Genomic DNA, 72089 nt, shown 5'->3' with positions numbered 1-72089 from the left:
TCGGGTTTTTATTTCCGTATAACAAAATCAAATTTCGCCGTTATAATTTCGTCGAGCGCAGTAAACGCGCTCCGGATCGATTCTACCTCCCAAAGTTTGGGCCTAACAAATTTAGTCCCGGGTCCGAATCCCACTCCTCGACACCAATTGTTACAGACGCGGTTGTGGATGTTAGTTTACCGAGCGGTTTGGTATGACCACGTCTGCACAGTTTACCCGATTATGCTCGAACGTTGCCGAGTCGCGCTACGCTAGGTCAATGAAGGAAAAGACACACGGCTGGATTACAATGACACGACACCAAGGGTTCAGTTCTCAAGACCTCCGGAGGAGGTTATATTAAGGTGGAAGGTTAGATTACAACTACAAGAGGGACATCATAGAAAGACAGGCACTTAGACACACTTATATTAACCCCAACAGACAACAGATAAACGGGACAAGGCTGACTCACACGGGGATTGATGGCAAGGAAAGGCGGGTATCGATGGCTCCAGGTGCACCTGGGCTCAGGGCAGAATCGACCCGGTTCGGTCCGGTCCAAAGATGCGGGGAGGTATCGTCGCGCTGGGGGTGGCGGTGGCTTCCTCTGCTCTCCGTAGTTCAGGCGCATCTGACCTCACATCCGGTAAGTCGCCGCGTATATCCGGCGGGGAGTGACACGCCCTCGGCTCGTTAGCTCCGCCCCAGAGGGAATCGGTCCGCCCTTCTTATTGGGTGCGGGGGGGGGGGGGGGGGTTACTGGCTCCGCCCCTGACGAGGAGCTGACAGCCAGCCCCTTCGTGGTAACCCCGTGGAGCGCATGGGCAATGGCGGCTAACCACGCCGGTGTGAGGACGCACACTCCCCGCACGCCGCGCCGCGCCCCTCTGTTGTTGTAGTTGTTGTTGTTGTAGTTGTTGTTGTTGTTGCATGGGGAAGATGGGAGGAGGTAAGGGGAGGTCCTAAACTCACTACTGGTGCCATATAATCACATTCTGGTGCAACGAAGAGTCAGAATTAATGGAAACGAGTCCTTAACTGACATAGACTAAGAATAACTAGCAAGATGTCCGAAAGTTGTCTACGTGAGATGCGGTGGACCTGGGCACGACATTTAATGGGGGAAAAAGGGGAAGGTCGGTTCTACAGAGTGTTGTTTACAGACAATGGGACTAGGGAATGGGGGATTGGGGATAGTTGGGGAGTATTGGGGAAATAGGGGAATATTTACATGCGGATATGGAGGCCAAATTCCATATTCGCAACAATATATATATATATATACTGAAACGCAAAAGAAACTTACCACCTTTGAAACCTTTGAATATCAACAATAACACTGCTTGTAGTAAATGTGTGAACTTATTTGTGGACAATAGTGTCCTCACTGTCAGACAAAACGGTCACGGATGGTCACTTGAACCTTCAATGGTCACTTCATAGCACAGCTGTTGAACAGCCGTTTTGACTGTCAGTGATTAGCCAAGGGGTACGGGATGATTTTAATGAGCTGCACGTGATGTCTTGATATTGGCTTTAAAAAGGCCAGTGCAAAATGGGCATTTCAATCAACATGCCATGATTGTCAAGGGATCAACGGCAGCGTGCCCTGGGCATGCTGCAAGGCGGACTGAGCTACCGTACAAACCAACAATTGCTAATTGAAACATTGGCATTTTATTGATGACATGTCAAGTTTTTGACCAAGGTACACCATCTCATCAGTTTGTTCTACAGTACAGAACAGCACAGGGTGCAATGTCAGTCCCCTTTCAATAGCGTGTGTGGCAGGTAGCTCAGTCCGCCTTGCAGCATGCCCAGGGCACGCTGCCATTGATCCCTTGACAATCGTGGCATGTTGATTGAAATGCCCATTTTGCACTGGCCTTTTTAAAGCCAATATCAAGACATCACGTGCAGCTCATTAAAATCATCCCTTACCCCTTGGCTAATCACTGACAGTCAAAACGGCTGTTCAACAGCTGTGCTATGAAGTGACCATTGAAGGTTCAAGTGACCATCCGTGACCGTTTTGTCTGACAGTGAGGACACTATTGTCCACAAATAAGTTCACACATTTACTACACACAGTGTTATTGTTGATATTTAAAGTTTTCAAAGGTGGTAAGTTTCTTTTGCGTTTCAGTATATGTATATACATACAGTCATGGGCAAAAATATTGACACCCTTGCACTTTTTTCAAATAACTCACAATTTTCTCGAAAAATAAGTTGAAATTGACAAAAGTATTTGGTCTCCACAATTCTTTATTTCACTGTTAATATTACAGAATCTTTGTTTTTGATTCAGAACTTAATATATCCTTTTATATCAGAAAATAAAAAGAAATGGCATTGACAAAATTATTGACACTTTCGACTTAATATTTGGTAGCACAGACTTTGTACAAAATAACTGTAGTCAAGTGCTTCCTATAGCCATGAATGAGCTTCCTACTCCTCTCTACTGGCAGTTTTCCCCACTCTTCTTCTGCAAACTGCTCTAGTTCTCCCAGATTTGAAGTGTGCCTTCTCCCAACTGCTGTTTTCAGATCTCCCCACAGGTGTTCAATGAGATTTATATCTGGACTCATTGCTGTCTACTTCTGAGCAGTTCAGCATTTTGTCTTGACCCATTCATGGGTGCTTTTCGAAGTGTTTGGAGTCATTGTCCTGCTGCAAGACCCATGACCTTCGATAGAGACCCAGCTTTCTGACAATGGGTTGAACATTGCGCTCCAAAATGCCTTGGTAATCTCTTGATTTCATGATGTCATGCACACATTCAAGGCACACAGTGTCAGAGGCAGCACAGCAACCCCAAAACGTCAATGAACCTCCTCCATGTTTGACTGTAGGGAATGTGTTTTTTTCGTTGAAGGCTTCATTTTGTTTTCTGTAAACATAGAGATGATGTGCTTTACCAAATATCTCTCCAATGTTGTCTCATCTGTCCACAGGACATTCTCCTGGAAGGATTGCTTGTTCATGTGTGTTTTGGCAAACTCCAGTCGGGCTTTCTTATGTCTCTCTCTCTCAGCATTGGGTCATTCTGGGTCTCCTACCATAGAGACCCCTTTCATCGAGTTGGCGACGGATGGTGTGAGTAGAAACTGTCATATCTTGTGTCTGAAGGTCAGCTTCAATCTGTTAGACAGTTGATCGAGGTGCTTTCTCCACCATTCGAACAATCCTTCGCTATAAGCTTCAATCAAGTTTTCTCTTGCGGCCACGTCCACGGAGGTTGACTACTGTGCCATGGGCCTTAAACTTCCTGCCAACATTGCGTACGATGGACACAAGAGCATCAAGGTCTCTGGAGATGGACTTGTAGCCTTGAGATTGTCCATGATTGGCTACTATTTTGTGTTTGACCTCCTCAGACAATTCTCTGATTTTCTTTCTTTGCTCATTGCGGTACACACAGTGACACAAAACAGCAGAATGACTCCTTTTCTCTATTCAAACCGGTTTAATGAGTGATTTTTTTTTACATTGCAGGTACCTGCAGCTCACCACAGCTGAGTTCAATTCCAATGTAAAGGAGAATCACCTGCTTGAAATCTAATAATTTTCAACAACTTCTAAAAGGTGCCAATAATATTGTCCGGGCCATTTTAGGATTTCTCTGTGGAATAAGCTAAGATTTAGTAATTTTTAAAGCTTTTCTTGTTTTGTTCCACTGCAAACCAAAGAAATACACATGTGGATACCAAAATACATTTTTATTTAAACAATTTTCTGGAAGAAATGCTGCATAACTTGAAAAAAGCGCAGCCAATCAATATCCCTACCTCTTGGAGCCATTGTATTTATATGGAGTGCAAGGGTGCCAATATCTTTGGCCACGACTGTATGTATATATATATATATATATATATATATATATATATATATATATATATATATATATATATATATATATATATATATATTATATATATATATATATATATATATATATTATATATATATTATATATATATATATATATATATATATATATATATATATATATATATATATATATATATATATATATATATATATTGCAAGTAATTGCATTCCTTGCTATGGAAATGAACTTCAATTTTCACACTGAGCGTGAGCTCGCATGGAGCCTGCAGGTATTTCCTTATAATGAGTTCCTCTTCCGACTCAAAAATTGTCACTTTCCTTGGCCTTTGCACAGGAGTAAAAACACACTGTTTGCCTTTTTGACATTTGACCTTTCATTTGCGTAGAGCCTGATTCATGAGAAACAGCTCAGATTTTGAGGCTTTTTCTTTGTCCGTGGAGATCTGCAGACTGTTATTCTCAGATTTATAGTTCATTTTGGTCGAGGCACTGCCCTCTTGAGAGTCATATTCAATTGTATGATGATGCATTCTTACCAGAAATATGAAAAAAAATCTTGTTTGCTTATCTTAGCTGGTGCTCTTCTTCATTTCATCACATTTATTGAATTTTTGTTTTACTTGCACTTTCACTCCATGGTTCTTTTGATATATATGTCTAATAGCCATCTTCTTCGACTTCGAAAACTCCTTTGAAGATATTTGCCCTTTTGGGACTAATTTGTCTTCATCTATCAAGTGCTTTGAGATTATTTCTTAAAACTTCTCACTCCAGAGCATGGCCCACTTGTTGGCAGGGTTTGTACTATTATATCAAGCAGATTCTAATCCTGAGAGGTGGTCATTGAAGACCTGGCTTGTGCACTTTGGGTATTGAATTTGTGTTGAAGACTTATTCTCACCACTTGGGATACTTTAGAGTTTAGGCTGTCCTAACCTTAGACCACATGTAATTACCCCAAGCATGCAAAGCGAAAAGCAGGTTTAATTGTGCTGTATGTCTGTCTGTAAACTTCAGTTTACGAACGACGAACAACTTAGTTTCAATTCAATATTATATTTTGAACATTAATCGGAAAGTTAACCTGTAGTTTAGTTGTACTTTGTCTTAAATTCGTCTAGATTGTACATACACAGAGAAGAAGAAGAAGACCCCTCCTTTTACATCTTCAGATGCATAGGACTGCCGAAGCAGTTTCCGAGACTAATGGGCACAATCCTGGACGGGTCGCCACACCCACACATACACCACTTAGTGAGATCATTTTTTTAAGCAGTGAAGCCGTTTCAATATTTGGCTATGTACTTACTTCAATCCGTCCATAAAAAATGAAGACGAAGAACTTTTATCACCCACCAGTGTTCAATTCTCGAGAGTTCTAAAAGTGTAATTATTGAGGGTTTTAAAGCTAATTCTAAAGGGTTCTAAAGGCCAATTATAAAGGGTTCTGAAGGTCAATTATAAAGGGTTCTAAAGGGCAATTATAAAGGGTTCTGAAGGGCAATTATAAAGGGTTCTAAAGGGTAATTTGAAAGGGTTCTAAAGGGTAATTCTAAATGGTAATCCTAAAGGGTTCTAAAGATTAATTCGAAGGGGTTATAATGGGTAATTCTTCACGGTCTTAAAGGGTAATTCCAAAGGGTTCTAAAGGGTTCCAAGGGTAACTCTAAAGGGTTCTAAAAGGTAATTCTAAAGTGTTCCGTTCGTTTCTCGGCTTTGCCTATTTCATATTAAAAATGCCAAACTGAACCGTTTCCTTCGGACACGGGTGTGATTGTTTTCCTTTTTGAAAATACGGGTGACTGGCAGTGAAACAAAATTGAAAATCATTCCAAACCGGAAACTTACTGTTTTTGAGGACACCATAAAGGTCACAAACAACAAGCACAAATAACTAATGTAACATGTTAAATAAGGTGGTGTAAAAAAAACGCTGCATCAATCGCGGTAAACTTCCAAATTTTTCTACAATATCTAAAATCTTTATTTTATTTCAGCTGAATTATATACTTGAACACCAGAACACAAATCGCCTTTTTGGCATTTTCAAAAACCTTCATTATAGTAAGACTTGGCCAAAATGTTATAGCATTTTGCATCATCATGACCAATCAAATTTTCCGCTTGCAGAACCCACCCATGCCGCTGTTTCTCAAGACTGTGTGAGCTACGTTGCTCTATGAACTCTCCAGATAAATATTTGTGAGGAGTCTGTACTTGCACCTTTCTGCTGTGCAGACATTTCATTCTTTCCCCAAATTTGCACCTTTGTTCATATAAAAAGTACTTTGACAAAGCATAACAAGGATAAAATGACATAAAATGTCATAGCCCCCGTGGTTTTAGTAATTTTGCTGTGTGGAGTTAAAGGCCACCAGTCGGCCATCTTGGACCTGATCTTGAAAGAGAATGACGTGCATAATATGTAAGGCATTATTCACTGTCTCTGTGCCACGTTTGAACAAGATCGGTAAATGCATGTCGAGAAATGGTTGAGGACATGGTCAATAATTGTTTTTTTACAACTAAAATGGATGCCAGTCTACCGGTCGGCCATCTTTGATCAGATTGTAAAATAAAGTGAGGTGCACATGTATGCCATCATGTGTTGTCTTTGTTCCAAGTATGAACAAAATTGGTCCATACATCTGAGATATGGTTGCGCACAGACGGACAGACGAGACCCAAACCCAAAGGCGTAGTTTGACTTCTCTATTTGGGGGGAGGGGCGGGGGGTGGGGAGAAGGGGTTAATATTAATAATGCGTAGCTCGGTCTGACTTCCAAAATTACCGTTTGTTAGTGTAGTTGTAGTGTACGTGAAATCACAAATACAGTTTACATTCATTATTGTTACTCACATTTAAATACGGGATATTTTTTTATTTTTTTTGTATACAGAATCAAGGCTCGTGTAAGAACTAACACATTGAACATGAAAACATGCACAGACACATAAAACATGCAATGAAGGGAGTGGGAGACAAGAGGGGGAGAGAGGGAAGCACACAAGCACAACAACAGTGGAGAACAGGTACATCGGTAGATCTGTGGAAGGGGGAGGGCTGGAGGAAGGAGGGAAGGGCACACGGTATAAAGCAAATGAACACTTCTAGGAATTTCAGGAAAGAAGATGGGGATTTCAGGAGGCGGATTTTGGGTATTTTAACGGGGGTAGATAGATCAAGGTTTTGGATGGGGGAAGATAAGATATGGTGGTGAACAGCTGTTTTATAGACCTGCAGGGAGGAGGGGGATTGAAGAGAGTGTGGGCGTTTGTTCCAGAGGCGTGAGAAAGGAGGAATGAAGGAGTGATGGTGAGCAGAGAGTCTTGATTTTGGCAGTTTCACCAGAAGAGGGTTGCTGGCAGATCTTGTGCGCCCTGCAGAAATACTTGGGGGACAGAGCACAGACAGAACAGGGGGAGCAAGGTGGGAGAGGAGTCGGTAGAAGACAGAAAGACCACCTCCCTGCCTGTGGTGAGAGAGAGAAAGGCCCTGAGAATCAGCTTAATCGTGGGAGATTCCAATGATTCTGAAAGCTTTGGTTTCTACAGCGTGAAGCCGAGCTCGGTGTGAGGCAGGAGCACCCAGAGGGAAGAGCAGTAATTACTTATTTTTATCTTAATTATAAACTACTGAAAAAAATTAAGGTGTGGTCATTGCTCACCCTGCTCCCCCCTCCCCCTTCCCCCTCCCCCAAACTCTGCCAATGCCCAAACCATAAGCCGCCGTTTCGGACTAGGTCCAACGAAGAATAGATCTTTTATGTGGATATATATTGTCGTGTGACTACCTTGTGTGGTGAACACCGTAGGGTAGCACGGATGACCAAACGAGCTGTTACTCCGAGGCGTTCAATCAAATGGCAGATAATACGCAAGTGGGAGCAAGAGGGAGAGAGGAAACCGGAGCCTTACCTGAACGGCTTCCACTCGACGTCTCCACACCTGAAAAAGCAACTGAAATGAAAACGAATTTTAAAATGTACAAAAAGAAAATGTTTATTTAAATAAATGCCGGTACAAAGAAAATGTGCGATAAACTAAATTCCTAAATTGGGACATCCCTACAAACAGATCCAAAGACAGACAAAATGGAAAAATAACTGAAATTAAATCGGCGTCTGTGTGCACTTAACTCAACTTGACCGGGGTGTCTCGTCAGCGGTCGTCAAAATCGTGTCAGTGCCTTGGCGAGAACCGCACGCTCATTGGCGAGAACCACACGTTCGTTGGCGGGAACCACACGTTCGTTGGCGGGAACCACACATTCATAGGTGGGAAGCGCTCATTCGTTGGCGGGAACCCAGGCCTCGCTGTGTGTCACACTGCAGCGAGCCAGCAGCGCTCGTCCACCCATCGCTCTTGCTTGGAAAGCCACGGCTCCTCCTCCTCATGACCACCAGAAAGATCTCCAAACATGGCCGGCCGTTCACGATCGCTCCCTTGACCCCGAGAGAAAGATGCCACCGCTCATACGAGGTCCAGGCGAGCAAAAGCGCAAGAGCGAATTTGGTCAGAGCGAGGAGCCAAGGAGAAGAGAACAAAATGTCAGCTAGGGCGAAAAGCCAAGAAAAAGAGCAGCAATGTCTGCTAGCGCGTTCTTTTATCACCCAGGCTCTGATCTCATCTGGGGTGCTTCGCCAACCAGCGAGTCGCTTCCTACCAGCCCTAGCCTGCTCCTATTTTTTTTTTTTTTTTTTTTATACAAGATCGAGGCTCGTGAAAGAGCGAACATTAATCACACAGAAAGACAAACAGACACATAAAACAAATAACATCGGGAGCGGTAGACAAGATGGGGAGAGAGGGGGAAGGACACAAACACAACATTTGAGAGCAGGGACCGAGAGACATGGAGAGATCGAGAGATCTGTGGGAGGGAGAGGGCTTTGGGGGGGAGGCATGTGAAGGGGGGGGGGGGTGGGAGAGGTATAAACATATGGACACTGCCAGGATTTCCAGGAAAGAAGTTGGAATTTCAAACAAGGTGGATCTGGGGTGAATTAGTGGGGGTAGAAAAGATCAAGGTTATGGATGGGGAAGATAAGAGATGGTGGTGAACAGCTGTTTTAAAGACCTGGAGGGAGGAGAGGGATTGAAGGGAGTGTGGGAGTTTGTTCCACAGGCGGGAGAAAAGAGGAATGAAAGAGTGAAGGTGAGCAGAGAGCCGAGATTTCGGCAGTTTAACCATCAGAGGGTTGCTGGCAGATCTTGTGCGACCTGTAGGAATATATGGGGGACAGAGCACAGAGAGAGCTGGGGGAGCAAGGCCAGAGAGGAGTCGGTAGAAGTAGTCCCATCTTACCCAGGGCTGGTGCCAATCAAACCCTGACCAATCACTGCCCGTCTGAGCGTGGCCCTTGGCCCGCCCGTCCTGTGTGCCTCCAAAGTTGGGGTCATCAGCGGTCGGGCTCGATGCATGACATCCGGTTAGCTTTTTAATTATGGTGGTTAAATGTGCGTTTTCTGCTCGTGTCTATGGTGTGGTGACAAAAGGAACATCAGAAATAAATTACAGAGGTAATGACATACAAGGGATAAATTACCCATAATCCCTGAGCTAATTAACATACCCCACTCCTCGTAATGGGGACGAAGATACACCTTACACGACATCCGGGCTAATACAAAATCCCTACTTATTTCATGGTGGTTCTTCTTCATCGCGACATACGGAGCATGCTAATTTATGCACTCTACCTGATCTATGGTATCCCTACCCCCTACAAACGTAACAATATATATATATATATATATATATATATATATATATCATGCAGTTTAGACGCAATTACATACAAATCCTTTGATAATTTTTCATACTAAATAGTGGGAAGAATTATTGCATTACCTTATTGCTTTGGAGTTCCCTCAAAATTTCAGACTATTAGCCTCGCATGGAAGAGAGACGTGTGTGTGTGTGTGTGTGTGTGTGTGTGTGTGTGTGTGTGTGTGTGTGTGTGTGTGTGTGTGTGTGTGTATATGTGTATGTATGTGTGTGCATGTTTGTTTGTGTGTGTCCACATGCACATCCACTTAAATATAGTTCCACGGTATGTGAAAGGACACAGTGGGATCTTTAACCTCCACCAAGTAATGCTTGCAGACCATTCGATGGTGCAAAGCCCCTTTTAAAGTCCATTCGAGGGACGGCACATCCATTGACGAATCACCTTGCCCGTGAAACATCAGGATGACAGCATATAGCTGTGTCGGGATTCTAACCCAGGCTAGACAGATCAGAGGTGAGCTATCCTGTCATCCCTCAAGGTAATAATCTTATTCTTACGAGACTCTAAAATCAATATTGTGTGATTTGGACTTTATTTCATGAGAAATTGGACGTGAATGAGATTACATTATGATGCATTCGACTGTATATTCCTCGAACCACACCTACATCAACGAGGTCTAAATAAAGCTCACTCCTGCTTTCTTGGTGTCTTTCTTGGCAATTTTCTGCCGAAGATGTTCCGCATGTTCTCATCCGGATTGGTGTCAGGCCTGCTTCTGAATCTTGGGATGGTGCAAATGCTGAATCTTGAGATGGTGCAAATGCTGAATCTTGGGATGGTGCAAATTCTGGATCTTGGGAGGGTGCAAATGCTGAATCTTGAGATGGTGCAAATGCTGAATCTTGGGATGGTGCAAATACTGAATCTTGGCATGGTGCAAATGCTGAATCTTGAGATGGTGCAAATGCTGAATCTTGGGATGGTGCAAATTCTGAATCTTGGAATCGTGCAAATGCTGAATCTTGGGATGGTGGAAATGCTGAATCTTGGTGCAAAATCTGAATCTTGGGATGGTGCAAATACCGAATCTTTGGATGGTGGAAATGCTGATTCTTGAGACGGTGCAAATGCTGAATCTTGGGATGGTGCAAATGCTGAATCTTGGGATGGTGCAAAATCTGAATCATGGGATGGTGCAAATACTGAATCTTTGGATGGTGGAAATGCTGAATCTTGGGATGGGTCCAATACTGAATCTTGGGATGGTGCAAATGCTGAATCTTGGGATGGGTCCAATGCTGAATCTTGGGATGGTGCAAATGCTGAATTTTTGGATGGTGTAAATGCTGAATCTTGGGATGGTGCAAACGCTGAATCCTGTGATGGTGCAAATGCTGAATCTTGGGATGGTGCAAATACTGAATCTTGGGATGGTGGAAATACTGAATCCTGAGATGGTGCAAATGCTGAATCTTGGGATGGTGCTGAATCTTGGGATGGTGCAAATACTGACTCTTGGGATGGTGCAAATGCTGAATCTTGGGATGGTGCAAATGCTGAATCTTGGGATGGTGCTGAATCTTGGGATGGTGCAAATACTGAATCTTGGGATGGTGGAAATACTGAATCTTGGGATGGTGGAAATACTGAATCTTGGGATGGTGCAAATGCTGAATCTTCGGATGGTGCAAATGCTGAATCTTGGGATGGTGCAAATACTGAATATTGGGATGGTGCAAATGCTGAATATTGGGATGGTGAAAATGCTGAATCTTGGGATGGTGCAAATGCTGAATCTTGGGATAGTGCTGAATCTTGGGATGGTGCAAATGCTGAATCTTGGGATGGTGGAAATACTGAATCTTGGGAAGGTGGAAATACTGAATCTTGGGATGGTGCAAATGCTGAATCTTGGGATGGTGATAATGCTGAATCTTGGGATGGTGCAAATGCTGAATCCTTGGATGGTGCAAATGCTGAATCTTGGGATTGTGCAAATGCTGAATGTTGGGATGGTGTAAATGCTGAATCTTGGGATGGTGCAAATGCTGAATCTTGGGATGGTGCAAATGCTGAATCTTGGGATGGTGCAAATGCTGAATCTTGGGATGGTGCAAATGCTGAATCTTGGGATGGTGGAAATGCTGAATCTTGGGATGGTGCAAATACTGAATATTGGGATGGTACAAATGCTGAATATTGGGACGGTGCAAATGCTGAATCTTGGGATGGTGGAAATGCTGAATCTTGGGATGGTGCAAATACTGAATCTTGGGATGGTATAAATGCAGAATTTTGGGATGGTGCAAATACTGAATATTGGGATGGTGCAAATGCTGAATCTTGGGGTGGTGATAATGCTGAATCTTCAGATGGTAGAAATGCTGAATCTTGGGATTGTGCAAATGCTGAATGTTGGGATGGTGTAAATGCTGAATCTTGGGATGGTGCAAATGCTGAATCTTGGGATGGTGCAAATGCTGAATCTTGGGATGGTACAAATGCTGAATATTGGGACGGTGCAAATGCTGAATCTTGTGATGGTGCAAATGCTGAATCCTGGGATGGTGCAAATGTTGGATCTTGGGATGGTGCAATTTTTGTGCAAATTAATTTTTTTTTTCGTGCCATTGTTTGTGTATTCACTATGTAATGATTGTTTTCTTCTTAAATGTTCCTTTTTTCTCATGTTTATGGTTGTCTTTCTTTCTCTTGTATTTTCTTATATTATAAATTTGTATATATCTATATATAATACACTCCTACACATTTTTTATACTTTTATAATAAAAGGATCCGAAAGTCAAAGTCTTTCCCTCACTCCCTCTCTCTAACTCTGTCATGGCCCTGTCTTCGTGAAGGCGTGGGTACACCATCCTGGATTTGGGGTTTATCTGGTTCACTCCTGAGAGATTGACCGGCTGTCCCCAAGACAAGATTCAGTCCCCAGGACGACATAATGCATCTATGAAGTTTCCATGGAAAATTTCCAGGACACACAAACAAACACATACACACTGACTGATATGAGAATAAACTCTGCTTGTGAATGTCACAAAAATTATATCAGCTTCTTAGAATCTCCAGAATCATCTCGTAGTTTTCAAGGCAATTTAACTTCAAAGTGTTTTTCCAACACGTGGTCCATAACAATACGTGCACACACATTAAGATTCCAGCGGAGTGCTTGCTCTGCTTCCATAGCACAGGCACTAGATGAGCGGCCCAAGGGGATTAGAGTGGCTTATGAACGAAGCTTCTTGTTCGACACCAAGTAAATAAGTATTTGATTCCTTCCAAAATTTCAGTGGATAAACAGTGGTGGAGGTCATGTCTATTTCTCAGCATGTATTTGCAAGATATTTGAGGTTAAACTCTTTATTCTCGCCAAAAGTATCTGCAAGGAATGTATAATTAAAGTGCCAATAACAACGAATCTGTTCAAAATGGCACTTTGACACCTCTCCTGCAGAGCAAGACCTCTCTGGCCCTCCACCTTTCTCATTTCTCAAAACTAACTGGCCCACTGTTTTAGAGCACAGTCGAGGAACGAGCGATCTCAAAGACTCTGTTGGAATTATTTTTGCCTGGGGCTTGGTAAGACACTCTTGATGATTCGCTCAATAATTGATGAGTCTCTCCAGGGCTTCCTCGCTCTTGGCAAGATTATCGTGCACACAGCACAGCATGTTTCACGTTCTCTCCCTCCGAATTCCATCTCTTGAATCTCAGGCAGAACCTCTCTCCCTCCCTTCTTTGCCCTCGCGTGTTTGCCAATGCTTCCGATTTAAGGGTCGCAACAGCCGGGCCTGCGGGGGCATTGCCAGCGAAAGGAAAACATTTGTACATAAATGTTTGACCTTGCGGCTCCCACTTATACGGTAAATTGCCGTCCGATAATCTTAGCACAGTGCAACTCAAGCAAACTGTTTTTGAGTGTGTGTGTGTGTGTGTGTGTGTGTGTGTGTGTGTGTGTGTGTGTGTGTGTGTGTGTGTGTGTGTGTGTGTGTGTGTGTGTGTGTGTTATATATTTATATTTATATATATATATATATATATATATATATATATTATATATATATATATATATATATATATATATATATATATTTAGAGGGAGAGGGAGAGGGAGAGGGAGAGGGAGAGGGAGAGGGGGAGAGAGAGAGAGAGAGAGAGAGAGAGAGAGAGGTGAGCAATGGCTGACTGTGAAGAATGGCGCGCTTGTGGTTTTCTTCTTTAAAAGTTTATGGGATGTTCATGCAGTATTACTATTTTGTTTTGTTACGACACATGGTCAAACCTTTCTGTTTTATTTATTTTTTTCCCGTCAAATTTTAATTTGGTTGGCCAGACATGAGTGGAAGATCGACTGTGGGAAAGTGCCCGATAATTTTCTGCAAAATAATGAGGTTAAGACCTTTTATTGCAAGAAATACTAAGTAGAGCAACTTGTACTTGAGGTGTTAATGGACAATTAGAGTGTATTGGTACAGGAGAGCGTTGCTAATATGTGTTGTATGAACAATATAGCAAGGGCATTTCATGCGTGACCAAATGGCGAATTTGCAGTCAAAACACAATGTTGTTTTCCGATTAACAGTGTAAGAAATTAACCTCACAGTGACCTTAGAAATAACAATTTAAACACCAATTGCCCATTGAATACCGTAAAATAAGGACAATACGCCTTTTGGTGGAGTTTTATCATCTATGTGGTGTGGGGGCATGAATAATTCATACATCGACAATGAAATTTCATTTTTACTTTCTACCTGGCAAGTGTTCATAAAATGTGACCTTGCAAAACCAGGAGAGCCACTGCAGGATGTAATAACATTTCACAATAATTAACCAATAATAGTGCATCAATAACCGCAGTTCAAATATAATTTAAATGCCTCTTATTCACATTCATTTTGAGTACTGGAATCATGGGTGAAGGCCTTTTGCATAAGCTTATATTAGCCGGAAACGGGTTTATTTCCAACTGGCAGGAGTACTAGGTGTTGTCAGGCACCATTTGGCGATTTTTCCTATTTTTTTTTGTGGGTGCCTAAAACACTTCCTACACCTGCGAAGGAAAATTAATAGTTAACTAGCCGAAAGCACCCGGCGTTGCCCGGGTTGTTTTTGAATAAATTTACTACTATAATTCAACTTTTACTCGCGGCCGTAGAAGATTGACTACTATAATTCAGCTCAGCTTTTAATTGCGAAATGGGCCGGGCCCGGCCCGGCCGAGGTGGGCCTCGACCGGCCTCACCACCTAGCCTATAACCTTCCCGTGGCCCGTCCTGACATTTTTGGTTCTTTTTGAATGAATTTACGACGATAATTCAGCTTTTACTCGCGGCCATAGAAGATGGACTACGACAATTCAGCTCGGCTTTAATTGTGAAATGGGCCGAGCCCGGCTGAAGCAGCCTCGACCGGCCTCACCACCTAGCCTATAACCTTCCCAGGGCCCGTCCCGACATTTTTTAGTTCTTTTTGAATGAATTTACTACTATAATTCAGCTGCTACTCGTGGCCGTAGAAGATTGACTAGAATAATTCAGCTCAGCTTTTAATTGCAAAATGGGCCCAGCCCGGCCGAAGCGGCCTCGACTGGCCTCGCCACCTAGCCTATAACCTTCCTGGGGCCCATCCCGACAATTTTAGTTCTTTTTGAATGAATTTACTACTACAATTCAGCTTTTACTCGTGGCCGTAGAAGATTGACTACTATAATTCAGCTGAGCTTTTAATTGCGAAATGGGCCCAGCCCGGCCGAAGCGGCCTCAACCGGCCTCCCCACCTAGCCTATAACCTTCCCGGGGCCCGTCCCGACATTTTTTGTTTCAGAGGTTTCCTCCTATCTTTCACCGTTCAGGAGATTAGCGCGTGCAGACAAACAAACAAAAACTTTCTTTTATATGTATAGAAGGTTAAAGATAGAAGATAGATTGATAGATATTATAATAACACTCATACACACGCACTAATCAGGGATAATTTAATATTACGTTTCCCATAGCGACAATGCTCAGGCACTATAGAGCGATTTTTTTTTTTAATCTGCAAAAAATTTAACTTTTTTTTTTTTTTTCAAAAGAGTTATTATTCTTTTTGCCCAAAGCACTCCCAGACACTCACGGATGAACTCCTTAAAGTTTGACGAAGATCTCTTCAGCCATCTCTGAGAAAATTGACGACACACGCAGACAAACACCTCTCATAGGGAAGCTTGAACCCAACTCTGCATCCCATGAAATAACACTCCAAACCTGCTAAAGGGATGTTAGGACTGCGCGAACAAACATCCAATGGAAAGCTCAGCTTCCACACATAAGATTCTTGGCAAGCCACGTCACCGACATCGCTACCTTCTCATATACCGATGCAATCACACCTTTGAACAACTGCAGTTTCTGCCACTTGACCCCTTCAGGTGTTCACCACCAGACTTTGGCAGTCATAACAAAGAGAACTTCCCAATCGATTCACAAGCCGTGATTGCAACCAAACTGGCAAAAGACATGACTTCACACAAATTACTCTCGACGAGTTGTAAGACAATGTTGCAAGTAACCTCTGATAAAATGAGGTATTAGATAGAAACAGCACCAAACACAAATCCCAACTTTGGACAAGCTTTGGTTTAATTTATAAGCCAATGTCAGCACACACTACTGGTTTCATAAACAAGACGGTAGATAATGCGAATTGCCACTCAACCGAAGCCGATCACCTGATAACCAAGAGGAAATATAAACTCAAAGTGAAACGCATTTACACAAGGAAAACTTGGTTTTCCCTTTCTTGGGAAAACCACATTTCCAAGCTGGCCTCCAAAGCCAGTCGCCGACTGGGCATCCTCCGTCGTGCGAAGTCCTTCCTAGGCACACCTGAGCTCCTCACCACATACAAGGCTTTCATCCGCAGCTCAATGGAATACTGTTCTCCCCTATGGGCTGGTGCTCCTGCCTCACACCTGGCTCGGCTTCACGCTGTTGAATCCAAAGCTTTCAGAATCATTGGAATCTCCCGCGATGAAGCTATCTCTGAGGGCCTTTCACTCACTCACCGCAGGCAGGTAGGTGGTCTTTCTGTCTTCTACCGACTCCTCTCCGGCCTTGCTCCCCCAGCTCTCTCTGTGCTCTGTCCCCCAAATATTCCTACAGGTCGCACAAGATCTGCCAGCCACCCTCTGATGGTTAAACTGCCGAAATCTCGGCTCTCTGCTCACCTTCACTCTTTCATTCCTCTTTTCTCCCGCCTCTGGAACAAACTCCCACACTCACTTCAATCACACTCCTCCCTCCAGGTCTTCAAAACAGCTGTTCACCACCATCTCTTATCTTCCCCCATCCAAAACCTTGATCTTTTCTACCCCCACTAATTCACCCCAGATCCACCTTGTTTGAAATTCCAACTTCTTTCCTGGAAGTCTTGGCAGTGTCCATATGTTTTATACCTCTCCAACCCCCCCCCCCCCCCCTTCCCATGCCTCCCCCCCAAAGCCCTCTCCCTCCCACAGTTCTCTCGATGTCTCCATGTCTCTCGGTCCCTGCTCTCAAATGTTGTTTGTGTCCTTCACCCTCTCTCCCCATCTTGTCTACCGCTCCCGATGTTATTTGTTTTGTGTGTCTGTTTGTCTTTCTGTGTGATTAATGTTCGCTCTTTCACGAGCCTCGATCTTGTATACAAAAAAAAAAAAAAAAAAAAAAGGAAAAAGCTTCGAAAAAACGAAAATAAAACTTCACTTTTACACCAACACCGATAACCAAGTGAATCTGTTGTATAGTAAGGTCACCAAGGTGTTTTTTGTTGTAAAATTGCATGTCGTAAACTTTCATTCCAAACACGATGGTGTATATGACACAACAAAACCACAATGTATAGAAGATGGTGTTTATATCCCTCAATATTTTATTGGGGACCTTTAAACAGGTTGAACTTCATTACAGGTTGAATGGGTGGGGCTTCATATATTACAAAGTTTCGAGGGGTGCTGCTTTAGGGGGAGGGGCTGAAGTTAAGAATTACATACCTGTGTCTTTTAGAGGAGTTTTATTCTCACCGATCCTGCACTTACAGCTTTCATTGCCCGAGGGTTTCAGTTTGAGGGCGAGGGTCATCATGTGGCGATTCCATGCACTGCTAACTCTGGCTGCACCTCCCCATTCCATCCCCTCCCGTGCTGGTGAAATGCGCTTGGTCATTGACTCAGCAATAATTGAGCTGTCTGAGAATCAAACAGATTGATTCCTGGGGACGAGAGATTCCAAAAGCATTGGTGCTGCTCCACGTATTGAGCAAGACTCATGGAATGTTGCTTTATGTCTACCGTGTTACAATTAGCCATTGCGCATCATTCGTCATTAACATGATAATTAAATATACTAAGCATGTAACCAATTAATAATATTTAGAACTAACAAATTCATAATAATTTAATTATAGTTATAACATATCTAACAAAAGTATTTCCATGTAAATATATTCATAATGAACAAATATACAACCATTTAATTATATTTATAACTAGTGAAGCAATAACCAAATTCGATTTATAACTAACAAAGGCAGAACCATTATATTATATCTATAACAAGTAACAAAAGGAGGTTGTGAATTATATCCACATAATCCATAATACGTACCCCAACCTCTAGTTGCACCACACAGCTCAACGTTTCAGCAGCAACACAGGGTTAACTGTTCCTCCACGAGCCGATGACAAGAGCAAATGTCCTGTTAACCTCCTTCCAGATATATCAGGGTGGAAGGGTTGGCCTATTCAGTCAACCAATCATTTAACTATACTTATAAGTAACAAATGCATCACCATTTAATTATAACGAAAACGAAAATGTAAAGCGATTTAATTATACATATACTGTATACTGTACTGTATATACATCTAAAACCAACAAATGTATCACCATTTAATTATAATCATAACTAAAATGTATAGCCATTTAATTATATATATATATATATATATATATATATATACATATACATATATACATATATATACATATATATATATATACAGGGTGATTGAAAAGTAACTCCCTATTTTAAAATACTTATAATTTATTTCTTAACTATAATTTTTACAGGAAATGGATATAAGAAGAAAGCGTATAGCATGAGGTTTTATTTAAAATTCGATATGGGCACCAGAATTCGCCACCAGCTTCTCAAGCCGCCCGGGAACCGCGTCAACCGATTTCACCAGGAACTCTTGTGGGATGGAAGACATAACTTCTCGTATTCGCCCTTCAAGTTCTTCCAAAGTCGTTGGTTTGGTACAGTAGACTTGCTCTTTTACCCAACCCCAAAGAAAAAAGTCACATGGTGTTAAGTCAGGTCTCCTGGCTGGCCACTCATACGGACCACGACGACCCATCCATCTCCCAGGGAAGTGGGAATTCAGCCATTCACGAACAACAATAGCAAAAGGTGGAGGAGCGCCATCTTGCATGAAAATCAAATCTTCAACATTCTCCGAAGCACTGATAATTGGCCAGATTTCGTCTTGCAGCATGGTGAGGTACCTTTTGGCATTCATGGTATCGCGAAGAATGAAGGGACCTACAATCCTTTCCGAAGTCATTCCACACCACACCGTTACCTTGGGCCGATATTGCGTTTTTTCAGAAATAACACGAGGATCTTCTCCTGCCCAATAATAGCAGTTGTGACGGTTCACAAACCCACCGATGTGAAATACCGCTTCATCAGACCAGAGGATATTTTTAAAGAGATCAGACCAATCTTCATACCAAGCCAGCATCACCTCCCCAAACTCCATGCGAATGTCGCAGTCTTCAGCAGAGAGTGCTTGACAGTAGTCAAGTCAAGTAGTAACAGTAGTCAAGTTTCTGAAAAAAAACCAACAGAGATTAAATTCTCATACATTAAGGAACAAACACTAAAAATGTGAGAAACATATTACAATAAATAAATAATTTCTAAATATTTTAAAATAGGGAGTTACTTTTCAATCACCCTGTATATATATATATATATATATATATATATATATATATATATATATATATATATACATACATATATATATATATATATATATATATATATATATGTATATATATATATATATATATATATATATATATATATATATATATATATATATATATATATATATATATATATATATACACATATATATATATATACATATATATATATATATATATACATATATATATATATATATATATATACATATATATACATATATATACATATATACATATATATACATATATATACATATATATACATATATACAGTGTTTTATACCTGTCCTGGAAGTCCTTGTGTCCTGGAAGTCCTTGGTCTCCTTGTGTTTTATACCTCTCCCCCCCCCCCCCCCTTCCCACGCCTCCTCCCCCCAGGCCATCTCCCTCCCACGCTTCTTCCTGCTCTCAGGTGTTGTGTTTGTGTGCTTCCCCTCCTCTCCCCATCTTGTCTTCCGCTCCCTCTTTTTGTATGTTTTGTTTGTCTGCTTGATTTGTTTGTGGAATAAATGTTAGCCCTTTCACGAGCCTCGATTCAGTATTCAAAAATATATATATATATATATACAGACTTGGCATTTAATATGGAATATTTTTTTTGTAGGGGTGAGCTTACTTTTCAAGATGACTTCGAACCAAAAGTTCATTGGAATTAATAGGGCATGCCCGTACTATATATATATCTAAAATTATATCCCCCCCCCCCCTCTATTTACATGAAATGGTTTGGTCCAAAGCGAACGGCTTGCGAGTACGGTGACAACCCCCCCCCCCCCTCTATTTACATGAAATGGTTTGGTCCAAAGCGAACGGCTTGCGAGTACGGTGACAATCCCCCCCCCCCCCCCCTCTATTTACATGAAATGGTTTGGTCCCAAGCGAATGGCTTGCGGAGTTTGGTAAAGAAATCGCCATAGCATGCCCAAACGCGCAGGAAAGCGAAAGAATCGCAAATTAGTTTTTTAGTTTTAAAACATAGTTTAACGCCAACATAGCGCCAACATAGTTGTGAAATAAATGAATACGCTCTCAAATGTGCCGTCTGAGGCAGAGTCTGTTCGCCACGTTCGGCACACGTGATAGCTCGCTGCTCTCTGATTGGTTGAATCGTTTTTTGGACATAGCTCGGTAACTACTTGTCCGATTAATTTCAAACCTTGAAAAGGCACATCGTCGGGTCCCCAGCAATATACCTGGCAAGTTGCAAGTATATCGGACCCGTTGTTGTCGAGAAACAGCGGTCACAGACAAACAAACAAACACACACACAGACACACACACACACACACACACACACACACACACACACAGAGATTACTGGAATTATAGATAGATGTTGAAATTATTCTAGATTTTGTTAATGTGACGTTTCAAAGAAAGAAAAACCACATTTGACATTTCGAAGCAAATAAATTGATCCTCGAAAGTGATGTAAACTGATATCGAACTCAATTCACGGACAGTACTGTGTTAAACTTCTGTACGTTTTCCAGAAGTATCTCTTTATTTTGCACATTAGCCAAAAAAAATTTCAGCAAAAACAAAAGCGAAATTATGACTGGGATTACGGACAGTAAAATTACAGTTCAGTACTTCGTGTAACCCCCACGAGCATTCAGGAGAGCACGTACACATTGAGGCATGCTGTTCACGAGATTTGCCAAGGTTTGGACAGGAATCGCTTGCCATGCAGTGACAATAGTCTGCTGCAATTCACGCACATAGGTCGGCTGCTGGTCCAAGTTGTCGATTTGATGCGTTAATTCTGCCCACAAGTTCTCTATCGGATTCATATCTGGGGACATGGCAGGCCACTCCATATGCTCTACACCACGTTCAGCAAGAAAGTGTTGGATCATGCGAGCACGATGAGGCCGTGCATTGTCCTCTTGGAAGGCAAAGTTTCCTCGAAAGGCTGCACGAGCAAATGGAAGCAATGTTTCTTCCAGAATGACCCTGTACTTGAACTGGTTCAGGTTTCCATTCAGAACAACCAGGTCAGTTTTGCCCCCTGCTTGAAAAGCAGCCCAAACGGTCACCCCACCACCTCCAGCTTGGACTCTTGGCACTATACAATCTTCGTTGTGGGCTTCATGCACTTGTCTGCGCACTCGGACGCGGCCATCTTGACGATAGACCAGAAATCTAGACTCGTCACTGAAGATCACATGATTCCAGTGTCCTAGCTGCCATTGACGGTGGTCTCTGGCCCACTGCAATCGGCGCTGGCTGTGTTGTCTGGTCAGGAGTGGCTTTCTCAGGGGATGCCTGGCACGATAGCCTGCTTGAACCAGTCGTTGGTTGACTAGCCTTCTGGATACAGGCACATTTGTCAGTTGATGCCACTCAGCCCTACGCCGATTAGCTGACTTGGTACGGCCATTGCAGACTAATCGGTGCAGCTGGCGATCATCTCTCCTTGTGGTTCTGCGTGGACGTCCTGGCCTCGGTATTGGAGTAGGGACACCCCTCTGAGCATTTCGTTTCAGGATCTTTGACACCTGACCTTGAGTGATGCCATACTGCCGAGCAATAGCACGCTGTTTCATGCCAGAATTTCGTAAAGCCACCACTCCATGACAAACAGCATTGTCAAGTTGACGGACCATCTCCAGAGGAAGCGACAATAACTTTTGTAGATGTGCAGCAGTTGTTTTCCACTAATACAGTACGCAACAACCCTTGTATACCCGATTGTGAAGCCAATCGTCAAATGTACCTGTCCTTACATTTTGTCACGCCACCTGTGCTATAATCCTGTTATTGACTTCTTGCTGCGAAAGACATTCAGTGACATGGTTCTTTCAACAAAGACATCACCGAAGGGTAAAAAAAAACTCACCAGATTGATATACTGAGTTCAGAAAGTAAACCCAAGTCAAGAAAAAAAAAAAATTCCATATTAAATGCCAAGTCTGTATATATATTGTTGCGGAAATGAGGATTGTGTTTTTTTGATTGTGTTGTATTGTATTGTAAATTGTTATGAATTATTGTTTAGTCTGAGCCCTCCTTGCTCCAGTGTGTATAAAGGTCAAAGGGCGTTCCGGTAGTTAATTCCATAAAGCATACATTGAAGGACACTATAATACCCTTGTTCAGTAGTTTATTTCCTTATTATGTGTATCAGGGTAAGGCCTTGTCTTCCATTAAAATGACACTCCATTGCACCAAGTGAAATAGATAGATTCCTTTCATTCCCCATTCCCACTCCCAAAACTTCCATTGCCAAGCCTCAATTTCCAGCTACATCCCCTCCAAGTCTCCATTGCCAACTGCACTGGGCAGTTTGCCAGTTTGTTACAGCTGTGGGTTGTTTTCGCTCCGAAACCACCATTGAACATGTGCTCGGGTCGGGGAAGAAAGGCGTGCCCGCCCGTCGTCATCAAGGGCGGAGCCAGAGGGTCGCGCGACCAACCAGGGCCGAGGTGAGCACACCGATGGGCGTATCCTGAAGGCCGGCGGCTTAATCGCCGGAGGCGCTATAAAGGCACGCGCGCAAGAAGTTGGGAGGAGCTGAGTTGTGTGGTTTTGGTCAGAGCGGGGGTTGGTCGTCAGTGGTTGCGTTGAGTTGTCGGTGGTGAGGAGTGAGTGGACCAAGCAAGAGAGGAAGAGTTGGACTAAGCAAGAGGGAAAGAGTCCTGGAGTTAGTGAGAGAGGGAGAGAGAACCCGTCACGCCAGACCCCCCACCAGCAGCGTTGGCTTGGCTCCACCAAGCAGCTCCGACCCGTTACCCCGCGCACACGGCAGGATCGGTGGCATCGGCGGCCGTCGAGGTCCAGCCCGACGTCCCGTGCGGGATCAAGCTCCAGCCAGCTCCGGACCTTCCTCTCCCTCCAGCCATCCACCTCCTGCCAGTCCTGCCTTTCCATCCTTTTGGTGTACGTGAGTTTGTTCTGTTTGTTTTGTCCCTGGGTAATTAATTAAGACTGCATAGATAAGCTAGCGATTTTCACTGTGTCCTTCTGGTCCGTCCCTCTGTCTATATTATTTTCTTATCTTTCCTTCTCCTTGGTTTCTTTGAGCCTGTAAATAGTAATAAATAGTAATCGTATTTCAAACCTTTTTGCCTTCGTCTTCCTCTTCTTCACATCCGTGTCGTCTTTGTCTTTTCCCTCATTGAATAGCTGTGGCGCGATCTGGCCAACGTTCAGGGGATCGGGTGAGTCGGGAAAAACTGTTCGGCCGCGGCGCCTCCGCTCGGCAAACAACATCTTATCCGTGGACCGTAACAATATATATTGTTATGGATTCGTCACTTCCGTTGTTGTGGTTCTCATCCACTGTAAACATTTTTGGTTGCATGTACTATTATTGTTATCATTTAGGTGAAATAGAGATAACTGTTTTCAAAAGGAAAAAAAAAGTTAATGTTTTAAAAAGAAACCGGAAACCGGATCGGGCAGCGGGTGAAGAAGAAGAGGAAGAAGAAGAGGAGAAAGAGGCCGAGCGAGTAAGGTCGAGAAGGAGCCGAGCTGCCTTGAGGTCTGGAGCAAACGCTGGCGAACGGGGGTCACTAGCGAACTTTGGGGTTTCCTGGGAAAGGGATTCCTGCGACAGAGTTGTTATCGCTGTGACAGATAAACCTGCATGACATGTTTTGCGGTTGATTCCGAAGAGAATCATTGCAGTGCCGTTGTGTCTCGAGTACGGGCCGTTGGCCATTTTGCCTCGCGCACGATTTCGGATCGCTCCAGGCTTTTCACCTCGCTTCAACCATTTTCACAACCATCCAGACGTTAATCTGGTGTGTGTGTGTGTAACGTGGATTTTGAGTGGGAATTTGCGGTTCGCCGTCTGTGAACCGATGAACGTCCATACCCGAAGGTGTGATTTCCCAGTCGCCTCTTGAGGGTACCTTTGCCCATCTTTGGCAGTGTGACTGTCAACCGAACGGGGTTCTGGTCTCGATACAACATCGTTCTGACGATCACTGGAGCGTGGATCGACCTTGGTTTGAAGCTGGGACAGAGACATTGGGAATGTTATTTTCGCTCACTTGGAGCACAGTGAGTTATATTGTACGAAACTGATGGTACCACCGTAGGAATGATATATTGGTTGTACAATTGATTAATATGGTTATTGTACTGTTATTCTTGTGTGACCTTAATACAATACTTGTTTGTTGGTAACAATTGGTGTGGTTTCACCATTGATCTTTGACACACAGAATATCACATCTTTCTGCCGTGACTCCTCTCGGGGCTCGGAGGTACAACGTGACCGGTGTTTGGGGAGGAGCACGTAACAATATACAACCAACAAAGGTATATCCATTTAATTATTTGTATACAACTAAAATGTATCACCATTTAATTATAACTTTTACTAAAATGGATAATCATTCAAATATACTTATAACTAACAATGGTATAACCATATACAGTCATGTAAAGTTTTGACTTTTTCAACATATTTCAACATACAGCTATTTGATCTTCATTTCAACAATATTGATAGATAAAGGTTATTATAATATCACAAATATCATGAAACATTCACATTTTGTAGTCCATTGTATAACTTAAATGAACATAAATGCAAATTTCGCATGTGGAAAAAGTAAGTACACCCTTGGCTCTAATAGGTAGTATTGCCCCCTTTGGCAGAAACAACCTCAAGTAGGCGTTTCTTATAACTGTCTACCAGTCTCTGACATCGACTGTGAGAAATTTTTGCCCACTCCTCCATGCAGAATTCTTTCAGCTGTGCGATGTTTGAGGGGTTTCTTGCATGCACAGCTCGTTTCAAATCCCCCCACAACATCTCTATGGGATTTAGATGCAGTCTTTGACTTGACCATTACAGAACCCTCCATTTCTTTCTTTTCAGCCATTCATTGGTGGATTTACTGGTATGTTTAGGGTCATTGTCATGTTGCAAGGTCCACCTTCGGTTGAGCTTCAACTTTCCGACAGATGGCCTCACATTATCCTCAAGAACCCTCTGGTACAATGAAGAATTCATAGTGGATTATATGATGGTGAGCTGCCCAGGCCCTGATGCAGCAAAACTGCCCCAAACCATAATATTTCCACCACAATGCTTTACAGTTGGTATCAGGTTCTTGTGGTCAAATGCTGTCTTTGGTTTTTGCCAAACATGTCTTCTGGTACTGTGGCCAAATAGCTCTACCTTTGACTCATCTGTCCAGAGCACATTGTTCCAGAAGTGCTGGTCTTTGCCTAGGTGTTCATTGGCGAACTTTAGTCTTGCCCTGATGTTCTTTCTGGACAGCAAAGGTTTCCTCCTGGCACACCTCCCATGTAGATCAAATTTGTGCAGCCTTTTTCTAATGGTATACTCGTGCACTTTGACATCAACAGTGGCAAGAGCTACCTGTAGGTCCAGTGATGACATTCTGGGGTTCTTAAAGACTTCTTTCAGCATCTTGCGGTCTGCTCTCGGGCTGAACTTGCTGGGGCAACCTGGCCTGAACAAGTTGGCAGTTGTTTGGAATCTTCTCCACTTGTAGATGATCTTCCGGACAGTCGAATGATTGATTTCAAATTGTTTGGAGATCTTTTGAAATCCCTTCCCAGACTCGTGGGCATCTATAACCTTCTTTCTGAAGGCCTCAGAGAGCTCTTTTGATCTCGGCATGGTGACGCCGCACACTTCAACAACAAAGAGCAAACCAAACTAAATGTCTGAGGTTTAAAAAAGACAGGTTCCTCCAACATCCTCTCTAATGATGTTCTAATCATTTGCACCTGAACTGGTGCACCTGATTCTAATTTTAAGTATTTGAAGAAGTGATAAATGTCGGGGTGTACTTTCTTTTTCCACATGTGAAATTTGCATTTATGTTTATTTAAATTATACATGGACTACAAAATGTAAATGTTTCATGATATTTGTTATGTTATATCACCTTTATCTATCAATATTGTTGAAATGAAGATTAAATAGCTGTATGTTGAAATATGTTGAAAAAGTCAAAACTTTACATGGGGTGTACTTACTTTTTCACGTGACTGTATATACTTATAAGTTATAACTAACAAAATATATCACCATTTAATTATATTTATAACGAACAAATATATTTCCATCTAATTACATTTTTAACTAACAAAGATATAACCATTTAATTATATCTATAATGAATAAATGTGAAACCAAATATATTTTGAACTGACAAATATTTAACCATTTAAATGCAGGCGGCTGGTTTGATATGGTTTATGGGCCGCAAAAAACGTTACTAGCTGAAGCACATGGGCCACAAATGTAGTAGCAGGTGGAATGTTATAAACCGCGAATACACAGGGTCCACGAATACTCATCATCTGCGAATGTCGAATCTGAGAATGTCGGGTTTCACTGCGCTCACATGGAGCGATCAAGGCTTCACCATGTTTTTCGGTTTTATATATATATTTAGATAATTATCATATGTCAACTGTCGGACAATGGTTGTCGGACTGTCCATAATATTCCACACCTGTTTTATAAAGTGCTTTTCTGTTGTTGCTACTGTCAGACTTGCATCATTTTATGCAGTTAACCTTTTTCATTTCGGTGTGATTTGCCCTCGGGCAATGGTGTCATGACTTCCTGACAATAACAGTTAGGGTACCGAATGGTGCCCTCTTATTACTGTATGGATTATTATTACCTCGGCCACTGAAGATGGACAGAGGTTATGTTTTCGCTCCTGTTTGCTGTCTGTCTGTCCGTTTGTCTGTGAGCATGACATCTCAAAACGTTGTGGACGGATTCAGAAGAAACTCGGTGGACAGGTTAGGTGGGTGACAAGGATTAATCGATTCCATTTTGGTGAAGATCCAAATCTGGATCCGGACACGATCATCAGATCCGGCCTATTAGTGGGATACAAAACTGTTCAGCCGAGAGGAATATGTGCTCTAACAAAGTGCTCGTCTAGTTTTAAATGTTTTCCTGTCCGTCTCCTTCCTTTCCTTTTTCTCCTCTAAAAAAAGGTGACTGACCCTATTCTGACTATTTTTAAAATGCGCCCCCTTTTACCATCTTGTGGAATTGCTTCCTGAGGTTTAATCAAACCCAAATTTGCAATGGTTTTTAAAAAGAGACTTGTTGGACAGGTTAACCTTGATCTCTTCTACCCCCGTTAGTTCACCCCAGATCTACTTTTTTTGAAATACCGACTTCTGTCTTTCCTGGAAGTTCTAGCTGTGTCCATGTGTTTTATACCTCTCCCACCCCCCGCCCCCTCTTCCCAACCCTCCTCACCCCCAAGCCCTCTCCCTCCCACAGATCTCCCGATGTCCCTGTTCTCTGCTGTTGTACTTGTGTGCTTCCCTCTCCCTCCCACAGATCTTGCGATGTCCCTGTTCTCTGCTTATGTACTTGTGTGCTTCGCTCTCCCTCCCACAGATCTCCCGATGTCCCTGTTCTCTGCTGATGTACTTGTGTGCTTCGGTCTCCCTCCCACAGATCTCCCGATGTCCCTGTTCTCTGCTGATGTACTTGTGTGCTTCCCTCTCCCTCTCACAGATCTCCCGATGTCCCTGTTCTCTGCTGATGTACTTGTGTGCTTCGCTCTCCCTCCCACAGATCTCCCGATGTACCTGTTCTCTGCTGATGTACTTGTGTGCTTCCCTCTCCCTCCCACAGTTCTCTCGATGTCCCTGTTCTCTGCTGATGTACTTGTGTGCTTCGCTCTCCCTCCCACAGATCTCCCGATGTCCCTGTTCTCTGCTGATGTACTTGTGTGCTTCCCTCTCCCTCCCACAGATCTCCCGATGTACCTGTTCTCTGCTGATGTACTTGTGTGCTTCCCTCTCCCTCCCACAGTTCTCTCGATGTCCCTGTTCTCTGCTGATGTACTTGTGTGCTTCCCTCTCTCCCCCCATCTTGTCTCCCGCTCCCTTTACTGTATGTATTGTGTGTCCGTTTTTTTTTTTGTGATCGATGTTAGTTCTTACACGAACCTCGATCTTGTATACAAAAAAAAAAAGAAGAGGCTCTGACATGTTTTGCGACACTTGCGCATATTCCTACCGTTTGGAAAATCCTCTTCAATTGCATGCCCCATGCTCACCTGTACCCCACCATGGGTGCTTAAGTTTTCATTTGTGTATTTAAACAGAAAAAGGTTCATTATTGTCAACAGTTGTTAAATGAATGAGGTTGTGAGCACGAAGACGATTACATCCTTCTGTTCCGTTGGTGTTTTTAACATGAATTAACTTGTGATGAATAAATGATGTTCCAATCATTACCTGACAGTTCTATCAAAGTGTCCTTTTGAAGAGATATTACCTTGTGGTGCCTCTGACGTTATTTTACAAATTCTCAGTTGTGTTTAATCCACAAGTATATTTTTTCCATCGCAAGGAAATATGTCAAAAATGGTCAAAACGTACAAAAATACCACATACAGTCACGTGAAAAAGTAAGTACACCGCATGTAAAGTTTTGACTTTTTCAACATATTTCAACATACAGCTATTTGATCTTCATTTCAACAATATTGATAGATAAAGGTGATATAATACAACAAATATCATGAAACATTTACATTTTGTACTCCATTGTATAATTTAAATAAACATGAATGCAAATTTCACATGTGGAAAAAGTAAGTACACCCATGGCTCCATTAGGTGGTATTGCCCCCTTTGGCAGAAACAACCTCAAGTAGGCGTTTCTTATAACTGTCTACCAGTCTCTGACATCGACTGGGAGAAATTTCTGCCCACTCCTCCATGCAGAATTCTTTCAGCTGTGCGATGTTTGAGGGGTTTCTTGCATGCACAGCTCGTTTCAAATCCCCCCACAACATCTCGATGGGATTTAGATCCGGGCTTTTACTTGGCCATTCCAGAACCCTCCATTTCTTTCTTTTCAGCCATTCATTGGTGGATTTACTGGTATGTTTAGGGTCATTGTCATGCTGCAAGGTCCACCTTCGGTTGAGCTTCAACTTTCCGACAGATGGCCTCACATTATCCTCAAGCACCCTCTGGTACAATGAAGAATTCATAGTGGATTATATGATGGTGACCTGCCCAGGCCCTGATGCAGCAAAGCTGCCCCAAACCATAATATTTCCACCACAATGCTTTACAGTTGGTATCAGGTTCTTGTGGTCAAATGCTGTCTTTGGTTTTTGCCAAACATGTCTTCTGGTACTGTGGCCAAATAGCTCTACCTTTGACTCATCTGTCCAGAGCACATTGTTCCAGAAGTGCTGGTCTTTGCCCAGGTGTTCATTGGCAAACTTTAGTCTTGCCCTGATGTTCTTTCTGGACAGCAAAGGTTTCCTCCTGGCACACCTCCCATGTAGATCAAATTTGTGCAGCCTCTTTCTAATGGTAGACTCGTGCACTTTGACATCAACAGTGGCAAGAGCTACCTGTAGGTCCCGTGATGACATTCCGGGGTTCTTAGAGACTTCTTTCAGCATCTTGCGATCTGCTCTCAGGCTGAACTTGCTGGGGCGGCCTGGCCTGAACAAGTTGGCAGTTGTTTGGAATCTTCTCCACTTGTAGATGATCTTCCGGACAGTCGATTGATTGATTTCAAATTGTTTGGAGATCTTTTTAAATCCCTTCCCAGACTCGTATGCATCTATAACCTTCTTTCTGAAGGCCTCAGAGAGCTCTTTTGATCTCGGCATGGTGATGCCGCACACTTCAACAACAAAGAGCAAACCAAACTAAATGTCTGAGGTTTAAATAAGACAGGTTCCTCCAAGATCCTCTCTAACGATGTTCTACTCATTTGCACCTGAGCTGGTGCACCTGATTCTAATTTTAGGTATTTGAAGTAGTCATAAATGTAGGGGTGTGCTTACTTTTTCCACATGCGAAATTTGCATTTAAGTTTATTTAAATTATACAATGGACTACAAAATGTAAATGTTTCATGATATTTGTTATATTATATCACCTTTATCTATCAATATTGTTGAAATGAGGATCAAATAGCTGTATGTTGAAATATGTTGAAAAATGCAAAACTTTACATGGGGTGTGCTTACTTTTTCACGTGACTGTACCTGATTTGGGATTATTTTTCTATCTTAGCAAAAGTACGTCCAGGAGGATATGATGGAGAAGAAGGTGAAAGGCACTTCCCTTTAAGGCTTAAGCTCTATCGTCTGGGTTCGAATCCTGCATCACAAGGTGCATCGTCCGATCAGGTGGATTACTTACCAGGTGTCCCGCCTGTCAGCATTACCTGGTGGATGTTAAATATCCCATCGTGTCTTCGGTGAAGAGCTGGCAAGGTATCATCAGCACCCTGAACAAAGTACAAATTCCTGCCTAAACCACTGATGTTGTTAACAATTCACATATTCCTAGACACAGTCTGTCATACCTCTTGTGATCTCAGAGTGCAGTTTCTTCACTGGAAGCAGCTCCGACACTTTAAACAAATTCACATGCCCAGGTGTTCACATGCACATCTGCTGATTTAAAATATAAAATCTTGGAGACACAATGGAGTCGAGTGTGATCCAAGTCAACCACAGTGCACCTCATTGAAACAGCTACTTAGAGATGTGATCATGTGAGCAGGAGAAGCTGGGATTAGAAGGTGTCAATGAACACGCTCTCAAGCTTTAATTATGCAGGATTCTATTTGTATTCATAAGTGAAAGCTTTTGATCAGATTATCTTACACTCGGGTTCAAATTGATGACCCCAAATAGAAAAACAATTGCTGTTAGATACAAAAAGAATGTGCCTATAGTGCTACATCGATTCACCCCTAGGTGGGGTGTGGGAGGCACTTCCTGGTCATTTGCTTGTCGGAATAACAGGAAAGTTTGCGGTAGAAGTGGCTACTGTTGCTTATATCCTTGAGGAAAGGTAGTTGATGTTATGAAAGGTAATTCTCTGTACGATTTATACTCGAGAGACTTATTACTCCTCATATTCTAACTTTGGATACTCTTACTCAAATCATTGGGTAAACTTTGATATGTGACGTCATTTTATGATTTCTAAGATTGTGTATCTGCAAGTAATATAATGTACTTTACAATACTGTACCCTTAAACTGGAGTGTTCAATAATGATTCTGATTCCATATCACATGTTCGTCACAGCCAATCATAAACCTACAAAGGTAAGGAAGGGGAGGGGTGGTCCGACTTTAGGGTGCTACCTTTACAAGGAACTCCAAAAAAGTCACATTTACAAATCAATGGTAGATTTTGATATTGTGCTTAAAGTTTAATTTATTAATGGTTATTTGTCATATTTCTTGGTTTTGAAACTCCAGTTTCCCTTCAACTCATCACCAACAGTAGTGGGGAGGTTGGGGGGGGGGGGGGGGTTGCTATTTCTGAGAGAGTTACATTGTTTCCTGAACATGTTGAAATTGTTATCAACGATAGTATTTGTAATTATACTTTGGTAACTGCTTTATTCTAGTTACGATTATCTTTCAAACACACTTTAAAAATTGGAATCTTGTTGCATTTTTGTGGTGGTAATTTGTTGTGGTACTTTACTGATATGGTGGTATTTTACTGAAATTGTGGTATTTTACTGATATGGTGGTATTTTACTGATATTGTGATATTTTACTGATATTGTGATATTTTACTGATATTGTGGTATTTTACTGATATGGTGATATTTTACTGATATGGTGATATTTTACTGATATTGTGATATTTTACTGATATGGTGGTATTTTACTGATATGGTGATATTTTACTGATATTGTGGTATTTTATGGATATGGTGGTATTTTACTGATATGGTGATATTTTACTGATATGGTGATATTTTACTGATATGGTGATATTTTACTGATATGGTGATATTTTGCTGATGTGGTGATATTTTACTGATATGGTGATATTTTACTGATATTGTGATATTTTATTGATATTGTGATATTTTACTGATATTGTGATATTTTACTGATATTGTGGTATTTTTCTGATATGGTCATATTTTACTGATATTGTGATATTTTTCTGATATGGTCATATTTTACTGATATTGTGATATTTTTCTGATATGGTCATATTTTACTGATATTGTGATATTTTACTGATATTGTGATATTTTACTGACATTGTGATATTTTACTGATATTGTGGTATTTTACTGATATTGTGATATTTTACTGATATTGTGGTATTTTACTGATATTGTGGTATTTTACTGATATGGTGATATTTTACTGATATTGTAGTATTTTACTGATATGGTGATATTTTACTGATATTGTGATATTTTACTGATATGGTGGTATTTTACTGATTTTGTGATATTTTACTGATATGGTGGTATTTTACTGATTTTGTGATATTTTACTGATATTGTGATATTTTACTGATATTGTGGTATTTTACTGATATAGTGGTATTTTACTGATATGGTGATATTATACTGATATTGTGATATTTTACTGATATGGTGATATTTTACTGATATGGTGATATTTTACTGATATTGTGATATTTTACTGATATGGTGGTATTTTACTGATATTGTGATATTTTACTGATATGGTGGTATTTTACTGATATTGTGATATTTTACTGATATGGTTGTATTTTACTGATATTGTGATATTTTACTGATATTGTGATATTTTACTGATGTGGTGATATTTTACTGATATTGTGATATTTTACTGATATGGTGATATTTTACTGATATTGTGATATTTTACTGATATTGTGATATTTTACTGATATTGTGGTATTTTACTGATATGGTGGTATTTTACTGATATTGTGATATTTTACTGATATGGTGGTATTTTACTGATATTGTGATATTTTGCTGATGTGGTGATATTTTACTGATATTGTGATATTTTACTGATATGGTGGTATTTTACTGATATTGTGATATTTTACTGATATGGTGATATTTTACTGATGTTGTGATATTTTACTGATATTGTGATATTTTACTGATATGGTGATATTTTACTGATATGGTGATATTTTACTGATATTGTGATTTTTTGCTGATATGGTGGTATTTTACTGATGTTGTGATATTTTACTGATATGGTGGTATTTTACTGATATTGTGATATATTACTGATATGGTGGTATTTTACTGATATTGTGATATTTTACTGATATGGTGGTATTTTACTGATATTGTGATATTTTACTGATATTTTTTTTTTGTATACAAGATCGAGGCTCGTGAAAGAGCGAACATTAATCACACAGAAAGACAAACCGACACATAAAACATATAACATCGGGAGCGGTAGACAAGATGGGGAGAGAGGGGGAAGGACACAAACACAACATTTGAGAGCAGGGACCGAGAGACATGGAGACATCGAGAGATCTGAGAGAGGGCGAGGGCTTTGGAGGGGGGGGGGGGGGCATGGGAAGGGGGCGGTGGGAGAGGTATAAAAAATATGGACACTGCCAGGACTTCCAGGAAAGAAGTTGGAATTTCAAACAAGGTGGATCTGGGGTGAATTAGCGGGGGTAGAAAAGATCAAGGTTTTGGATGGGGGAAGATAAGAGATGGTGGTGAACAGCTGTTTTAAAGACCTGGAGGGAGGAGTGGGATTGAAGGGAGTGAGGGAGTTTGTTCCAGAGGCGGGAGAAAAGAGGAATGAAAGAGTGAAGGTGAGCAGAGAGCCGAGATTTCGGCAGTTTAACCATCAGAGGGTTGCTGGCAGATCTTGTGCGACCTGTAGGAATATTTGGGGGACAGAGCACAGAGAGAGCTGGGGGTGCAAGGCCGGAGAGGAGTCGGTAGAAGACAGAAAGACCATCTACCTGCCTGCGGTGAGTGAGTGAAAGGCCCTCAGAGATAGCTTCATCGCGGGAGATTCCAATAATTCTGAAAGCTTTGGTTTCAACAGCGTGAAGCCGAGCTAGGTGTGAGGCAGGAGCACCGGCCCATAGGGGAGAACAGTATTCCATGGAGCTGCGGATGAAAGCCTTGTATGTGGTGAGGAGCTCAGGTGTGCCGAGGAAGGACTTCGCACGACGGAGGATGCCCAGTCGGCGACTGGCTTTGGAGGCCAGCTTGGAAATGTGGTTTTCCCAAGAAAGATCATGGCAGATAGTGAGACCCAAAATCTTGAGCGACAGAACTTCTTGGAGAGGATTGTTGAGAAAGTAGATGGGAGGGTTGTCCAGTCGATCTTTTCGGAGAGACATAGTAAGAGTGTGAGATTTGTCAGGATTGAAAGACATGTTCCACTTGTTTGACCAGTCTGTGATTTTGTCCAGGTCTTCAGAGAGTGAGGAGGCAGCAGACTGCCGATCTGAGGGAAGAGGAATGGAGCGGCAGAGAGTGGAGTCATCAGCAAAGAGATAGAGAGGATTTTCGAGAGAGTCAGAGAGATCATTGATGAAGACCAGAAAAAGCACGGGGCCCAGAACACTGCCTTGGGGAACTCCAGCCTGAACAGGAAGAGGAGATGAGAGAAACCCATTCAGGGCCACACGTTGACGACGACTAGAGAGGAAGTCCACCAGCCATGCGTGGAGATTTCCATGGATTCCAAAGGAGGAGAGTTTGGTGAGCAGAGCGGGGTGCCAGACCGTGTCGAAGGCACGTGATATGTCGAGGGAGACAGCTCTAATTTCCTGTTTGGCATTGAGGACCTCCATCCATTGTTGAGACAGCAGAAGCAGCATGTCCAGAGTAGAGTGACCTGGTCTGAAACCAAATTGATGATCAGAGATCAAGCCATTGGAGAAGAGGAAAGATTTCATATCCGAAGCAATGATGGATTCCATGACTTTGCTGATAATTGGGAGAAGGCTGATTGGTCTGTAGTTGCTAGGATCTGTTTTTGCACCTTTTTTGTGCAAAGCGGTGATGTTGGCTGATTTCCAAGCAGATGGCAGTTGACCTTGAGCAAAAGAGAGGGTGAAGAGAACAGAGAGAGGGTGAGATAGAGCAGCAGAGCAGGATTTTAGGACCCGTGGGCTGATGCCGTCGGGTCCAGTTGCAGAATCAGAGTCGAGGGTTGACAGAAACTTTTCCACCTTGTCAGGAGGAAAGGACACGGAGTCCAGGAGCAGCAGGGTACGACTGGGTATGGTGGGTACAGAGAGGGATGGGTTTGGGACACAAGATTTAGAGGCAAACACAGAGTTGAGGCATTCAGCTTTTTCACGTGCGGAGTCAGCTGTGTAGCCGTTTGAGGTAAGGGAGGGGATGGAGGGGGAACAAACACCAGAAACGGATTTGACCAGACGCCACCAGGATTTGGAAGAGGGAGACAGATAAGAGAGTTCGGTCTTGAGAACGGAGAGATATTGTTTCCTGGCTCTCCTGAGGGTGGACACACACTTGTTTCGGGCTTTGTGAAAGGAAATGAGATTTCCTTCCGTTGGATTTGCTTTCCAGGAGACGAAGGCAAGTTGTTTCTGGGCAACAGCCTCACCACAAGATTCCGTGTACCATGGACGGGAGGAAGGGTATGACAACTGAAGACGAGATGGGATAAATCTGTGCATGAGAGAGAGCAATTTACTTTGGAAGAATTCCCAGGATGAGTTGATGTCAGAGGTGGTAGAGATGGGAGACCAGTCCAGATGATTGATGGCTGCTTGAAGACCATGCCAGTTGGCCTGAGTGAAATGCCAGACTCGTCGACGCTGAGCAGGCTCCCTGAGGATGGTCAGAGAGATGTCCACTTTAACAAGGACATGATCAGATGATCTGATCGGAGCAGAAGAAGAGCAGCAGACATTTTCAGGGAAGTTAGTCATAACCAAGTCCAGAAGAGAAGATGTTCCGTTGACTGAGATCCGGGTCGGGAAATTGACAGATTGTGTCAGTCCCAGTGAGTCGCAGAAGTCCTTTGCTGAGGAGCCATGGCTGGTGAGAGAGGTACCCACACACAGCCAACTGGCATGATGACAGTTGAAATCACCACATATGAGGAAGAGAGAGTTGGGATGAGTAGATAGAAGTTGGTCCATATCATCAGACAGCGAGATGTAGATGGAGTCATCACTGTTTGGTGGACGGTACAACACACATATGAACAAGAGGTGGGAGCGAAGGGGAAGCCGTAGCCAGAGGTATTCCTGGGGGTGAGGTGGAGAGAGTGCAGTGCAGGGCGAGTGAGGAAGAGAGTTTTTGATAAAGATAGCAACCCCGCCTCCAGGACGAGGCTCAGGTCTATCATACCGGAGGAGGGAGTAGCCCGGGAGAGATACTATGGAATCAGAGACATCATAAAGGAGGAAAGTTTCTGTTAAGCAGATCACGTCTGGTTTGACAGAAGCAACCTGTATGGAGAGATCATTTAAGTTTGAACGAAGGCCCCGGATGTTTGAGGTCCATACCGTTAATGAAGAGGAAGGGGGAGCATCAGATACAGAACAGGGGGGAGGAGGGGTAGGGTAAGATGTGGAAGAGGTGGAAGAGATAGGGAGAGCTGTTGAAGGTGTGTCAGAGATTTCAGAATAGCTCGGAGAAAGGGAAGGATGGGGCGGACAAAAGGTTTGATGGTGATTGGGTGAGCCACAATGAGGTGTTATTTGAGGAGGGGGAAGAGCGAGGCAGAAGGTTGGGGGAGATGGAGGTGAGAGTTTGAAGGGGGAAGAAGCGGGGAGGACGCTTTGAGGAGGGGGAGTGAGAGGGGGGAAATTGAGAAGCAATGAGGGTGGGGAGATTTGAAGGGGAGGGGTGAGGGGGGAGTTTGGGAGGGAAGGGACAAGGGGAGGGGTTTGAAAGGGATGGGATATGGGGGAGATTTGGAGGGGAGGGGTGAGGCAGGAGTCTAGGAGGGGAGGGGCGAGGGGGCGTCTTGGCGGGGAGGGGTGAGGGGGTAGTTTAGGAGGGAGGGGGCAAGGGGGGAGATTTGAAAGGGATGGGTGATGGGGAAGATTTGGAGGGGAGGGGTGATGGGGAAGATTTGGAGGGGAGGGGTTATGGGGAAGATTTGGAGGGGAGGGGGTGAGATTGGATTTTTGAAAGTGTACGATTTATGGGAAACGAACATTTATTGCAAAATGAGTTTCTTGTGACCTTCGAGTAAAAAATACGTTTAAGGACGCTGGATGGAGGATGGAGTGCAGGAGAGTTTAGTGAATGTAGAAAAAAGGCACTATAGGAGATGGATATTTTTTTTGGGATGAATTGATTTGGTGAGCAAGTCGAAAGCAGCCTTTTAAAGAAGAAGAAGAAAAAGGTGTTATAAAATATGACGGAATACATAACTTGAGGGGAAAGTGTAAACATTGAAGGTTAATGAGTGAAAACTATCTGGGGAAATGGGGGAGAAACACGTGGTCGAAGAACGAACGAACGAATAAGAATGAATAAACGAATGAGAACAGAGAAGGAAATGTTTTTTTTTTTTTTTTTTTTTTTTTTTTTTTGAGTTGAGATTTACTCAAGGAAGTAGGCTATGGGTGAAAAGACTGGGAATACAGAGAACGAAAGTTATTGGATCACAAACGACGGACCGCTGAGAGAAAAACAAAGCCTCAAGGTTGTACAGTGCACACTGTACAAGGCCTCAAGACACGACACGGCAAACAGACGATCAATTTATGAAAGATATGGTGATATTTTACTGATATTGTGGTATTTTAATGATATGGTGGTATTTTACTGATATTGTGATATTTAACTGATATGGTGATATTTTACTGATATGGTGGTATTTTACTGATATTGTGATATTTTACTGATATGGTGGTATTTTACTGATATTGTGATATTTTACTGATGTGGTGATATTTTACTGATATTGTGATATTTTACTGATATTGTGATATTTTACTGATATGGTGATATTTTACTGATATGGTGATATTTTACTGATATTGTGATATTTTACTGATATGGTGGTATTTTACTGATATTGTGATATTTTACTGATATGGTGGTATTTTACTGATATTGTGATATTTTACAGATATGGTGATATTTGACTGATATTGTGATATTTTATTGATGTGGTGATATTTTACTGATATTGTGATATTTTACTGATATTGTGATATTTTACTGATATTGTGATATTTTACTGATATTGTGATATTTTACTGATATGGTGATATTTTACTGATACTGTGATATTTTACTGATATTGTGATATTTTACTGATGTTGTGATATTTTACTGATGTTGTGATATTTTACTGATATTGTGATATTTTACTGATATTGTAATATTTTACTGATATTGTGATATTTTACTGATATTGTGATATTTTACTGATATGGTGATATTTTACTGATATTGTGATATTTTACTGATATAGTGATATTTTACTGATAGTGATATTTTACTGATATGGTGCTATTTTACTGATATGGTGATATTTTACTGATATGGTGATATTTTACTGATATTGTTGTATTTTACTGATAACGTGATATTTTACTGATATGGTGATATTTTACTGATATTGTGCTATTTTACCGCCATGGTGATATTTTACTGATCTGGTGGTATTTTACCGATATGGTGGTATTTTACTGATATGGTGATATTTTACTGATATGGTGATATTTTACTGATATTGGGAAATTTTACTGATATGGTGATATTTTACTGATATGATGATATTTTACTGATATTGTGATATTTTACTGATATGGTGATATTTTACTGATATGGTGATATTTTACTGATATGGTGATATTTTACTGATATGTTGATATTTTACTGATATTGTGATATTTTACTGATATGGTGATATTTTACTGATATTGTGGTATTTAACCGATATGGTGGTATTTTACCGATATGGTGATATTTTGCTGATATGGTGATATTTTGCTGATATGGTGGTACTTTACTGATATGGTGGTACTTTACTTTTATGGTGCTAATTTATTGATATGGTGGTATTTTACTGATATCGTGGTACTTTAATGATATCATGGTGGTAATAATATCGTGGTACGTGGTATAGAAACGCGAACCATCACGTATCATCACGTAGCTGTTGAACCAGGAAGGAAGCGAGGGCGAGCTGGAGCTACTGAGTTATGTGGAAGGGAATGTGAGGTTGGTGGAGATCATGGAAGAGGAAGTGTGGACGGTATTGAAGAGAATGAAAAGGGGAAATGCGCCAGGCATTAATGAGGTGTGCACAGACGATAATTGCAGTGGGAGAAGTTGGAGTCAGTTGATCGAAGAGGTTGTTGAATGTATGTATGAGAGATGGTTCAATTCCAGAGGATTGGAGTGCAGGGTTAATTGTGCCGATGTGGAAGGGGAAGGTGATGTTCAAGATCCGAAGAAGTACAGGGACATTACACTCGTAAGTCATGACTCATGAAGATGCTGGAGAGGGAACAATCCCTCATCATAACTTAGCCATCCGGGTTTATTTTACACCTGACTGTAATTATACGTTTTCCACTTTTTGAATACACTTGCGCAATTTTATCTTTTTTTACGTTGTATTTAATGTGCGATTTTATTTCTTTTATTTTTTTGGTTTAGCACCAGGAGAGCTGCAAAACACCCTAAGACCCAAAAGACTGAGGACCCAAAATACCCCAATGACCCAGAAGATCTAATGGACCTCAAACACCCAAAATACCCGAATACCCAAAATACCCTGTAGACTGTTAAAGAGACCCAGAAGACCCCATTAACTCTCAAGACCGAAAAGACCCCAAATACCCAAAAGACAGAAAATTCCTTGATGACGCAATGGACCCCAAACACCCAAAATATCCCGAAGACCAAAATGACCCTGAAGACCATTAAAGACCCAAAAGACCCCAACGACTCTTATATACCCAAAAGACCACAAAACCCCAAAAGACACTGAAGACCCAAAATTCCCCAAAGACCCATAAAGACCCCAAAGACCCAAAATAATGAAAAGACCCCAAGACCCATAAAGACCCAAAATATCCCGAAGACCCAAAATACCCCGGTGACTGAAAGGATCGAAAAGACCAAAAAGACCCCAAGACACAAAATATCCAACGAACCTTAAAGAACCCGAAGACCCCAAAAAACAATGAAGACCGAAAAGGCCCTGAAAACCCAAAATACCCCAAAGACCTTTAAAGACGCAAAATACCCCAAAGACCCAAACAATCCAAAAGACCAAAAATACCCCAAAGACCCTTAAATACCCGAAAGATCCAGAAGACCCCAAAGACCCAAATTACCCCAAAGATCCAGAGGACCAAAAAGACCACAAGACCCAAAATATCCCAAAGAACCTTAAAGAACCGAAGACCCAAAATAAGAGTAATTATGTCCCTTTCATTGGAATTGTAGACGGTGGTTTGCAAACTGAGCCTCAATGTCGGTGTTCAGAAGTGGGTTTTTTATCACAATAAATACAAGGCACAGGGAGGTGAAATTTGCTGCATGTGATGTGCAACATGCGCAGAGTAAACCGAGTGTTCTTTTACATCTGTAGGATGTCTTATAAATAAAGAAGATACAAGCACACCTGACACTAGGCCTAGACTTCAGACTTTGGCACGCTCACGCAGCTGTACCATCAAATAAACTGTTCCAACACGTCATTTTTGACGGGTTTTATATTAGTAAAAAATATTGTAGTAAAGTAAAAATTCCTTTTTTTAAACTTTTTATAAAGCAATTTATTTACTTCTTTACTACATTTACCTTTTCATACTTTAAAATTAACAAGTCAGTAGACGACGATGGTTCACGAGCGAGTGGTATTCAATGACAAAGGACGGACTATAACCGAAACAGGCCCGGACAGGCCAGGCCCGGAAATGTGAAAACGAAGGTTACTGACCTTGAAATGAGATAGAAAATAATGTATAATCAGTTATGAGGTTAGTTAGCTACACAATACCGAAAATTCGGTTCGATTCCGACAACTTTGAAAATTTGACCTTTGTGACCTTCAAAGGTCAAAGGTCGAAGATTCTGAAATTTGTTGGAAAACTTGTATTTCATGATGTATGTGATAAACTGATAATATAAGATCATGTAGGACATTTCACCCTATCGGGAAGCGAACAATGTAATAAAACAATCAAAAATCGACTTTTCTAAATTTCGTGACCTTGTGACCTTGACCTTGGGGCGAAAATGAAAAATCGAGCTCCGTGGGGCTAGACACATGACATTGGCCTAACCAAATACCGAAACCGCTGTCAGATTCCACCAAACCCCTCGGAGAAGATGTAGCTTGAACTCGATTACCCCATAAAAAGACATCTTTTTCGAGCGTGGCTCCACCCACAATGGGCGCAATACGCCCACTCTAGGCAGGACACAACTAGATCATGATATCAACCTCCCACCCAAGTTTCATCAAGATCGGATGATATTATCTGGTAGTTATGCTGCGGAAAGACAGACACACACACAGACACACACACAGACAGACGCACACACATGACGAATATCGTGGTCACTTCATAACTCGTGAACCAAAAATAATTTTGGACCAACCTGCACACACATACACAAACACACAGAAACACACACGTCTTCTTTGGGGTGGAGGGGGGAAACTTTGAAGTGGTTGAGCCAGGTATAAGGAAGGGGTGAAGGATCAAAAGGGTCTGGTCTGGATTGATTGTGAGGAAATGGGGGTCAATGGAAGGTGAGTCACTAATTAAGTGCGAGTCCTTGATTGAGAGAGCTGCATAGTTGATGAAAACACACACACACACACATATATATACATATACACACACACACACACACACACATACACATCTAGCTTGTCCCAACATGCTTTTTCTTTCGACCCAACTCACGAACCACCTTTTCAGATGTAATCCCGGGTCAGAATTGTCTGGTCCAATGAAATGAGTCATTTACTGGTCTTGTCTCCACATACCTGGATATGTCTAATAAAGGTCTCAATGTCTCCCAATTACAGTCCAATATTCCCATCATGGTCAGGCTTGTGGTTCATCAGAGTTAATACGTCTCAGCAGAACCGGAAAAGACTTCTTTCGAATCGCACTCAATTAAATCAAATTACATTGTAAATGAGCCGAAAGAGTATAACTCGTTGTTTAACTACATCTCATTCATATTCACGTTTCGTTTTATTCCCCATTATTTTCCTTGATACGAGTCATGTTCAGTTGAACCGCGAGCGCATTAATCGTGTTCGTTTGAGTATGAAACATCGTTACTTTAGATAAAGTAATTGTTAGCAATTCAAGAGCGGCAGTTCCTTTTATTGTCTATCCTCTTCTTTTTAACAAAACACGTACATTCTTTAATCCACCGTAATGACCGTGGTGTTGTACAATCCACCCAGGGCGCTCATTATTCCGGTGCAATGAAGTGCACATCCCAGCCGCACCATCCGACGCTCAATCGACCGTTTGCTCGAACGCACTCAAAGGGAAAGTGATTTTCTTTTTCCCAGAGAAACAGCATATGGACTATACTACTACTATACACCATTCCCTGCCCGGTGCTGAAATATCAATTGTTCAGAGGACGTCGCGGAGAAAGGTCGGAGCCGAATTGCGCACGAGTCGTCATCGGATTCCGAAAGAAACGAGCCGTCTCGCGTGTCTATCGAGAAACAAGGAGCCGTTCCCGCTTTGCGTCACTTTGGAAAGGAGCGCTAATGTTGCCACTTAACCCCACATTTATCACCCGCATGCTTTATGGCCTTTGTGAGAGGTCGAAGGAGGCTGGCGAAGCCATACATCAAGGCCCGACAATGGGTAGATGCATTAGAACCGCCTGGCACCTCCATTTGGCCATGTTTTCAGCCAAAACTACAATGAATAAAGAGAATATGTAGTGCCATGTGTGTAGCACATATAATACATCACATATAATACATCACATTTACTACTTCACATTTACTACTTCACGCATACGACTTCACATTTACCTCTTCACATTTACTACTTCACACATACTACTTCACACATACTACTTCACATTTACCTCTTCACATTTACTACTTCACATTTACTACTTCACATTTACCTCTTCACATTTACTACTTCACACATACTACTTCACATTTACTACTTCACATTTACCTCTTCACATTTACTACTTCACACATACTACTTCACATTTACTACTTCACATTTACCTCTTCACATTTACTACTTCACATTTACCTCTTCACATTTACTAATTCACATTTACTACTTGACATTTACTACTTGACATTTACTACTTGACATTTACTACTTCACACATACTACTTCACATTTACTACTTCACACATACTACTTCACACATACTACTTCACATTTACCTCTTCACATTTACCTCTTCACATTTACTAATTCACATTTACTACTCGACATTTACTACTTGACATTTACTACTTCACACATACTACTTCACATTTACTACTTCACACATACTACTTTACATTTACCTCTTCACATTTACTACTTTACATATACTACTTCACACATTTACTACTTCACATTTACTACTTCACATTTACTACTTCACATATACTTATTTACTACTTCACATATACTACTTCACATTTACACAAACAAATGGGATTTGTCGTGTTTAATGTATCGTGATGTTTCACATAATAAAACAGCTTTAATGATAACTTTCACTTGTGATTAAAATAAAAGGTCCTGAATAGGAAGAAATTAAAGCTGAATCAGAGCAATTAAGCACATTATACAAGTATAAGTGAGAATTAGATTGATATTTTTACGATGATAAATTCGACATACAAATTAAATTAACGAAAGCATTTCTCATTTGTGTATGTCGAACAGCAGGTGCAGTTAGGATTTTAAGAAAATGTAAGCTACGTTTAACAGAAAGAAAATGTAGAAAAGGAAAAAGAAAATTATGTTTAACACAAAAAAAATGGATAAAAGGAAAAGTAAGATACGTTTAACACAAATGAAATGTATAAAAGGAAGAAGTAAGCTACGTTGAACACAAATAAAAGATAAAGTAAGCTATGTTTAACACAAATAAAATGTACAAAAGGAAAAAGTAAGCTACGTTTATCACAAATTAAATGTATAAAAGGAAGAAGTAAGCTACGTTGAACACAAATAAAAGATAAAGTAAGCTACGTTTAACACAAATAAAATGTACAAAAGGAAAAAGTAAGCTACGTTTAACACAAATGAAATGTATAAAATAAAAAGTAAGCTACGTTTAACACAAATAAAATGTATAAAAGGAAAAGTAAGCTATGTTTAACACAAATGAAATGTATAAAATAAAAAGTAAGCTACGTTTAACACAAATGAAATGTATAAAAGGAAAAAGTAAGATACGTTTCACACAAATAAAATGTATAAAAGGAAAAAGTAAGCTACATTTAACACAAATAAAATGTATAAAAGAAAAAGTAAGCTACATTTAACACAAATAAAATGTATTTAAAAAGTAAGCTATGTCTAACACAAATAAAATGTATAAAAGGAAAAAGTAAGCTACGTTTCGCACAAATAAAATGTATAAAAGGAAAAAGTAAGCTACATTTCACACAAATAAAATAAAAAGTAAGCTACATTTAACACAAAAAATGTATAAAATAAAAAGTAAGCTACATTTAACACAAATAAAAGGTATAAAATAAAAAGTAAGCTACATTTAACACAAATAAAATGTATAAAAGAAAAAGTAAGCTACATTTAACACAAATAAAATGTATTTAAAAAGTAAGCTACATCTAACAAATAAAATGTATAAAAGGAAAAAGTAAGCTACGTTGCACACAAATAAAAAGTATAAAAGGAAAAAGTAAGCTACGTTTCACACAAATAAAATAAAAAGTAAGCTACATTTAACACAAAAAATGTATAAAATAAAAAGTAAGCTACATTTAACACAAATAAAAGGTATAAAATAAAAAGTAAGCCACATTTAACACAAATAAAATGTATAAAAGGAAAAAGTAAGATACGTTTCACACAAATAAAATGTATAAAAGGAAAAAGTAAGCTACATTTAACACAAATAAAATGTATAAAATAAAAAGTAAGCTACATTTAACACAAATAAAATGTATTAAAAAAGTAAGCTATGTCTAACACAAATAAAATGTACAAAAGGAAAAAGTAAGCTACGTTTCACACAAATAAAATAAAAAGTAAGCTACATTTAACACAAAAAATGTATAAAATAAAAAGTAAGCTACATTTAACACAAATAAAAGGTATAAAATAAAAAGTAAGCTACATTTAACACAAATAAAATGTATTAAATAAAAAGTAAGCTACATTTAACACAAATAAAATGTATTTAAAAAGTAAGCTACATCTAACAAATAAAATGTATTAAAAAAGTAAGCTACATCTAACAAATAAAATGTATAAAAGGAAAAAGTAAGCTACGTTGCACACAAATAAAAAGTATAAAAGGAAAAAGTAAGCTACGTTTCACACAAATAAAATAAAAAGTAAGCTACATTTAACACAAAAAAATGTATAAAATAAAAAGTAAGCTACATTTAACACAAATAAAAGGTATAAAATAAAAAGTAAGCTACATTTAACACAAATAAAATGTATAAAAGAAAAAGTAAGCTACATTTAACACAAATAAAATGTATTAAAAAAGTAAGCTAAGTCTAACAAATAAAATGTATAACAGGAAAAAGTAAGCTACGTTGCACACAAATAAAATTAAAAGTAAGCTACATTTAACACAAATAAAATGTATAAAATAAAAAGTAAGCTGCGTTTAACACAAATAAAATTTATAAAATAAAAAGTACGCTACGTTCAACACAAATAATATGGATAAAAGGAAGAAGTAAGCTACGTTTAACATAAAGAAAATGGACAAAAGAAAAAGTAAGCTATGTTTAATACAAAGAAAATCATCGATGAAAGAAAAAGTAAGCTACGTTTATCACAAATGACTATTGCTACACGGAATATAAAATGAGCGTCATTAAAGTGAGATTTACAAGAAAAGAACTCATAGATCCGAATAATAAAACAATAGTTAAACAAATAAAATTTACAACAGGTGAAAATTGGATACATGACAACAAAATACTACCTGGATTAGTGAGAGCATAGAAAGTGTCACCTGTACAGACCCCAGTCAAAAATGCGAGCGATAAAGGACAGTAAGCATAGTTACCGGCCCAAGGATAGCTGGCTAAAGGCTCAATTTGGATGAAGCGCCACCAAAGGTGTGATGTGCTACTGTTCTCGCGCATATAATGTCTAAACAGCATGATTAGCCAAACACAGGGATTAGCCTAATTTAATTATTTCCCTCCAGGTGGTTTCAATTAACCAAATCGGTCAACGCAGGAAAGATGGCAGGAACCAGACACGCATGCGGAACCTTAGAAATAAGTATTTTAATGCAGAACACAAACATGACAGTGACGGCTATAACGGTAGGAAATTTCCGTTATGGAGCACAAACTATAATGGTAGCGGAATCCTGAACACAGAAAAAGCCAATGAACATTATTAAATGAAACAAAGCAGTAACATTGTATAAAGAAATTATTTAAAGCACGGAGCACAGTCAAATATTCACACAAGCAGGTGAGATATTGAAGGGACTGGCAGTTTGACCCAAGAATGAACACAGTCGGCGTTATTGTGTGCTGGAAGAGGTGGGGAAGTTCACAAAATGGTGTGGATTGGGAGCACAGCGTACCTCTCAGTTAACATACAGCAAGAGAGAGAGGGAGAGAAAGAGAATGGTCGCAGAGGCCCTGCCTTTAAGGAGTCTATCCTACCACGCCTCGGGGTGTGCAGGAGGGAGGAAATACTGTGGTGCACACCATGAGCCACAAGAGAGACCCCGTTGATATTGGGGATGCCCTGAGTACCTCCCAATCAATTATTGCCTGGTCAGGCTCGAGGGAAGAGAGAATGAATTGTATCCTAACTATACTAAAATGAACCAACCCATCCACCCAGATAGACTAAACCATACAACGTGACACTATCACATGCACTTAATACAGGTGGTCCAAAAGTCATATTACTATGTGAAATACATATGGTGCTGAGGCCTTAGCTTCTGATTAATACCCTCTACAACCTACAACCTACTCCGCGAATGCAACAAAATAATAGGGAAGTAACAGTAAACAAAATGGTCCACATTCCCTGGGAGCTCTCAAATCACTGACCATTAGAGCTATCATGACAAGGAGAACAGAGGGTGCTCATAATCTTTGGGTTTGTCTCGGATCCGATAAATTATCGTAGGTCTATTGTCTTAAAAACACAGTCTATTAGGGAGAAACTTAATCGACATACACATGGAAAAAAAACTCGACAAGATAAAATGGGATATAATTGGAATTGGTGAATCAAGATTTGTTCTTGCAGTGTCCGTGTGTTTTATACCTTTCCCACCCCCCCCCCCCAAACCCCCCAAGCCCTCTCCCTCCCACAGATCTTCCGTTGTCTCTGTTCTCTGCTGTTGTACTCGTGTGCTTCCCGCTCGCTCCCCATCTTGTCTCCCGCTCCCTTTATTGTATGCTTTGTGTGTCCGTTTGTCCTTTTTGTGATTGATGTTAGCTCTTTCACGAGCCTCGATGTTGTAAACCAAAAAAAAAAAAAAATGAAAAGGGTAAAAAAAAAAAAATTATACTTAGAATAACCACTGCATGTTCTCCACATGGGGCAAGGAGGAAGAAAGTACGATCGGAGTGGAATTCCTGATAAAATCCCAGACGGCTGGAAATAATTTCAATTATAAGAGAAAGTCTCACCAAACTGCACAATCGCCGATTACAATGTCAAAGACATGTCTGACAATCATTCAAGTGTACACCTCAATGAGGAGTGATGATGACAAAGAAAGAGGAAGGATTTCTAAATCATAATCCGACAACATACACAGTCATTGTGAGTGATTTGGATGCAAAATCGGAGAAGAAGACAAAGAATGCAACAAATAACCATATTTGGTGGTGGAATGGTGTCTGCTCTAAGAGTCTGGCAGGTCGACGGTTCGAATCCCAGTCGAATCATACCACCAATTAAAAAATTGGAATGTTATGCTTCCTTGACATTCAGCATTTAAAAAGGAAAGAGCTTAATGCTTAATGACCTCATCCTGTGCTGAAGGTTTTTTTTTTACAAGAGAACTCATATTATAATGAAGTAGTTGTTGAAAATATAGGTAACAGGTAATTAAAAAAAGAAAAAAAGAAAAATTTAAAGCAAAAAAAAAAAAGGTAAAAAAAGGTAAACAGGTAAAAAAAGAAAAACCCAAATTTAAAAAAGAGTAAGCAAGGCACCTCAGCATCCAAACAGATCTCATTAAAGGTGCCTAATAACTCTGGAGAACTCTACGGTAAGAAATGGAATTTGATGATATTTCAAGGGCAACAGAAAACCCTGAGATCCAGTTTGAATTAGAAATCATGAAAGGTGGGAAGGCACCTGGAGGAGACGAAACTGTGAGAGATGCAATCAACGATGGTGGTAAACTTCTCCACAGTCAATTGGAAAACGACTTTCAAAGATGGAAAAATGTCCCGAAGCTATAAAACTCCAAACTAGTACGGATCCACAAAAGAGGAGAGAAGACGAACCTGGAGAATTACCGTCAAATAAGCCGGCTGTCCAAAAGAGTCCACCTTGATTTAACAGTTCAGAACAGTTATGATAACGGACTCGTGATCAAAATGGAAAACAATACAAACAACCCCCGGAATAAACAGGTTTTAGAAGTGAATCCTCAACAATGGACCTCTTCAAACAATAGAGGGGTTTCTGGGAGAATCAAGAAAGTCTAAGTTACCTTTGTGTTGTGTCTCACATTCAATGATTTATGAAAGAACATTCGACAGTGTGGAAATAAATTAATGTCGTCGTACAAGCTCGACATGGCCTTACACATCAACCCCGGATATATAAACACGTTAAACAAAATATACGATGCTGGATCAGCGAGCTCGAAGCTTCGCCAAAGGAGTGCAATGATCAAGATCAAGAATGATCCCAAATGAGGATGAAAAACTCACACGACATCCACATCCCCCAAATGAGAACTCCGAGATACAAACATTGGAGCATTCCTTCTTTTGTCCAACTGTTAAATTCCCAATGTAAAGTTAAGGTGCAATATTATTGACTTGGCCAAAATCCCTCATTTCCTTCAATCTGCTCAGCACAATCATATATTTCACATCTTCTATATTTAATTATTGAGTGCTTTCAACTTTTTAATGCAAAATCTCTGTTAAATAGCAATCTCTTAAATCTCTTCAATGTTTTTTTATCTGGTTTTTCTCATGTTTTGTAAACTTATTTGTAATTTATTGGCCTATTTATTGAAGAATTTATGACCCCCGCCAGAGAAGACGGTATTGCATTTGAGGCCGTTTGTTTGTCTGTTTGTTTGTCTGCACAAAATAAATATGATTTTCTCTGCAACCGTACGTCCGATTGACAGGAAATTTTCACCGTAGGTGCAACTCCACCTGTATAATTTTTTAATGATAATTATGATGACATATGTCTCGTGGTTCGGCCGCCATCTTGGAAAAAACGAAAAACTTTGCACCTCTATATCTCGGAAAGCGCTGCATAGAAAAAATTGAGACCTGGCTCATTGTAAAGAACTCTCCATGAGGAATAAAATATGTTAATGATGATGTCATTGGTGTCCATTATGACGTCATAATTCGACAAGTGCAAAACTTCATCCGATTAAGATGAAATTTCTTGAGCATCATCAAGGAATAAATTAGTGGAGAAAAAAAAATAATGATGACGTCATCAGTCACGTGATTCGGCCGCCATATTTATTTTAACACAAAAGCCTTAAAAACAACTGAAAATACATCCTGGCGAGGGTTTGCAATCTGTGATTGCTCTTTCTTGTTGTTATTTGTTTGCTTGTGGCTGATTTTCAAATGTTGTATACATGGGTATATATTTGCTTTTTCATTCATTGCAAATCGATTTTCTCATTTTAATGTGAACACTGGTGTTGGGCTAGCGGCTAGGGTGCCGGCTTAGGATCCAAGGAATCCCGGTCGATCGCTGAATTAACGCCAGGGGGGTTGACTCAGCCTGTCATCCTTCCGAGGTCGGCTAATTGAGTACCAGTTCACTGGTAATTCCCTGTTTGTCGTTAAAGGCGGCAAAAAGGGTTGGCGTCAGGAAGGGCATCCGGCCGTAAAACATTGCTTCAAATAGGGGACCGAAAAACAACAACAACCACGGTTCCCGAAAAAGGCCAACCCCCGCTTTGCGGGGAAAAATGGCCTCTAAAGGTGGTTTAATGTGAACACGACTGTTTTAGACTTTGGACTATGGCTTTGTATGCTTTATATGACAAAAAAAACGAATTTATTATCATTACGATTACTATTATTATTATTATTATTATTAAGATCAATAGATGCAATGGAATAAGGGGATACAAACACTCCAATGTAGTTTCCGAGGAATGCTTGAACAACTATCTTGGGGAAAAGAAAGAAAAATGTCGATGAAGAACTCTCAGAATTTCTTTTTAAATTGAAAACGATGCTGAAGAACCGATCTTCATATTGAAGAGCTCGACTTGGAGAGTCAGGAGAAGGGATTATAAATCAATACGAGGCAGCCAAAAAAAATCATCTCCCACCACAATACAAGAAGGAAAGAAATCTGAATCGATCATTACAAATTTGAACTAGAACAACACTCGTTAGAGCGCACACCACGGCCAGGCTGAACAGTTTGATTTTTGTATCCCACTGGTAGGCCGGATCTGGATCCAACTTGAACCAAAATCTAATCGGTTTGTTCTTGTCACAAAACCAACTCATCCACCAAGTTTTGTCATAACTCGTCCACAACTTTTTGAAATATCATGTTATATATCTTAGCCTGGTGTTGTTTTAGCGGTTAGGGTGCCGGCTTGGGATCCTGGGATCCTGAGTTCGAATGCTGGGATGAATGATCCCGGTGTGTACCCCGGTTTAGAATAGGTACACCGTATCCCTGCGCATCGTAAGAGGTGACTAAGGGTTGGTGCCAGGAAGGGCATCCGGCCATAAAAACATTGCCTCAAACAGGGAACCATGATTGTCATGGGGCCCGCAAGGCTAAACCCCGCCCTAGCGGGGAAAAATGGCCTTAAAACGATCATTCATTCATTCATTCATATCGCTTTTAGCCCCATCACTCAATGGTGAAGAATCACTTAAAAATTAAAAAATTCTTTCATCCATATTCGTGTTCGGATCGACACCAACATCTAATTGATTCGTCGTTGTCACACACCCAACCTGTCCACCAGATTTATTCCAAATACGTCCACAACGTTTTGAGATATCGAGCTTATAGATCGTTTTTGCCTTATCTCTCAATGGTGAAGAATCACTTAAAAATTCTCACATCCGGATCCAAAATCGAGATGTCCTTGTGATATTCCCAATGTCTCCACCAAATTTTGTCCGAATCCCTTCACAACCTTTTGAGAAATTTTGGTGACACACAGACAGACAAACACAAATTTACAGGGTGTCAAACCATAACATTCGGTGGCAGATGTAATAAACCAGCGATTCCATTTACTTTGGCCAATTCATAAAAATGGATCCGTGCAGCGAAGTACCAGGAGCAGAATGAGCAGCAATTTGGAAATGGGAAAAAGTCATGAAAAGCAAAAACCGCTAACATGCATTAAAAAGAGAGTTTGTAATCCAATGATGTGTAGCAATGAAACGGAGTTTCTTACAAAGAATATCGAGCAAAGGTTTTGTGACGATGTAAATCCACGGCCTTGAGCCCTGGATTTATATGGTCACAAAAAACACAACACGGAAGAGAAGCTGATGCAGAAGAGGGAAAACCAAATGAATCAACTTTGGTCGCAATGAAAACACTGAAATGGAACTGCGCTGAACAGGTAAAAAGAACAGCGGACCACAAGATAACACGCTGAAAACCTCCTCGGGAAGGACCGAGATGAAGACTGAAGATCAGATGGAGATGAAATTGAAAAGAAACTCACAGAATTGTAGAGAACGGAAACAAATGGATTATGTTGAGGGACGACTCTAACTCCTGTAGACTCAAACAGTCTGGACAAGTCAAGTCATAAAAGAAAGATTGTGGGTTAGTGCGGACTCACGGCTTATTGTCATTTTGTCCCGGAATATCTGAATGTTTGTCTGTTTCCATCATTTATACGAACCTCGACATTTGTTGTATTTTCTACTGGAGCAAACGTAACTTCTTGTCGCCTCATAAACCTTTTCCACTTTGTTGTCCTGTCCGACCATAGGAGAGCTGTTTGTCTGTCTGTCGGTGCATGTGTCTGTGTGTCGCCATTTTTCTGAGAGATAGCTGAACGGATCTTCATCAAACTTTCAGATGTTAATCAGTGAGTGCCGGGGAATGGTTTAGGCAAAAAATATATATTTTTTTTTAATACTTAGTTTTTTGGGATTAAAAAAAAATCGCTTTGCAGTGCCTGAGCATTTGTGGCTGTATAAAAGGTAATGTTAAGTCATCCCCGATTAGTGTGTGTGTGTGTGTGTGTGTGTGTGTGTGTGTGTGTGTGTGTGTGTGTGTGTGTACATATCATGTTAAATACAAATGTTCCTTATTGAGTGTCGGTAATGGAGTATTTTAGATTTTAAAAAAAATTAAGGATTTGAAAAAAAAAACGTTCGGTTTTTTCGGGGGGATTTTTATAATACATGAGTCTCTACATGAAAAGTAATGTTAAATTATTCCCGATTAGTGTATGGGTGTGTGTGTGTGTGTGTGTGTGTGTGTGTAATGTCACATTAAATATTAATTTTCCTTTTTGAGTGTAGGTAGGGGAGTTTTTTTTTTTAAGGCCAAAAAAATTATTTAATTTTAAATTTCGTTTTTTTGGATTAAAAAAAATCACTTAATAGTGAATGAGCCTTTGTAGCTACTCGTATATGAAAGGTAATGTTAAATCATCCCCGATTAGTGTGTGTGTGTGTGTGTGTGTGTGTGTGTGCATGCATATCATGTTAAATACAAATTTTCCTTTTGGGTTTCGGTGGTGGAGTGTTTTAGACCAAAAAAAAAAATTAAGAATTTGAAAAAGAATAGTTCGTTTTTTGGGGGAATTTTTATAATACACGAGTCTGACTATATGAAAGGTAATGTTAAATTAATCCCGATTAGTGTGTGTGTGTGTGTGTAATATCATTAAATATTAATTTCCCTTTTTGAGTGTATGTCGGGTTTTTTTAGGCAATTTTTATATTTTTTAAAAGTTTTTTGTGATTAAAAAAGAATGACTTTATAGTGAAGGAGCCTTTGTAGGTACTCGTATATGAAAGGTAATGTTAAATTATCCCCGATATGCGTGTGTAATCATATCATATTTAAATATTAATTCCCTTATTGGGTGTATGTTAGGGAGTTTTTTAGGCACCTACAAAAAAATTAAAAAACAAACCAAATTTATTTCTTCAAAATGCCAACAGGATTACAACATCACCAGGTAACACCGTGTACTCCTGCTGGTGTGTCATACATTATATCCACATCTAATTCATTGTTAGCCTCAAATCTTCCCAAATACACGGGCTGAGAATGCTACGCGAATGTGTTATGGGCAGAACGAACGGCCTTTTTGTGTCTCGTAATTTATTGGGAAATGTGTACCTTAAAATAAAAACCATGAAAACCAATGGAAATAGAGCGGTAATGAAAATGACGAAATACACAGATGTGAAGATCAAATGACACGTTACAGACAAAAAGACAAACGCAGAAACAATCGGAGCGAGGGTTCGATTCGTGGGAGCAAAAGGCAAAGAAAGCTCACTTTTTTTTGCATTGAATGGCCAAATGAATCAATGTCAACTTAAAGAAACGTTTAAAGCTCTCCAAGAGGGAACCCAGTGGGTTTTGGCAAATCAATGTGCGTCCAATGCACACAGGCATTTAAGTCAAAAAGCACAAAAAGAATTCTCACTGGCTAAGTGCTGGCGAAATGCCGACGACGCCTGTATAAATCAAAGCTGAGGGTCCACCAAGAGGGGAGGAGGGGGGGAGTAGGTGGGAGATGGTGGGTGGAGGATAGGAGAGAAGGTGGGTGACGCGGGATGGAGGATGGTGGGAGATGGTGGGTGGAGGATAGGGGAGTAGGTGGGTGACGCGGGATGGAGGATGGGGGAGTAGGTGGGTGATGTGGGGTGGAGGATGGGGGAGTAGGTGGGTGATGTGGGGTGGAGGATGGGGGAGTAGGTGGGTGATGTGGGGTGGAGGATGGGGGAGTAGGTGGGTGATGTGGGGTGGAGGATGGGGGAGTAGGTGGGTGATGTGGGGTGGAGGATGGGGGAGTAGGTGGGTGATGTGGGGTGGAGGATGGGGGAGTAGGTGGGTGATGTGGGGTGGAGGATGGGGGAGTAGGTGGGTGATGTGGGGTGGAGGATGGAGGAGTAGGTGGGTGATGTGGGATGGAGGATGGGGGAGTAGGTGGGTGATGTGGGGTGGAGGATGGGGGAGTAGGTGGGTGATGTGGGGTGGAGGATGGAGGAGTAGGTGGGTGATGTGGGGTGGAGGATGGAGGAGTAGGTGGGTGATGCGGGGTGGAGGATGGGGGTTAAAGCAAGAAGTAAAATAGGATCTTTCTCGATAAATCTCGTTGCAGGTATATCATTATGGAAGGATTTGTTGTTGATATCGGTGTCGACAGGTAGATATAGCTATAGAAGGATTTGTTGTTGATATCGGTGTCGACAGGTAGATATAATTATGGAAGGATTTGTTGTTGATATCGTTGTCGACAGGTAGATATAGCTATAGAAGGATTTGTTGTTGATATCGGTGTCGACAGGTAGATATAATTATGGAAGGATTTGTTGTTGATATCGGTGTCGACAGGTAGATATAGCTATAGAAGGATTTGTTGTTGATATCGGTGTCGACAGGTAGATATAGCTATAGAAGGATTTGTTGTTGATATCGGTGTCGACAGGTAGATAGAGCTATATAAGGATTTGTTGTTGATGTCGGTGTCGACAGGTAGATATAATTATGGAAGGATTTGTTGTTGATATCGGTGTCGACAGGTAGATTCAAGGCGACGGTGAGAGCACGAGGCATTTCTCACGTCGAGAACCCTTTCATTGAAGCTGCATTGGCGGAGGCGGATAAACATTGCTGCCGGCAACGGGACAGACACGTGGAAGATTAATGCGTTTGGGGGAGTGGGGTGAGCTACCTAGAGGGGGAAAGGGGAAGAGAGGGGAGGGGGGAATAGGGGTGTGTGCGATCAAGGGCGAGGTGTGGGCGCCTGCCGGCGGTGAGGGGTGCACGCTCTTCATGCCTGGAACCGTCTTAGAGGCAACAACCACATTTGGTGTGGCATTGGAGCATGGCAATGAGAGTGGGATCAACGTGTGTGGCATGCTCCATGAGAGTGGCACGGTCTATGAGAGTGGCATGCTCCATGAGAGTGGCACGGTCTATGAGAGTGGCATGCTCCATGATAGTGGCACGGTCCATGAGAGTGGCACGCTCCATGATAGCGGCACGGTCTATGAGAGTGGCATGGTCCATAAGAGTGGCATCCATGAGAGTGGCATAGTCTATGAGAGTGGCATGATCCATGAGAGTGGCATGGTCTATGAGAGTGGCATGTTCCATGAGAGTGGCATGCTCCATGAGAGTGGCATGGTCTATGAGAGTGGCACGCTCCATGAGAGGGCATGCTCCATGAGAGTGGCACGGTCTATGAGAGTGGCATGCTCCATGAGAGTGGCACGGTCTATGAGAGTGGCACGGTCTATGAGAGTGGCACAGTATATGAGAGTGGCATGCTCCATGATAGTGGCATGGTCTATGAGAGTGGCATGGTCCATAAGAGTGGCATCCATGAGAGTAGAATGCTCCATAAGAGTGGCATGTTCCATGAGAGTGGCATGGTCCATGAGTGGCATGGTCCATGAGTGGCATGGTCCATGAGAGTGGCATGGTCCATGAGAGTGGCATGGTCCATGAGTGGCATGGTCCATGAGAGTGGCATGGTCCATGAGAGTGGCATGGTCTATGAGAGTAGCATGTTCCATGAGAGTGGCATGATCTATGGGAGTGGCATGGTCTATGAGAGTGGCATGTTCCATGAGAGTGGCATGCTCCATGAGAGTGGCATGGTCTATGAGAGTGGCACGCTCCATGAGAGGGCATGCTCCATGAGAGTGGCACGGTCTATGAGAGTGGCATGCTCCATGAGAGTGGCACGGTCTATGAGAGTGGCACAGTATATGAGAGTGGCATGCTCCATGATAGTGGCATGGTCTATGAGAGTGGCATGGTCCATAAGAGTGGCATCCATGAGAGTAGAATGCTCCATAAGAGTGGCATGTTCCATGAGAGTGGCATGGTCCATGAGAGTGGCATGGTCCATGAGAGTGGCATGGTCTATGAGAGTAGCATGTTCCATGAGAGTGGCATGCTCCATGAGAGTGGCATGATCTATGGGAGTAGCACGGTATATGAGAGTGGTATCCATGAGAGTGGCATGGTCCATGAGTGGCATGGTCTCTGAGAGTGGCATACTCCATGAGAGTGGCATGGTCCATGAGAGTGGCATGGTCCATGAGAGTGGCATGGTCCATGAGAGTGGCATGATCTATGAGAGTGGCATGATCTATGAGAGTGGCATAATCCATGAGAATGGCATCCATGAGAGTGGCATGCTCCATGAGAGTGGCATGATCTATTGGAGTGGCATGCTCCATGAGAGTGGCATGATCTATGAGAGTGGCATGCTCCATGAGAATGGCATCCATGAGAGTGGCATGATCTATGAGAGTGGCATGATCTATGAGAGTGGCATGATCTATGAGAGTGGCATGCTCCATGAGAGTGGCATAGTCTATGAGAGTGGCATGCTCCATGAGAATGGCATCCATGAGAGTGGCATGATCGATAGTGGCATCCATGAGAGTGGCATGGTCCATGAGTGTGGCATAGTCTATGAGAGTAAGAGCGGCTATGGCCCTGCAACCGGAGTGTGCTGACCGAATCCATCGATGGCGAGTCCTTTTTGCACACAGGGCTCAGGTTAATGTCCAATGGATGTATATTTATGTATATATATATATATATATATATATATATATATATATATATATATATATATATATATATATATATATATATATATGTATATGTATATGTACGTGTGCGTGTACATGTGCGTGTGCGTGTGCGTGTGTGTGTGTGTGTGTATGTGTGTATGTGTGTATGTGTGTGTGTGTGTGTGTGTGTGTGTGTGTGTGTGTGTGTGTGTGTGTGTGTGTGTGTGTGTGTGTGTGTGTGTGTATGTGTGTAATTTCATTCATTGTATTTATTGCTCTTCCCGATGAAGAAAATAAAACACAAGTGCAAATCCAAAACTTCAGTGCAAATCAACAATTGCATTTAATGGTGTAAATGTGCACACCCACGGTCTTCCTGACCGAGATTCAACACCCACACCGCACAGGAATACCACTCGGACCAAAGGTACCCAGGCCACGCCCAAGGCGACCGTAAGGAGCGCACACCCACTGGGGTTGGGAGAAGTGCAGGAATACCATTTGGACCATATGAACCCAGGCCGTCTCCAAGACCGCTCTCACGACATGTGTCCTCCGAGCGTTCCACGTCCCTTGAACACGTGACATCTGATTTAGCCGACCAATGGTGTATGGCTTTATGACTGTGTAATGAAAGGTGTCTGAAGCAAAAAAAAAAAAAAGAAGATTTCCAGTCCCATCCAAATGACAGGATGTTTAATTACCGTAAGTGTGATTATGGGTAATAAGGGCGATAATGAACCTATTATGAATGGAACGTGTTAGCACAGTGTAAGGTCGGCGATAAAATGTTCTAAGCGCCAATGACTTAGAGCACAGACATCAACGCATAAGTATGAGCAAGCGTGTCGTTTTTTATCAAGGAATTTTTAGATTAAATGCGCGCGATCCCCTTTCTGCTGCCATGTTTGCTGAAGGCGATAATGAGTTGTAATAGTCATGTTCGGCCGTGCCAGTCTCTGCCTAAGAGCTGATTAAATAGTGTGATGTAAAGCTTCCAAGGAGCGTGTTCTTGGCCAAATTAACATAATATTACACTTCGAATTTACCTTCTAAACGGGATTCGCTGCACGTGTTTTCTCAACATCTGGTGCGTGTGCATCATCCTGTATACTCGACATCGGGTATTCATGAAAATCAATCACTGAGCTCAAATTGTCCAAGAAACCTTCACCATTCAATCTCTATGAAGGTAAGCGGGACAGACTGCACGGTGCCCCTGGTGTACTCCGCCGTAAGGTACTTTACCTGGAGCGAATGGATGGCGGACACTCGGTCGGTGAGACCGCCCTCAATCCACATCCAGGTACTTGCGTTCACGCTGTGCCCGTCTTTCCCCCGTCGCCCTTCACAGACGCAGTTGTCCTTGCTCAATGTATATAATTTATTAGTTCATACTCCACGAGTGCTTCTTGATGGAAGGTGCCTGCCCAGCGCACAACGTGCGTAGATTGGGCGCCAAACACTGACAGACGAGCATATGAAATAGGAATTGCGTTTGACTGGCGCCATCTTGTTTCACTTTCAATCCGTCACATTTTTAAGCAAAGCAAGGAAGTGGCCACCGTCACTCGTTAATATTGCTTGCGGTTTCGGTTCCACACAACGTGCATTGTCCCCCGGTTTTGCGTTAAGCCGGGGGTTCCGTGTGCTCGGATTAGTTGGTGGAGGCTGAAAATGTATTCCGTGAAGAGCGGGTGAGTTATCTTCAGCACCCTAAGCAAAATATCTCCAGTACAAATAGCTCCCAAATCACCTTCAATCCAATATCAGACCTGGCCAGCCAACTCCTGAAAGACCTATATCAAAAACTTTCCCCGACCACCACACAAGGTGGTGGCAATAATTAGTAGTAGATGTCCCGTGTTCCTATAATGACTGCTGGAGCCATCACAGACAGAATAAACTACACTGGAAGCACTCCAAAGTGATTTTCCTGTATTTGAAAACTTATTTAACTCTTATTTAGCAGTACAACCCTGGTGTTGGCTTCACGGTTAGGGTGCAGGCTTTGGATCCTAGGATCCTGAGTTTGAATCCTGGTCGATCTTTGAATTAACGCCAGGGGGATGACTCAGCCTGTCTTCCTTCCGAAGTTGGCAAATTGAGCGCCAGCTTGCTGGGATGAATGTGCCAGTTTGTGCCCCAGTTTAGGATAGGTACACGGTATCCCTGCGCGTCGGCGATAAAATGGCGAAATAAAATGGCGATAAATGGTAAGAGGCAACTAAAGGGTTGGCGTCAGGAAGGGAATCTGGCCATAAAAGCATTGCCTCAAAAAGGTAACCATGATTGTCATGGGGCCCACAAGGCTAACTCTAGCAGGGGAAATGGCCTTAAAAAGGGAATTGTTTTTAATCTAGCAGTACAAAAGCAATGGTGTATTATTCATAGGAATATATCTATTACATAGTAATACTAACATAGTAATATAATATATCTAAACTATTTATTAAAATATTACTCTTGACATATAAGGGACAAACTATTTGTTAAAAGTGTGGTCTTAACATATTAGGGGCAAACTATTTATTAAAAGTGTGGTCTTAACATATTAGGGGCAAACTATTTATTAAAAGTGTGGTCTTAACATATTAGGGGCAAACTATTTATTAAAAGTGTGGTCTTAACATATTAGGGGCAAACTATTTATTAAAAGTTTGGTCTTAACATATTAGGGGCAAACTATTTATTAAAAGTGTGCTCTTAACATATTAGGGGAAAATTATTTATTAAAAGTGTAGTCTTAACATATTAGGGGCAAATTATTTATTAAAAGTGTGGTCTTAACGTATGAGGGACAAACTATTTGTTAAAAGTGTGTTCTTAATGTATGAGGGACAAACTATTTATTAAAATTTACTCGACATATTAGGGACAAACTATTTGTTAAAAGTGTGGTCTTAACGTATTAGGGGCAAACTATTAAATAAAAGTTTGTCTTAACATATTAGGGGCAGTCTATTTATTAAAAGTGTGGTCTTAATGTATTAGGGGCAAACTATTTATTAAAAGTGTGGTCTTAACATATTAGGGGCAAACTATTTTTTTAAAGTTTGTCCTAACATATAAGGTGCAATCTATTTATTAAAAGTTTGTCTTAACATATTAGGGGCAATCTATTTATTAAAAGTTTGTCTTAACATATGAGGGGCAATCTATTTATTAAAAGTTTGTCTTAACATATTAGGTGCAATCTATTTATTAAAGGTTTGTCTTAACATATTAGGGGCAATCTATTTATTAAAAGTTTGTCTTAACATATTAGGGGCAATCTATTTATTAAAAGTTTGTCTTAACATATTAGGGGCAATCTATTTATTAAAAGTGTGGTCTTAGCGTATTAGGGGCAAACTATTAAATAAAAGTTTGTCTTTACATATTAGGGGCAATCTATTTATTAAAAGTGTGGTCTTAACGTATTAGGGGCAAATTATTTATTAAAAGTGTGGTCTTAACATATGAGGGACAAACTATTTGTTAAAAGTGTGTTCTTAATGTATGAGGGACAAACTATTTATTAAAAGTGTGGTCTTAACATATTAGGGGCAAACTATTTATTAAAAGTGTGGTCTTGACATATTAGGGACAAACTATTTGTTAAAAGTGTGGTCTTAACGTATTAGGGGCAAACTATTAAATAAAAGTTTGTCTTAACATATTAGGGGCAATCTATTTATTAAAAGTGTGGTCTTAACGTATTAGGGGCAAACTATTTATTAAAAGTGTGGTCTTAACATATTAGGGGCAAACTATTGATTAAAAGTTTGTCTTAACATATTAGGTGCAATCTATTTATTAAAAGTTTGTCTTAACATATTTGGGGCAATCTATTTATTAAAAGTTTGTCTTAACTTATTAGGGCAATCTATTTATTAAAAGTTTGTCTTAACATATTAGGTGCAATCTATTTATTAAAAGTTTGTCTTAACATATTAGGGGCAATCTATTTATTAAAAGTTTGTCTTAACATATTAGGGGCAATCTATTTATTAAAAGTTTGTCTTAACATATTAGGGGCAATCTATTTATTAAAAGTGTGGTCTTAGCGTATTAGGGGCAAACTATTAAATAAAAGTTTGTCTTAACATATTAGGGGCAATCTATTTATTAAAAGTGTGGTCTTAACGTATTAGGGGCAAACTATTTATTAAAAGTGTGATCTTAACATATAAGGGGCAAACTATTTATTAAAAGTTTGTCTTAACATATAAGGTGCAATCTATTTATTAAAAGTTTGTCTTAACATATTAGGGGCGATCTGTTTATTAAAAGTTTGTCTTAACATATTAGGGGCAATCTATTTATTAAAAGTTTGTCTTAACATATGAGGTGCAATCTATTTATTAAAAGTTTGTCTTAACATATTAGGGGCAATCTCTTTATTAAAAGTTTGTCTTAACATATTAGGGGCAATCTATTTATTAAAAGTTTGTCTTAACATATTAGGTGCAATCTATTTATTAAAAGTTTGTCTTAACATATTAGGGGCAATCTATTTATTAAAAGTGTGGTCTTAACATATTAGGGGCAAACTATTTATTAAAAGTGTGGTCTTAACGTATTAGGGGCAAACTATTTATTAAAAGTGTGGTCTTGACATATTATGGGCAAACTATTTATTAAAATATTACACTTGACATATTAGGGACAAACTATTTATTAAAAGTGTGGTCTTAACGTGTTAGGGGCAAACTATTTATTAAAAGTGTGGTCTTAACATATTAGGGGCAAACTATTTATTAAAAGTGTGGTCTTAACATATTAGGGGCAAACTATTTATTAAAAGTGTGGTCTTAACATATTAGGGGCAAACTATTTATTAATTGTGTGATCTTAAAATATTAGGGGCAAACTATTTATTAAAAGATTGGCGTAACATATTTGGGGCAAACTATTTATTAATAGTGTGGTCTTAACATATTAGGGGCAAACTATTTATTAAAAGTGTGGTCTTAACATATTAGGGGCAAACTATTTATTAAAAGTGTGGTCTTAACATATGAGGGCAAACTATTTATTAATAGTGTGGTCTTAACATATTAGGGGCAAACTATTTATTAAAAGTGTGGTCTTAACATATTAGGGGCAAACTATTTATTAAAAGTGTGGTCTTAACATATTCAGGGCAAAATATCTCACTATAATTCACCAAATGTCCCTCCGTCTGTCTGTCCGTTCGTCTGTCCGTCCGTTTGAAGGTACCGCAAAAACGGCTGTACCGATCGCAACGATATTTTGGGTGGGTAATCCTGGGATCTCCTGGAGTAAAATAGGGTAAATTGTTTTTCCAATTTCAGCTTTGGCCTCCAGCATTTTCAGGTTTGGACTCCCGCATAATGTTATTTTCCCGAGTACCACACGAACGTCCGCACCGATCGCTGCACGGCTGCACCGATCGGCTGTGCCGATCGGACTCGGTGACCTCGGACAAAGACCTTTTATAAGGACATGGGTTGAATCCCTGCTTGAGAGAATGCCAACCCCCTCCCCGCCATCACGGCCGTTTCTCCAACTCACAATCCCACGAGATATGCGGAAAGGACGACCCAAAACCAATTATCTTCTTTTCGATTCGTATATAAACATCATTAAAAGTAAATAATGACCTCGGCCAAAGTTCAAAGGACGTGGGTTTCATCTCTACATGAGAGAATTCCACATAGCTATTTGGGCGGTGTATAAGCAAACAGATCGCTGTCTCCATCGATCTTGCCGAGGCCATAACACCTATCGGCTCAAAATCCTTTTAACTGTTGACTTGGTAGTTTTTACAATGACGGAAACATTAACAATGTTGTTGTTTTTAAACATTAACATTAACATTAACATTAACAACATTAACAATGTAACAATTAACAAACATTAACAATGTTGACTTGGTAGTTTTTACAATGACGGAAACATTAACAATGTTGTTAAAAGTTTATTTTGTGATTGGAGATATGTTGTTTGGAATGAAAAACGAGATATCGAGTTCAAGTGAATGACGACATGCCGTGATGGTTTCTACCTTCTAAACGTGAACTTCGCGGATCGCCATATGCAGATTCACCACGGACCCACGATCGATGTTTCTATACGTGAACGTACCCGTTTGTTTGCGAACGGGTACGTTTTTCAGGGAAGTCCTTCACGAACTTGCTGGCCATGTCTGACGTGTGACTGAAGATGCTCCAGGAATGTGGAATTTATTGGTTTCATGCTTTAGCATTCGCCGTGTCTGCATTGCTTGTTTGCTTCCGGCCTCCCACCCGTGCATAGCACGGGTATCTCACTCGTTTATTAAATGCGTCGTCCTAATGTATTAGGGGCAAACTATTTATTAAATGTGTAGTCTTATCATATTTGGGGTAAACTATTATGAAGTCCAAATGTTCTATGTGAATGCAACGCAACAAATGAATATGAATGACCCCCTTGTGCGAGTTATCCCTTTCTGATCGCTGGGGTTACGAACCAGAAATTGATATTAGTATAAATTGATACAAAGGGGAAAAGTATTGTTCGTATAAATCATAGAATACACGACAATAGCGAAGTTTCCCCCAATCACGTGTGTCAGTGATGCTCTCACCAGAATGCACCGAGACAAAGTCTGTTATTCCTCGTTCCTGTGGAGATTTCTATCTCTTTGGAGTATGGATCGGCCATTAATTACCGGCCTTTGCAAAGGAAGGACTCTGGATGGGGAACAGAGGTGGGAAGGGTGAGACTGCTGGGACCATATTGGGATGAAGGCATCAGTGAAGACAGAGAATGGAGGTTCACGTTTATGTGTGCTACTGCTCCCTCTCCCCCAACCCCTCCTCTTCTCCACCAATTTACAACTCCACCCTCGCCCACTTCACTTATCCCAACCACGATTGCTTAGCAATCATAGGTAGCCACAGGCAAGCTGCAGGGCGGTTTCGTTTCCGATTCCCTCTCCCACCCTTGATGTAATCCAAAACGAACTCCATCACCACCTCCCAGGCAATTCACCCCTCATCTCCATCCACTTCCCGTCCACACACCACAGACGCCATTCCGACGCATGTCAAATTTCCAGACCATTCTGAATGTATTTCCAGCTCTTCTGACAAGTCACATCGTTTTGATTCACCACCAAGAGTTATGATTATTTGACACATTTGATATATATGAGTTGTCACCATCATCATCATGTTTATGTTTATAGACATAGACACGTGCATTGTTTGCAATTATTGTTCAACATGTCTGTCTGTCTGAAGTTTGGACCAAATGTACCCTGCATTAACAATCAAATGTAACACGTTCACTCCTGGACATCGCCATCAAAGTTGGGCACAACATCGTAGGAGTTTGAAAGCAAGCTAACATTGAATTGAAATATAGAAAATAGAAAATGGCTCCAAAGTAGTTGTGACAGCACTTTGCTCGGGTAAACTCTGCTCCCCACACCCAGAAGGCATTAGCTGCTCTCGGAGACGTAGCGGAACCGAGCAAAAGGCAAGCGCCGGAACTAGCTCAAGGCACGAGTGCAGCCCGGGGCGGCCCCACGGGGCATGGCGGCCGGGTCTGCATGCCATATGGACGGCCCTCGTGGCCAGCAGGGTGCACGCCTCATGGATACTAATTACGTGCAGAACACAAGCGAACACACACGAGCACGTTCAAACATATGTGAACATGCGCCATAAAACACACATGAACCTGCCCGTGCACATCAACAAGCATAATGACATAATCACACAAACACCCATATACATGCACAAACACATACAAACACACACAAACACAAACGCACATGCACACATACATACACATACACACACACACACAAACAAATGCACACATACATACACATACACACATACACAATACATACACACACACACACACACACACACACACACACACACACACACACAAACACAAATGCACACATACGTACACACACAAACACACACACACACACGCACACACACACACACACACACACACACACACACACACACACACAAACACATACACAGATGCACACATACATACACACACAAACACAAGCACACATACACACACATACACACACACACACATACACAGATGCACATATATACACACACACACACACACACACACACACACACAGGCACATACACACACAAACACATACACAATACATACACACACACACACACACACAAACACACATGCACACATACATACACATACACAATACATACACACACACACACAAATGCACACATACATACGCATACACACATACACAATACATACACAATACATACACACACACACACACGCACAATAACACAGACCATGCTAAAATAATGACGTATCCCCCTGAAAAAGGGTCAAGACCAGTTCAGAGACAAGGACCAGGTGACTCAGGCACAAACAAAGGAGAAAAGTGTGGAAAAGGCAGATGGTGACAGGCAGAAAAACAAGGGAGAGCAGCAGAATGAGGGAGGGGAGGATGGTGAAGATGATGAAGAGCAGCATAGACTGGAAGAAGAGTTAGCCAACAAAATAGAAGAGAAGAAATTGATAAAACTCAGAGAAAGACCAAAACCTTATCGCATAGAAAACTAAACGGACAAAAACCACAGTGAGGCGAACCAACCATTCAATAAGAAAAATGATTTCAAAATCATCCACCGAGTAGGAAATCAATGTCGTGTTTTTCGCAGCAGAACTATTTATTTAAGAAAGAGTAATGGGCAAACAACACCAGAAGAAGAAAAAACCAGGCCCTACAAATAGAAACCAAATTCCACCTTGGAGACAGACATTCGAGACACAAAGAGAGCAAGTACATAAGGAAGTAGGACAAATACAACAGTTCAGGAAAGGAAACAGACACCCAAAACTAAAAAAGGGAATCCAAAGAATAAAAAACAAACACAAAATTGAAGACAAAGGCCTCCAGTGCTTGGGTGCTGAAAACAAACTCAAAATAGAAATGATAGCAAGGAAAATAAAAATAAAAACTATGAAGAAGGAAACAACAGGAGAAAACAAACCACATGTTTGAAAGTAAACAGAAGAGATTTTACTGTGAATTGGGGAAACAAAAGCAGAATGTGTCAACTCCCCCTGAAAAAGAAAAACTGGAAAAATTGAGGAAAGCAATTTTTGAAGATCTAAAAGAACATAACAAGGAAGCAGAATGGATCCCAAACTTGGAAAAACAGAAGCAACCTCTCGAGGAAATTCCCCCGTTGATTTATTGATTAAGAGAAAATTAGAAAACAACTTCAAAAATGCTAAACTTCAAAAGCACAGGCCCAGATGGAATTCAAAATTTTGGGCTAAAACAACTTGATGCTCTTCACAAACACTACGCCAGGACATTTAACGAAATGATCCAAGAGGAAAAGGCTGTGGATGAGTGGTTCATAGAAGGGAACACCTTTCTCATCCCAAAATCGGAGGAAACCTAACTCCCCACAAATACCGTCTGATAACATGCGTACTGACAACATGCAAATTGCTGACAGGAATCATCACAGAAATAATGAACCATCATCCAACACAGCAAGGAGGATTAGGGACAGAACAAAAGGGATGTAAGAGAGGTTGTTATGAACAATTGACCAGCTACAACGGAACAAGGCCATGCTTGAAAATTGCAAAATGCAAAGAACTAAATTGTCCACCACCTGGATAGACTATATGAAAGCTTTCGACAGTGTCCCAAATTTGTGGTTGATAAAATGCATGCAAATATACAAAACCAATCCCCAAATAATCTAACTGATTGAAAAAGCAATGGAGCTCTGGAATACCATGTTGATATGACAGCACTCAGAAGGGAATATGGAAATACCAGATGTGAAGATACGGCATGGAATCTTCCAGGGAGACGGTCTTTCCCCCCTTCTGTTTTGTCTGGCTCTGGACCCACGAAGTAACCTCATCAATGAAGAAGGACACGGATACACCATTACAACCAATATACGAACATCTAAAGAAATCGGAAAGGTGACACATCTACTATACATGTATGATTTAAAACTCTTCTCGCCAAATGACAAAAAATTGACAGAACAACTAAAACTAGGAAAACGGTTTTCCGAGGATATTCAAATGGAATTTTGACTCGACAATTGCGGCAGGTGCACATTTGTACAAGGTAAACCAACAAAAACAGAGAGCATAAAATTGACCTTGAAACAACAATACAGCACTTAGAAAACGAAGCATCATACGAATACCTCGGAGTAGAAGAGGGGCACCAAATATGCCACAAACAAATGCGCAAAACAATCGCCAAAGAATACCTATGTAAACGAAGCTGATCCAGAAAACATACCTCTCCCCAAGAAACAAAATCAAAGACAAAAACCAGCTCACAGTACCAGTGTTCCTATGTAGCTGTGGAATAATAAACTGGGCCAAAATCATAAATCAACAAGTCAGACATCACAACAAGGAAACTCCTTACCATCCACAAAATGTTTTAGAAAAAACCAGTGCATCCCGAGAATGTACCTGCCGAAATGAGAGGGAGGGAGTGGCCTGATGGAACTCTACCAGGTGCATAGAGCGACGAGTGTAGGACTAGCTGAGTAAGTGAAATGCTCAACAGACTATTGGATGCAATTTGTAAACAAACATAAACACAATAAACCTGAAAAAGTATCCCGAACTCACCTTGCAAATAATTTCCAAAATAGGTGCTAATAGAAGATGCCGCACAGGAAAATGAAACAGCAACAAATACAGCCCCAGCAATTGCAAAAAAGGCTAAATAAATATATAAAAATAAATATCAAGAAATATACACCAACAACTGGGAGAATGACAAAAGAGCAGGAAAATCCAAAAAAGAATTGGACAGAGTTGGGATAGACAAAGAAGGATCATTGGAATGGTGAAGAAGAGGTCAGCTCAACTGGGACGGAGAAACGAATCATAATAAATGCCCAAGATCAAGGACACGATACCAATGGATTAAAAAAGATGGCGGGACTGAGCCAGATGGACAAGTGTCGATTCTGCAAGACAGAAACAGAAAAATACTAGATATATATATATATATATATATATATATATATATATATATATATATATATATATATATATATATATATATATATATATATATATATACAGTGAAACCTTGACTTACGAGTGCACCAACTTACGAGTTTTCCGAGATACGAGCCGTCGCTCGGGCGGTTTATTGCTTTGAGATGCGAGCCGAGATCTGAGTTACGAGCTTACGCCACCCGCCACCAAGTGGGTTCCGGTCACGTGGTTATCTTGCCGTGCAAGCATCTCTGCCGTATATCGCTGCTGCTTTGTTTTCGCATTTTGGTTATTTTGGAGCTTACGCCACCTGCCACCAGGTGGGTTCCGGTCACGTGGTTATCTTGCCGTGCAAGCATCTCTGCCGTATATCGCTGCTGCTTTGTTTTCGCATTTTGGTTATTTTGGAGCTTACGCCACCCACCACCAGGTGGGTTCCAGTCACGTGGTTATCTTGCCGTGCAAGCATCTCTGCCGTATATCGCTGCTGCTTTGTTTTCGCATTTTGGTTAATTTGGAAAATTTCTTAGTTTTAACCATGGGTCCTAAGAAATTGAGTGCCAAGGGCAGTACTGAGAAGAAGAAGAGGATGATGTGCTTGGATATAAAACACGCAATCGTCGAAAAACATGAGCGAGGTGTGCGTGTTGTCGACTTGGTGAGGCAGTACGATCGTAGTACTTCTACGATATGTACGATTTTGAAGCAGAAGGAGTCGATAAAGGCTATAACGCCAGCCAAGGGCGTTACGATTATTTCAAAGCTCCGGACCTCTATCCATGAAGAGATGGAGAAGTTGTTGTTTGTGTGGTTGACGGAGAAGCAGCTCGCAGGAGATACCGTGACCGAGAACATCATGTGTGAGAAGGCCCGAGACATTTACGGGGATTTGGTGCAGCAGGCGGCGGGAACATCAACGGACAAGGCATCGAAAGTCATTCAAAGCCAGTCGGGGATGGTTTGATAATTTTAAGAAGAGGACCGGCATTCACTCCGTCGTCAGGCATGGTGAGGCAGCAAGCTCGGATGTGAAGGCAGCTGAAGATTTTATTATAACTTTTGCCGAACTGATAGAAGCTGAAGGATACATCCCCCAGCAAATCTTCAACTGTGACGAGACAGGGCTCTTCTGGAAAAAGATGCCGAGGAGGACGTATATAACGGCAGAGGAGAAGAGCATGCCAGGCCACAACTTGTTCAGAGTGCCGGCGATAGCTCGCCTTCTCTTTGTGGAAAACACGGTGAGATCCTTAACATGCAACAACTAATGGGACGCAAACGGGGCGCCCAGTTTAGCGGTACACACATTGATGAATCACCCTGCCTGTGAAACACCGACATGACAGGTTATAGCTGGGTCGGGATTCAAACCCAGGCTGGACAGTTTAGAGTCAAGTGTGCGTACCTCCAGTCCAGGCCATCCTGCCAACTTGTATGCTGCATACAGGTGAAATATAAAGCGCGAGATATTTTTATATATACTGTATATTAAAAAAAAAATTGGTGTGGTTTTTGGCAGGCTGGAAAGGATTAATAGCATTTCAATGCATTTTAATGGGGAAATTTAATTTGAGAAACGAGCAAATTGAGTTACGAGCTCGGTCACAGAACGAATTAAACTCGTAAGTCAAGGTTTCACTGTGTGTGTGTGTGTGTGTGTGTGTGTGTGTGTGTGTGTGTGTGTGTGTGTGTGTGTGTGTGTGTGTGTGTGTGTGTGTGTGTGTATGTATGTATATATATATATATATATATATATATATATATATATTGTTACGGATCGCAGATTAGATGTTATTTACCGAGCGGTGGTATTGCCGCGACCTAACAGTTCCCCCGATTCTTCCCCAACTTACCCAATTCCACCCGACGTTGACCAAATCGCGCTACGCTAAATCAATGAAGGAAAGGACACAACGACTGGGATAAATGAAACGACGCAAGGGGTACAGTTCTCAAGACCTCCGGAGGAGGATATAATTAGTGGGGGAGAAAAGGGGTAGATTACAAGGTAATGAGGTAAAGCACAGAAGAGATAGGCACTTAAATACAATCTTGTCTTATCCCCGACAGACCACAGACAAACGGAACAAGACTGACTTACACAGGGATTGATGGCAGGGAAGGACAGGCAGTCGATAGCACAAGGTGCACCTTGGCTCAGGGACAGGATAAAGCACGGTCCAAAAGATGCAAGGAGGTGTCACAGCGCTCGGTTGGTGGCGTCCTTCTCTCTCTCAGCTCAGCGCGCATCTGACGTCACCTCCCTCTTCCTGCGCATGCTCAGCGGGGAGTGACACGCCCTCGGCTCGTTGGCTCCGCCCCAGATGGGATCGGTCCGCCGCTTCTATTGGGTGCGGGGGGTTACCGGGCTCCGCCCTTGACGAGGAGCTGACAGCGAGCCCCTACGTGGTAACCCCTTCGAGCACATGCTCGATGGCGGCTCGTTGGAAAGGCTTGGTGCCCTTTCAACACCCCCTACCAACCAAGCCGGAGTGAGGACGCACACTCCCCGCGCCGCCGCCGCCGCTGTTGTTGTTGTACCATGAGGAAGAGCTGCGGGGAGGTATTGGGAGGTCCTAAACTTCCTAACGGTGCCATACAATCACATTCTGGTGCAACGAAGAGTCAGAATTAATGGAAACGAGTCCTTAACTGACATAGACTAAGAATAACTAGCAAGATGTCCTATAGTTGTCTACGTGAGATGCGGTGGACCTGGATGCGACATTTAATGGGGGAAATAGGGGGAGGTCGGGTCTACAGAGTGTTGTTTACAGGAAATGGGACTAGGGAATGGGGGATTGGGGATAGTTGGGAAGTATGGAGGAAATAGGGGAATATTTACAAGCGGATATGGATGGATGCCAATCTCATATCCGCAACAATATATATTGTTACTGATCGCGGTTTAGATGGTATGATGACCGAGCGGTGGTGTATTACCGTGACCTAACAGGATCCCCGACTCACCCGATTCCACCCAAACGTTGGCCGGATCGCACCGCAGCTGCTCAATGAGGGAAAAGACAAAAACGATGAATGCAAAGAGGAAAACGAAGGCAAAGAAAGGTTTGGAAATACTACTGAATTTATTGACTATTTACACACAAGCAAAAAGAAAGCAGTCACGTTTATTTACAAGCACATAAGACGCAGGTGACACAGGGAAAATACTAGCTTATACAGACTTAATTAACCCAGGACAGAACAAACAGAACAAACTCACGTACACAAGAAGGATGGAAAGGCAGGAGGTGGATGGCTGGAGGGAGAGGGAGGTCCAAGGGGGTCCCGCAGCACAACCGGCGCGTTTAGCAGCCGCCGTTCAGGCCCCACGCTGCTGTTTTGGCTGCTGTGGCCTCCGCTGCTTTCCCAGGACTTGTCTGACGCGTCTGGTCCAAACCCTCAACTCTTTCTTGGTTCACTCACTCCTCACCACCGACTCCTCACCGCAACCAACGCAACCACTGACCGCCACCACCGACTCCTCACCGCAACCAACTGACCACCGACTCCACTGACTGACTCTTCACGACTCTCTCTCTTGGTGACCAACTCAACTTGCTTCCTGCGTGCGCG

This window comes from Myxine glutinosa, chromosome 9 (assembly GCF_964187855.1).
Source record: "Myxine glutinosa chromosome 9, kmMyxGlut1.1, whole genome shotgun sequence".
Classification (NCBI taxonomy): Eukaryota; Metazoa; Chordata; class Myxini; order Myxiniformes; family Myxinidae; genus Myxine; species Myxine glutinosa.
The sequence above is the reverse complement of the archived record's forward strand: the minus strand, read 5'-3'. Positions refer to the sequence as shown.